At 32.6% G+C, this 72,089-nt stretch overlaps 6 protein-coding genes and 1 long non-coding RNA gene across 7 annotated transcripts; 4 read left to right on the forward strand and 3 right to left on the reverse strand.

Moving 5' to 3' along the window:
• Window positions 1–13,412: 13,412 nt before the first annotated feature.
• Window positions 13,413–20,743, reverse strand: TM9SF4 (transmembrane 9 superfamily protein member 4). The gene is made up of 9 exons (XM_088238342.1): window positions 20,446–20,743; window positions 19,978–20,360; window positions 19,700–19,855; window positions 18,574–18,851; window positions 17,745–17,948; window positions 15,422–15,839; window positions 15,149–15,332; window positions 14,659–14,797; window positions 13,413–13,688 (listed from the first exon to the last, which is right to left on the reverse strand). The coding sequence occupies exons 1-9, from the start codon at window positions 20,452–20,454 to the stop codon at window positions 13,588–13,590; spliced, it is 1,872 nt and encodes a 623-aa protein (XP_088094468.1). The 5' UTR covers window positions 20,455–20,743; the 3' UTR covers window positions 13,413–13,587.
• Window positions 20,744–21,598: 855 nt separating this feature from the next.
• LOC148273689 (neuroguidin) lies at window positions 21,599–23,572 on the forward strand. The gene is made up of 2 exons (XM_088238341.1): window positions 21,599–21,904; window positions 21,988–23,572. Exons 1-2 carry the CDS (start codon window positions 21,896–21,898, stop codon window positions 22,909–22,911), a joined length of 933 nt encoding a protein of 310 aa, XP_088094467.1. The 5' UTR covers window positions 21,599–21,895; the 3' UTR covers window positions 22,912–23,572.
• Window positions 23,573–35,819: 12,247 nt separating this feature from the next.
• On the forward strand, window positions 35,820–44,838 carry LOC148273690 (aldo-keto reductase 1B-like). Its single transcript, XM_088238347.1, has 7 exons — window positions 35,820–35,993; window positions 38,784–38,926; window positions 40,944–41,085; window positions 41,171–41,365; window positions 43,138–43,337; window positions 44,331–44,486; window positions 44,604–44,838. Exons 1-7 carry the CDS (start codon window positions 35,919–35,921, stop codon window positions 44,647–44,649), a joined length of 957 nt encoding a protein of 318 aa, XP_088094473.1. The 5' UTR covers window positions 35,820–35,918; the 3' UTR covers window positions 44,650–44,838.
• A 2,103-nt stretch (window positions 44,839–46,941) lies between these two features.
• Arp1 (Actin-related protein 1) lies at window positions 46,942–55,075 on the reverse strand. The gene is made up of 9 exons (XM_088238345.1): window positions 54,867–55,075; window positions 53,902–53,966; window positions 50,546–50,720; window positions 49,562–49,713; window positions 49,223–49,366; window positions 48,800–48,965; window positions 48,372–48,441; window positions 48,128–48,294; window positions 46,942–47,905 (listed from the first exon to the last, which is right to left on the reverse strand). Exons 1-9 carry the CDS (start codon window positions 54,912–54,914, stop codon window positions 47,762–47,764), a joined length of 1,131 nt encoding a protein of 376 aa, XP_088094471.1. The 5' UTR covers window positions 54,915–55,075; the 3' UTR covers window positions 46,942–47,761.
• A 3,236-nt stretch (window positions 55,076–58,311) lies between these two features.
• Window positions 58,312–59,975, forward strand: RpL35 (Ribosomal protein L35). Its single transcript, XM_088238343.1, has 3 exons — window positions 58,312–58,339; window positions 58,542–58,678; window positions 59,708–59,975. Exons 1-3 carry the CDS (start codon window positions 58,337–58,339, stop codon window positions 59,937–59,939), a joined length of 372 nt encoding a protein of 123 aa, XP_088094469.1. The 5' UTR covers window positions 58,312–58,336; the 3' UTR covers window positions 59,940–59,975.
• Window positions 59,976–62,850: 2,875 nt separating this feature from the next.
• Window positions 62,851–67,063, reverse strand: LOC148273693 (uncharacterized). The gene is made up of 4 exons (XM_088238348.1): window positions 66,935–67,063; window positions 65,405–66,775; window positions 64,778–65,014; window positions 62,851–64,647 (listed from the first exon to the last, which is right to left on the reverse strand). Exons 1-4 carry the CDS (start codon window positions 66,977–66,979, stop codon window positions 63,742–63,744), a joined length of 2,559 nt encoding a protein of 852 aa, XP_088094474.1. The 5' UTR covers window positions 66,980–67,063; the 3' UTR covers window positions 62,851–63,741.
• A 468-nt stretch (window positions 67,064–67,531) lies between these two features.
• LOC148273694 (uncharacterized) lies at window positions 67,532–71,688 on the forward strand. Its single transcript, XR_015824506.1, has 2 exons — window positions 67,532–67,660; window positions 69,443–71,688. It is a non-coding gene; the product is annotated as an uncharacterized LOC148273694 (long non-coding RNA).
• Window positions 71,689–72,089: the final 401 nt, after the last annotated feature.

Here is a 72,089-nt window from a genome sequence, read left to right on the forward strand (position 1 = left end):
TGAAGATCCCGCACTTGTCGAATTTCGGGTTGTTAGGAATACTCTTTTCACTTCCGGGTTTATAATATAGGGGTATCGTTACGGTACTTAATAAACATTTAAAAACCCATTCCATAATAGGGGTAGAGGTAACATCTCCATATCTAACCCTTACGCGTAAATAATGGCGCACTTTACACCAACCTACAAAGTATTCAGAGGTGAAGCTCTTTAGGTACAAACCGGAAATATGCCAAACACATGCCTCGCAAACATCTAGAATTTATTGTAAATTTTAGGTATGTACATGTAGAAATATCCCATACCTACTATTAATAACACTACGTTACCGCAACAATCGTATTTACAATGATCTGTACCTACTTATGTTTTGGTGTTAATAAAAAGAATCAACTTTTATTTTATGCAAACTACTACAATTTCCATCATCATCAATCAAGTCAGTTAATTAATTTTCTATTTTTCCTGTAGTATTCGTAGGCAACTGAAATGACTCAAAATTAGACAGCGGAGAGACTATCACTCCCTCTCACTTCTATTCAATGTACTTCATAGTCCTAACGCTCCTATATACCTGCGTGAAAATTTTCAACGCTTATCAGTTCATGGTTTACCTTTTCGTTCTAATTCTCAAGGCACTCTCTTAATACCCATCCACAATTCCTCTTTCTTCTCTAACTCATATAGTGTCCATGCGGCTTGACTGTGGAATCATCTCCCATCCACCATCAAATATGTTACTACATTATCTCTGTTTAAATCATGTCTGAAGAAACATCTCCTTTCTCTTCCTTAATCTTTCCTCCTTTCCTCTTTCCTCTTTTTTTTCCTTTTTCCCATTGAGTAATAGTTTTGATTTAAGGTAATTTATTACGTTTATTTCTATTTTTATATATCTTTAACTTTTTAATCTTTTTTTCTATTGAATATGTTCTGTAACTTGAACTATAAAAATAAAACTTTTATTTTATTAGTTGGTTGGAAGAAATTGCCATTTGGCAATAAACCCGCCAATGTACAAATAACTTTTTAACAAAAAGTTAAATAAATAAATAAATAGTATTGTGGGTTCTAACTAAACACAGGGTTTTAAGATTCGTGGAGTTGATTTTTTTTATATTTTATATCGATTTTTTTTATATCTATCCTACCTGCTGACAAATGTCTACAATAAAGGCTAGGTGGGTAATTCCTTTTAAAAATTAAAAATATGAAAAAATAAACGTGCTAAAAAGTAGAAAAAATTTAGTTTGGACATTTGAACGCCAAATGTGTTAAATGAGCATGTCGTGCCATTTGCACTCACTAAAACAATACATGTTCATCTTTTCCTTAATCGTAGTTACATATTTATAATAAGAGACATGAAAACAAAGACAAAAAAACAACTTGTCAAACTTTAAACTGCATGCCTGAAAAATTACCAATTCTATAATTAGCACGTTCGTCTCCAGACCATCGACATGCACTATGCAATGAATTAATAAAGATATACATAAAAAATTTGCGCCACAACAGGCCAAGAGGCCCAATTACAGTGCTTTAATTAAATCACAGAACACCAAGGCTACAGAAAAAAATCACATTTAATGTCTGTGTTCTCACCGGAAATCGAACACGGAACCTTCCGTATGTGAATTAAGAGTCTTAACCGCTACACCACGGAAGCCGCTAATTAATTCACATAAATGCCCGGAGGGCTTTTACACGTAACGCATCTAAGTTTTCCTGCGCTTGTAAGGTAAACTCATATCTGTTTATGTGCTAGCCATGGGAAAGCTTAAGTGAAGAGATGTTTCACATAGATTAAAAGATACAATGAAAAGGAATAAAAAATAGCAATTTGTACATTCGAATACGTATACAATATACATACAGAAAGTTTTTTTAGACATTCTAATAAAACATATAAATAAAAATAAGTACTAAGTATTGCAATACCCAGTACACCCAGCACACTGCAAAGAAAGGAGAAAATTATAAACGTGCTTTAATAAGTAATATATGTGTAAAAAACAAAGCAATAATTATGATAAAAAATAATTTAAGTAACTAGAACAAACAATCAACAATGGCAAAATGAATCAAACTTAAAATACATATGAAATGAAAAAAGGTTATTAATTAAACGTTGTTATGCAGAAAGCAGCCAGTCCAAAATTTTGAAAAAAATAGATATTGGTGTTATCGGGTGCAGTGAGGTCAATTCTATGTTCTGCTAAAAACAACCAGATCGCTTTCATACAAAAAACTGTATTAATCACCTTCTGAAAATGGTGTCGATCACAAAAAAGCCATTTCTCAATTTGCGGAAAACACTCGGATCACTTGAAAAATCTTACGGCACTTTAAAAATTATTAAAACTGGTCATATACATAGTAAGATTTTTGTTTGTAATATAAAAAAAAAACTAATGTATGCATTGTTTATCATTTGTCAAAGTCAAAAATATAGGACAAGAAATAGAAATAGGATAAGACTACCACTTAAGAAAAAAACAAAATCACAAAATAGCTTAATGTATAAAGGGTTAAAACTGTATGATGAGATGCCTGAAAGTATGAAGAATGAAAGAAAACTTACGGATTTTTAAAAAAAATGTTATGTTTATTGTAATAATGTAGTTATGTAAGAAATATTTAATAAGTATTTGTTATAATTGTAAATATATTAGTTAATATACAATGTAATATTAACTAACTCAAGTAAATAAATAAAATAAAAAAATATAAAAAACATTCTAACTGTTGTGTAGATTCGATTATTTTCATCTTTTCATAAAGGTGCCATTATCTCAGTTTCACTTTTCCATAACTGGGTGCTTTCTGCATAACTACGTTCAATTGAACAATTGTTCGTAGTTATGCAGAAAACAGCCAGTCCACAATTTTGGAAAAATGATACATTGATGTTATCGTGTGCAGTAAGGTCGATTCTATGTTCTGCTTTTTAGCGTATACAGCCAGACCGCTTTCATACAAAAAACTGTATTAATCACCTTCGGAAAAAGATGTCGATCACAAAAACGGCATTTCTCAATTCGCAGAAAACACTCACAAAACTAGAAAAATCTTATGGTACTTTAAAAATCTTGTAAACTGGTCAAATACATAATAAGATTCTTGTTTGTAATATTCGAAAAAACTTATGTATTCATTGCTTATCGTTTGTTAAAGTCAAAAACATTCCAACTATTGTGTAGATTTTATAATTCACTCTTTTCACAAAATGGCTATTATCTCAGTTTCACTTTTCTATAGCTGGCTGCTTTCTGTATAACTACGTTCAATTGTACATCTAAAAAACATACAACACATTTAACTACTTGCCAGTGAGTATAAATCAAAAATGCGTTTTTAAAGGAATATTTTTTAAATGCACTTTATGATATACGAAAACCTTCAAATTAGTTTTATTATTATTTATATTTTTTAGTTCACAACAGTAAAATATACATATCACAATATATATATACAATTCATCAAATTACAAAAAACATACAAACTTACTTCCTTACTTTCTTTTCCAAATACGTTTTTTAAATTATGTAATTGTTATCAATTGTAATTCTTAAAAAGTCGTTCTAAAACATATACTTTAAAAATATCATAAAATAAATATTTAAAAAACATTTTTTGCTAACAATGCCACGTATGAAACCTAAATTACGAAAAAGACTGCCGTTGAGAATTATACAGTCAAAACTAATGTGCTACATAAAAAGATAAAAGATGTAGAAAGCCTAAAAATAGTATATATAAAATAAATAATAGGTAACATAAATTGTGTCTGTTTTATTAAAAATTAAAAAATGATCACCAAAGGTTAAACAAAATGGTAAAGGTCATTCGAAAAAAAAATGTTCTACAAGATATTGTGTTTGCTTTTATACTCATTTTATTTTATTTTTCTCATAAAAGCAAAACATATTATCCAATTTATACCATGGTTTCAATATGTCAGTAGAAATATATATAAAATGTGTCTTAATTACATTATGAGGATAACTTTTACTATATAATATTTATGCTAAGTACTTGTACTTGTATTTACTTTCCGTTACATATATTATTTTATTTTATTACAAACTTTCAAAATGGAATATAGAGTAGGTAAAATTGAGCATTTTCGACACCTCCTTTTGTTCGCTAAATCGAGGGAATAAAGCTGCCAAAGCTGCTCGCGATATTTGCGCAGTGTACGGTGAAGATGCTGTGAATTATTTACTAATCTGTTGTAAAAATTAATGACATTGACCGATTTATTGTATTTTTTTTGTCATTCCTTTTGTTCTCTTCATTTGAAAAAAAACAAACAAAGCTGATGTTAGCACCTAATATATATAATTTTTTTTAATATGCTAGTGTATAACCTTTTTTATTTTGTGACATTTTATTTTTTGACTGTGTCCAGGCGGATGAAGAATTACAGTTCTGTGCGTGAAATAAAACTAAAACCCTCGACGAGTGTTTTCGACTCGATAATTACTCTCAGGTAAAAATCCTGAAAAATAAAATCGAGTAGGAATAAATCGGTTTCGCAGTATAGCAATTGGCGCATTCGCCTACTGTGTTTGGGGTCAATTAATAAATGTGTTTGTAGTGTCTAGAGTCGATTATTGTAATGGCTACGCAGGTCTACCAATTAATAAAATGACTCGCCTACAGTCTGTATCGAATGCCGCAGCGAGACTTATTTTTGGAATCTCTAAGCTCAGTCATATCACTCCACTACTTTTGGAATTACACTGGCTACGTTTTCCACAGAGGGTGGAATACAAACTCTGTTGGCTTATGTACTTATAAGTCACTGCACAACTCTGCTCCAGAATATCTAAAGGAACTCCGCATTCCAGATGAACTAGCTGACAGACGTCTTACGCTTAAATCAGCTACATCTACGTCGAAAGGAAAAGTTATTATACTTCTACGCAAACAGCGCACTAAATTCGGCGAACGCGCATTTGCGGTCGCAGGCTCTACGGCATGAAATGCTCTCGTAGCAGAGGTCCGAAACTGTGAGAGTGAAGTGATGTTTCGGAAGAAACTTAAAACCCGCTTTTTCTCTAAATCATTTGAATAAATCCTTAGCGTGTGGTGACAAAATACATTGTTTTTCTTAAATTTAAAAAAAAAATGATATCTTTATATAGTCACTTTGTAAAGCGCCCTTGAGGTATTATATTTCGAAAATGGCGCTATATAAGTTATCCATAATAATAACAGATGATCGAGATACGCTGCATTAAGTGTTGCGATATAGTACCCTATGCACCTCGGGGTGGGGGTGTGATATTATACGAAATAAATTCAATAATGAATAAAACAATAAATAAAGATTTTAGTTTCGAAGTAATAATCTGTTGTTGTCTCGTTGAGTGTCTCATTCAAATTTTCATAAAGGGTGGGGGGAGGTGTGATATTTTACGAAATAAATCCATACTTGTATTATTAACGTGAAAGTGTGTAACTCTCAACGGAGAGACCGATTTACATAGTTTTTTCTATAGGAATAGCCGGAGAGGTGAGAAGTAAAACGGGATACTTGTTTTTCATACTGATTTTTTTTTAAATATATAATTGAAAAAATATATAATTTATCTACAATGAGCAACATTATTTGAAAATAAGTAGGCGGGATGTCAGAAAGAACGAATTAGAAATTAATTCTTTAAATTTTTATAATTTACTTGCTTTATCTGTGGTTAGTTTGGTTTGCTTTTCGTTTCAGTTTTGTAATAGGACTTTGGATTTGTGAACAGAATAACGATGCTACGTATATATATAAACTTTTGGATCATCGTATTTCTTTCATAACTATAGTTGGAAGATCAAGGACTTTCAATTCCAATAAAATATATTATTCTATCCAGAAAATTCTTATTGATAAACGACACAACTAATTCGTAACTTTATCATTTCTCTATTATACCGCGCGAGCGAAGCGGTGGGTAAAAGCTAGTAAAAGAATAAATCAAAGAAATTTATGAAGGTATAAAATAATTTAATAGTTGATAACATTTACACACGGAAGCTAGATTAACCAACATCTTACAGCTATAAAGCACATCGACGAATGAAATTCTATCAACATAAAATTGATATCGATTAAAAATATACATTGAATAAAGTAGGTTGGAAGTTTAAGAGAAGTAAATTAGCTTTTTAAGCAGATTCACTTGATTTTTCAATATATTATTTTAATTCTATATACTTTACAAAAAAAAAGTTTCGAAGTTAATATTTCTTACATATTATGTAATTCCGTCAATGTTACCTGTTTTTAGTATTCGATAGTGGAACTCAATTACGCAAATACTTTTTAATTTTTTTAAATAAAGACCTTTATTAGCATAAAAAAAAACAATACATACAGTAAAAAATGGAACGCTTAAGGTTGAACTTGCCAAAAAAGAATCTGGCTCTTGTGTTTGGCAAGTTTACAAAATATTATAAAAAAGAAACAAAAAATGCAAAACAAAATAATACAAAAAATGCAAAACAAAATGATACAATAAATAAAAAAAATAAACAATTGTAAAAATTGAGAAAATTTAACACTAATAAAAAATAAAAAAAAACACAAAATTTATAAATTGATATACACAGGCACATATTATACATACATCTTTATTTTCAGGATACGATAATTAGTTACAATTTTATTATAATGTGCATGTAAAAATAATTTAATTTAGAACCACGGCAGATAGGCTGAAATTATGTAAACGACGGGCTTCTCAGCGAGTATAGATGAAATCGCTTGGAAACTATTTTTGACGTAGGTACTAATTTATTCACGCTGACCCTGCCTGATGAAAGCGACCGAAAAACAGAAAATTATCTATTGATTTTACAAGGCATCTAGAGGTTCGACTATAACTCCGACGAAACAAATCATTAATCTTTAGTTGACAATTAATAAATAATTATTTATTAATCTAATAATTTTGTTGACGCTCAAAGAATGTGCAAAAAACAGCGTAACCTATATTTGAACAAATCAACTACGTCGACAACGATTTAGGTATGTAGGCAATCTATACACCTACAAACGAGTATTATAATATATGTAAGAATTTTATTTTTTTATCTTCTCGTACATTTTCACGGTTAATCCTAATATCACGGTCTACGCAATAATATTATTTTTATTGTAACTTTCTTCAAAGCATAAAAATTTATCAACTGATGCAAAAATGGAGTCGTTGTTTGAAAGACATGCGATCTCAGTACGTACTATACAGGGTGTTATTTAAACCCTGTCACATCCGAAACCACGATGATCAGTATGACCAAGAAGACATATTGGCACATTAAAATACATTTTTAGAACGAATAAAATTTACAAAATTAAATATTAAAAAAAACAAATGGTTGCTTACTTCTGCAAGGATGAAGTGAGGAGAGGGGAGGGGTGGAGTCTGATACACCGTCAAATACATGGCCACGCCCCCCTCGCTTCTCCCCTGCAGAAGTAAGACACCATTTGATTTTTTTAATATATATTTTTATTAATTTCTGCGTTCTAAATATTGTTTTAAATATGTTAATATGTCTTCTTGCCTCTACTACCATCGTGGTTTCGGATGTGACAGGGTTTAAAGAACACCCTGTGAGGTATTTAAAACAATGGACTTGAAAATGTCAATTATTTATTGTAATATTTGTGATCACTCTTTGTAGTCAAAATACGAAATACTCGAAAGTGTAAAAAAAAAACCGATTAGTAACCATATTTTTAAACTACATCAATTTTACAGATTTTTCTAAATAAAACAACATTAACGTAAATAAATTCACATTCTAACAGACCGCGTTACTCCGTTGGTCTACTTGTATTTAGTTTGTAATTAACGGATCATCGCATCGAATTGGATATGTATTAAAAAAAGGTGTGTTTTTATTCAGTACCTAATAGTTACCTACACATATTAAAAAAATAAGATATTAGGTTTTATGTTTGATATATACGATTGCATTACACAATTGAATCATACCATTATTTAAATATTTGTTAAGATAAAAAAAAACAGGCGACTCTTACGTCCAGTAAAGAAAAATAAAATAAAATGGAGAATTGACAACGAAAACATAAAATAGAGAAAACAAATTATTTTGTTTCATTTTACCTCAGTAGTTTTTCATTATTTTTCAGTATTTTCAACTTCTTATAAGTTCATGAATATTATCATTCATTTTTTATTACAAAGAATTTAAATGAAAAATGAAGACGTTTTTTAACTTAATATTATACATTAAATTAAGTAATTACATAACTTGTCTACAGATCGTAGGCCGGCAACAAAATTTACCAGTGAATTAATCGAATACAATGTTTGCCTATAAAATTGTATAATTTATAAATAGTTACCCATGGTGGCACTTTTTCGTTTATTCGTGATATTCGTATTCATATGTTAACCGCATATTTTAAATTTTAACTTATCACCAATTTAAACAACTCGCACATTTTATTTCAAACCCAAAAATAGGTAGAGTAAATTTTTCGGTAATCAAAAAGAAGTTATGAATATTGTTTTATCTGTGAAACTCTTATTTTCCCCGACGAAATAGCCGAGCATGGCGTGCATTCGGTACGACGCCAAATTTTGACTGAAACTCGAGGCTGGTTCGCGCCAAACCTACCCCCGACAGCCTACAAACGTAATTTTGAATGAATTGAACTCGACGCAAATATCTCAATCGGAAAATAATAGTGATAAACTTACCGGAACGCCATTTCGGATCAAATAGGAAGGTTCCTAATATCTATCCTATTTACATTAAATACCTACCTACGATCAAAATTACGGTGTTTTATAAAACAAACAAACAACCACGCCGTTTCGCTGTAAGGGTAGGCAGAGAGGATAGAACGCCACATTTATCTGTCTTTGCATACAGATCTCGCTTCCCCCACATTCATACATCTTTTTATTCACGCCCACCGATTATTCCAACTTCCGACATGTCCATCTTAAAGTATTTGTTGGATTTGGTCATGCTATGTCTTTCTCGGTCTTCCTCGTCACAGATAGTGGATGCAGATCCGTTTTCAATTCAATTTATTTAAAATAATACATACATTACAAAACTAAAATTTAAGTCGTACATATTATAAAAAGACAAAAAATACATAAAGAGACTCTTGTCAAAATAGTAGGAAAATCCTGCTCCGGAAAACCCCCTCAGATACATGGAACAGATCAACATCCAGAGCGATGTTGTTCAGCATAGCGGTAGTCCTTCTAACAGACATAACAATCGCTGATGCTGTCTTAGGTAATTATCAGAAACATACAAACCGATGCTCATCATAATCTAAGGATTATCGATCATACCGCGCAACAATCGATAAAAATGTGTAATCAAAGACACATTCTTTCTAGTCTCTAAACTGTTGTAGCCAAGCATACCCTGGAGAAACTCGGTTGGGTAGAGCCATGGATAATACCCGCACTCTCTCATGTAAAAATATGTCAGAAACCCCCTTTGGATTTTCTCTATCATAAGAGAGCACTTCAGTTCATGTGGCCCCCAAATCATCGAGCCACTCTCGAGTCTACTTCGCACCAAGGAGTTGTAAAGAGTTCTCAGTACGCGAGTATTTTCCAAAAACCCTGGCAGTACGCAGAACAAATCCTAACATATTCAATGCATTACCACTGATTGTCTCTGTGTTTACGAAATGTCAGGGTGCTCACAAATCTAACGCCCAGATCCTTAACATTTTATGTTCGTATTAGATTCTGGCCATTCATTTTGTAGCGAAAAAATAGTTTCTGGGCCCTAGTGAAGGACGTGACCGAACACTTTAAAACATTAATCCTAAGTTTGATCCGTCCGTCAACATTCGCATTGTAAATCTTTTCAGGCGTTTTTTCACTGTCCGTACGCTCTACGTGTCCAAACCAACGCAGAACTCCTTTCTCGCTTTTGTCAATAATGCTTATCTGGGCCTTACAAAATGCACGGATGTCTACATTTGTGCACCTGTCGTACATATGGTTACCGCACATTGGCCTGCTGTCTCACTACTTTACCTACTTTCATCCTCGTTTTTCCAATTCCATCCTGCGCTCCCGGTGTTTTGCGTGGGTGTTTCATCTTGTTTGATATTCAATAAACATAATATTATTTTCAGACGCACAGGCCTTTTTTTTTAATATTTCATTTATTTAGTTCTATGTTAACAGTCTTATATACTATTTACACACCGTATTTATATTTATTCTAACACTATTTTGCTACTAAATATTCAATGAACGTATTTTTCAGTGTAACAAAAAATAGTTATTTTTTCATATTGAACTCATGAAGTACATAGTTATCTACCGATCATAAAAAAATAATGCCCTGATCAAGCACCACGTGCCTTTTTAAAATATCTATATTTAACAATGTTTCGAGTACGTCCAAATGTTTGTAGACAGGCTGGATTTCCTCCCTAAGGAGTTATTTAGATCTAAATTTGTTGCAACAGAGGGGGGAAAACTTTTTTGAGAAGGGAATATGGAAGTCTAGGCATTTACAGGGCTTGTGGCCTGTCATTGGTTTGTTTAAACAACCACTTTACACATTGTGTAACATTCACTATTCTGCCTATATTCAAACACCCACATTTCCTCAACTCTTCCATCTGTTGGCTTTTGTGAAGTAAAAGAGCTGAAACCTTTATCATGTACTTTTCCAGCCGTTACCTAGTAGTAGAATTGGTTCAGCGGGATGCATCTCCACCCACATGATAAAAGTTTCAGCTCTTTTACTTCACAAAAGCCAACAAATTGTGTAAAGTGGCCGCTTAAACCAGCCAATGAGAGGTCATAAGCCCTGTAAATGCCTAGACTTCCATATTTCCTTCTCTAAAATGTTCTCCATCTCTGTTGTAATTTTTTAACTTTATCATTGTCTTTTTTGTAACTGGGCTCATTGACATAATGTATTTAAAAAGGCACTATATAAATTGTCCATGATTATTATTATTGGATAGAGGAATTTTCCAAAATAGTGAAAAAGAATCGCCTGTTTTTTTTCTTTTAAATCAATTATTATAATACGCTTACCTCCACAAAAACTTAGGTAGAATTATTGTTAGAAAATCATCAATAAAAACTCTTCATTTCAGAGATCAAAAACATTTTTTTTAAATTGCAGTAAAGGACTCCATTATACTTCTTGGGGACAATTTAAATCTTCTAGATAGCAATGGAACAATTATACAATATGAAAATATAATGGCCTCCAACGTAACAAGGGAGGTAATCATTCAACAGAAGACAGTATGCTCCTGCCTGGATCACATATATGGACAGGGAGTGTGGGGATTTAAGGACATGTGCATATGAAGGTAATATAGCGGACCACTACCTGATAGCTCTCATCACCCCTGAAACTCCAGCGATGGAAGACAAGAGTAAGAAGACTAAATGTTTTACCTTTCTATCTGATAAATTAACTAACCTGAACATTTAACTAATTATTATTAATATTCAAAGCATTAACTTTGTGGTCCAACATTTTAATATTATGTTAATAAAATTTGTATAAAACCACTCACCGACTTATCTGTCTACCGGTTTCGAGACGTAACCCGTCTCTTCGTCAGGACAACAACACTACACCAACATGCAAATACCACTACACACCTTCACCATAGTAGATTTGCAAAAATATAAAATCGACATGCAGGTTAGACACATGCTTCACTACGCCACCACCGAGGGTTAATGACTTATGAAGCTAATATTTCAAAAGGATTAACAATCGGAAAAGGAGGAAAAAGGGAGGGGGAGGGTAGGGTGACCATTACAATGAAATCTCGAATAATGGACTATATTGGAAAGTTACTTGATTATTAATTAATGGGACATTATTTTTCAAAGCCTTCTTTATGTAAAAAATCTCCATATTATTTAATAATTAATAATTCGGGTGTCTACCAATTAAATTGCAATTCTTGTTCGTCAGTCTACATTGGAAGAATGTCAAGAAATTTCGATACTCGTGTTAAAGAACACATGAGATGTCTTAGTAATAATAACTTCTCAGAATTCGCCAACCACATTATAGACTCAAATCATGAATTTAATAAAGATACCGGTGTTAAAGTTTTACACATAAATAATAAAGGACTGAAAGTAAATAATATGGAGACTTTTTACATAAAGAAGGCTTTGAAAAATAATGTCCCTTTAATTAATAATCAAGTAACTTTCCAATATAGTCCATTATTCGATATTTCATTGTAATGGTCACCCTACCCTCTCCCTCCCTTTTTCCTCCTTTTTCGATTGTTAATCCTTTTGAAATATTAGCTTCATAAGTCATTAACCCTCGGTGGTGGCGTAGTGAAGCATGTGTCTAACCTGCATGTCGATTTTATATTTTTGCAAATCTACTATGGTGAAGGTGTGTAGTGGTATTTGCATGTTGGTGTAGTGTTGTTGTCCTGACGAAGAGACGGGTTACGTCTCGAAACCGGTAGACAGATAAGTTGGTGAGTGGTTTTATACAAATTTTATTGACATAATATTTAACTAATTCATTGGAAGCAGCATCTAGAGGAGACTGAACTTGTCTGTATAATAAAATATATGAAAAATTTGAAAAATTTTATAGAATATTATAGTAGTTAGAAATATATAAAATACGGTCAAAAGTTGTGGAAGAAAAATATGGGCAAATTCTAACTTCCTGGTAAAAATAAAAATAAAAGATGCACTATGGAACAGATGGAAAAGATCACCAGAAAACTTAACTTTGAAAGAGAATATGTACTCAAAACATATAGAAATAAATTAAACAAATATGTACTCAAAACAAAGAAAAACTATATGGTTGCGGCTCTGACCAGCTCTGGGTTGGTATTACGATGAAAAAAAAACTGATGGTGACGCAGTTATTGAAAAATATTTCTTAAAGAAAAATTCAATAGAAGATACAAAAGAAAAATCTAGATCTTTTTGAGGTTGGGGTGAATAATTTGCTGCACTTTAATATCTTTTTACATTTATTTTTAAAATTCAACATTAACATTAATTCATTAATACGGTTTTTAAAAAAAAAAGAGTTGCAATGACTTGCTGATGAGAAAAATCCATATCAATGAATACAAAAATGACTTGGTAGAGGAATCACTTTTTCAATGTTTTTTTTCTTTCATTACCGTTACCTACATAGTTTTATCATGATCATCTGCTTCTAAATGGACCTAAGGCACTTCATTGCCATCCTGGCAAACGATTGCAGCATTATTTTTTCACCATTATGAAAACAAGATGTTTAATATTGTTGTGAAAAAATGATTTGATCAAACCGGGAACCTCGCGCAAGACAGCCCAATGTGACAATCCCTACACCTAAGATTGGGAAAATATTTAGGAAAATTGACTCGCATAAAAAAACATATATTTCTAATAACTTTATATTGTTACACATAGGTATATAACTATAAAACAAAAAATTATCTATTATTTGTCACCTTAAATTTAGTTCACGTTCACATGTGGTTATTCTTAAATTAACAATTAATTTACATTCAAATTTGTCCAATCAGATACACAACAAGTTTTACTTTTAATCACTTTAATCGATCTTAACTGCTCCATATATTTTCCTTATAAATGCGTAAGCTGCGAAGAATCCTATTGTTCCAGTCAGCAACCAGAATGTCAGGACCATTAGGCCTAGAAACCATACCAAGATGTCAAAATCAATTCGTTCAACACAAAGCTCAATTAATACAATCAATTCGTTCAACACACTTTTTAAATAAATGAAGACTGGATGTAATACAACAACTAATCAAATAATATGTTTGATGACATTTTGGAGAAATTAAGGTCACCATTGTTAAAAATTTATAGAGGTTTTTTTTTCTATATTAATTGTCGGTGTAATGGTCAGCGCGTTTGCCTACCAACTAAGAGGTGTCGGGTTTGATTCCCGACATGGTTGATATGAAATTTTTCTTTATAGGGGTGTTTTCACACAATAATATTTCATAGTCCCTGGACTGGTACCTGAAGCGTAAGACTGATTATCTTATCTTCATGTAACAAAAAAATTATCAAGATACGCTGCGATTGGTGTACCAATGCAGTGCCCTATGCACCATTAAGTGCGAAAAGGGAATGATGATGATAATAATGTAAGTGATATTTTATGAGACCAAGTGTATAATTATATTTTGAATATTTGTGTACAAACCCATCCATTACCTATACACGATGGTATCAACAATTTAAGGTTTACCAGAATTTTGCACAAAATTACCAGAATATTTTACTTAAAATTCGAATAATTCTGGTATTTTTTGCATTTTTTTTTATTTCCATAAATCTCTCTGTTACTATGTAGCAAAATTTTAAAAAGCCTAGGGAAAAAAATATCAAATTTTATTAAGACGCAAAACTAATATAGAGTTATGCTCATGCTAAATTAAAAATGCTTAATGTTATAGAATTCAGTTTAAAAATTACAATTAAATTGTCATTATTAAATTTCAATAGAAATCGCAAATTAAAACCAAGATTTGTTTCATGAGTAAAATAATATGTTGTAGTTGCATGTTTCCAATACCCACTATTTCCACTTGTGAATGTTGACAATTCATATTTTTTCATTAAACTACATTTTTCAAATTAAGGTACATACCTGTGTACCCTACGTACAATAGAGTTGGAATGAATTCGGTTATTTCCAATTTAGTGAAGAAATAAAACACAGCATATGCTAAGACATAAACCGCAGAACCACCCGATACCAAGAAACTTCTCCACCACCAATGGTAATCCTGAAATAATATGTTAATCACCATGTATAGTAACAATTACTTATAATATTACATTTCAATATACATAGCGGAAAATATATACAGACATAGCTGGTTGTTCATAGACACACTCATAGACTAGATTATAGACAGACATTAAACACACAAATGTTTTAAAACAAATTTGCATTTAATGTAAAAGGTTTTTTAAAATAAGTTTTGGTGGAAAGAATGAATTTTATTCTTATTTTACCCAGATAAGAATGGAATTATAAAAAAATATTTGTTTCCATTGATTGACAAAATATTACTTCCCATATTTGTTATTTAAAAAATTCAATATATTTATTCAATTTTGTTTTAAATACTAACCTCCCCACATAGTTGGAAGTACACCATGACAATGGATATTTGTGAGCAAGAAATCACCAATATACAAAAAACTAAGAATAAGAACCCAAATAAATAATATATTTGATTCTCCCAAATAGCTGTGAAAATGAAAAACAGCTCTATGAAAACAGCTCCAAATGGTAAAATGCCAGCCATCAACGTGCTAGAAAAAAACACAAATTAGTTTTCCAAACAAGAAAAGAATATATTAATATGTTCGATGAATAGATTTAAAAATATAAAAATAATTACCATAGTGCAGGATTCATGTACCAGAGCTGTTCTGGAACTTGTCGCGGGATTTGGTTAGTTCGAACGGGGTGCTGGAAACCCTGTTTTCTGTATCCAAAGTAATACCCTAGATACACAAGCGGCAGGGAAATGCAAAACCAAAGGCACAATAATGACATCATCGTAGTAAAAGGCACTGCCCCACTGGAATGCTTGCCCCAGATAAAGAAATTTAAAAAGAAGCACGTTCCAAACACTATAGCTGGATAAAAAGTGGCCGTAGATAGGGCAGCTTTCTTCCATTCCCGTCCTCTCATAGTCTTGTACACACGAGCTGAGAAATATCCTGCTATCAATCCCATGAATACATAAAGGAAGATGGCCGACGTCATTAACGCACCACGGGACGCTGGTGAGAGCATTCCAAGCATAGCGAAAACTGAAACAAATTATTTACTTTTTATTTGGTGTTTATACCTTTTGTCAAATAAGTACCCGGAAATTCTCATTTTAAATTTTCCCTCTGAGAATATTTAAAAAAAAAAATTTTCCCAGGTTGTCAGCCACTATTCTGTGAATTTTTATTGCTATGTGTCATTTAGTTTGGTTACGGCGTCATTAGGAACAAGTCAACCTTTTGTGTGCGTTGCGATTTTTACTATGGATAAAAATATTGAACAAAGAGTTTGTGTGAAATTTTGTGTTTCAAACGAAATTTCTTGTGCCAAAACGTTGGAAATGTTGAAAAAAACATTTGGTGATTCAACCATGTCGAAAACTCAAGTTTACGATTGGTATAAATCGTTCAAAGAGGGGCGAGAAGAAGTGAACGATTTGCCACGTTCAGGACGGCCTTCGACCTCTTCAACTGAAGAAAACGTCGACAAAATAAAGGAAATGGTGCTCAAAAATCGTCATTATAGTTTGCGAAAGCCCAAGAAATGAACATGTCTCATGAGACCGCTCGTCATATTTTGGTTGATGTTTTGGGTATGCGGAAAGTCGCAGCGCGATTGGTGCCAAAAGATCTGAATTTTCTTCAAAAAGTGAATCGCAGTAAGGTGGCTGAAGACATGCTTAAACGCGTAAATTCCGATCCAACGTTCATCAAACGCATCATAACTGGTGACGAGACATGGGTTTTCGAGTACGACATGCAAACAAGTCAACAATCATCAGAATGGCGCACCAAAAATGAGCCGAAACCGAAAAAACCGCGCCGAAGCAAATCGAAAATCAAGGTGATGCTGACCGTTTTCTTCGATATTCGTGGTGTTGTTCATTCGGAATTTTTACCGGAGGGCCAAACCGTCAATAAAGAATATTATCTTGGCGTTATGAGGCGTTTGAGAGAGAATGTTCGTCGCAAAAGACCAGATTTGTGGCGGAACAACAGTTGGATTTTGCACCACGATAATGCACCAGCGCACAAAGCGATCATTGTGAACGAGTTTTTGAACAAAAATTCAACAAATATCATCGAACAACCACCGTACTCTCCAGATATGGCCCCGTGTGACTTTTTCCTGTTTCCAAAATTCAAATTACCACTTCGTGGAACCCGTTTTGAGAGCATTGAAGACATCAAAACTAATTCGCAACGAGAACTGAAGGCCATCCCGGAATATAGCTTTAAAAAGTGTTTCGATGATTGGATTGTTCGTTGGAAGAAGTGTATTGCCTCAGAAGGGGCCTATTTTGAAGGGGATATAATAAATTTAGATGATTGATAAGTTGTTTGTGTTTTATTTCAAATTTCCGGGTACTTATTTGACAGTGTAGTATGTTATTCAACCATCATTATAATATCATTTTCATAACTTTAATAACGTGGATAAAATAAATTTCATATCCCTCTTTAAAATTAAGAAATGCAATTAGTAAACGTAATATGCAGTAATAAGAAAATATAAGTAATAAGGGGATTAAATTAGTAGAAGTCAATGCCAGCTGTGATAATTTCAAAGTGAAATTTTTAAAAATCACTATGAAGACTAAAATACAAAAAAAAAACATACATTTTAAAAATATGATTGCTTTTCCATGCAAAACAAAGATAATTAAAATAATATAAGCTTTACAATTCATGGGAAAATACTGTGAATGCGTTTATTATTATTTAGATAGCAATTTGGCGGGTAATTTAAATTCTAAATAATAAATGGATATATGCATGTTAGTCAAATAGGCTTTCCACTGTCGATATGTATTTATGTATGTAACTGAATTCTATCAGAAATGGAGCATCGGCCTTTTTTATCATTCCAGCGTTGGTATTTCTTCCGAGTTGTAATATAAAAATTAAATTGGTAGATATCAACAATCTGACTAATACAATACTCACATAAAGTAATTAAAGCCATAAAAAATATTTGGATTCCGCTTCCAATAACAGCGGCAAACAGTCGAGATTGCCTTGGCGGTCGAAAAACATCACCGTGAACTAATTTCCATCCAGTTTCTTCGATTACATCATCCACACCTTCATCAGCATTGTACCTGGCTATATCTCGCCTCAATGTCCGTATCATAATCATAGTTAATATCCCTAAAAATAAACATTTTCAAATAAAATAGATGATAAACTAATAAAATTTGATTATAATACACTTAGAAAAGAGAGTGAAAGCACGCTATTTAGTCAAATAAATTAGCAGGAGTGTATGAAGTATTTTAATTTTTAACTTATATTAAAATAAAAGTATTGTCTAATTAAATAGCAAAATTATAATTACATTAGTACATAAAATGTTCAATACTCAAATAATGTATTGGAGTAATTCATGGAATTTTGACAAATTTAAAAATTATAATAAAACAAAGCAAAATTTATTTACAGTAAAAACGTAACTAATTTTTCAAAAATTGTTATATCCACTTGAATAATGAGTATACCATTCAAAAAATTTTTTTTCATTACATTCACAAATTAAATTTTTTAATTCACACAAAAAGAAGTATTTAAAAAAAAAGGAAAAACAAGAACAAAAATATTGTTTAACAATCAATTATTTGTTCAAAAATTGCAGAGAACACATACAATCGCAAAAGTGGGTTGACACTGACCAACTACAGGTAACGAACAAACAACCGCTGTCAACTAGAATAATATTGGTTTAATTTACAATAAAACATTAAACTAAAATTAACATGGATAAGCATGTAACACTCACCTGACAGAAAAAATACAACCATCAATGAATTGATTATAGAAAACCAATGAATTTGGACATCATTCATTCCTAAGTATATGTCCCATCGTGAGGCCCAGCTGATATCTGACTGTATCCACTCAACCGAATATGTAAAGAAAAGCTTCGTGCCAGTTACAGTATTTACCAGCTGTGGCTTCGGGTCACTAGGGAAACTGCATGAATCTCCATTAAACTGTAATTCCTCTCTATCTACCGACATCGGTTCTACTTCAAACCCAACAACACGGTATTTATCCCTAAAGAAAAATAAACATTTATATTTCAATTATGTATGTTAAAATCGATTTATTATATTTTGGAGATTGAATTTAAGTGCGTCAATGTCAAATTGCGTCTGTTCTTCAGTTTAATGTGAAATAAATAGAATTGTAAACATATTCTCATTAATAAATAATTATGGGTATGCTATATAATTGTAAGGAGTTCTCCAATGACAACAAAATATCTGGCTGCACTGATAGCACTTAAATTTATACTGTAAATATCAATATTTCCAGTATTTTCTTCATCCCTGTTGTCTATAAGTCTGTAAATATCAGTCAATATAAAAAAAGGGTCATGATAACATGTTACACATCTAATGGAGGAATACTTATTCAAAAAATACACTTTGCCAAAATACATGAAAATAAAAAATGGCTACAGATTTATTGTCATTTATAAAAACTTTGTAAAGAAGTTTTATGGATCAAGTGGATAAAATTTACTATAAATTATTTTTACAATCTCAGCTACTGAAAACAACCTAAAATCATACATATATTAAACACAGAAGATAGAATAAATACTTACCATCATTTTACACGTAAATATTATTTTTCTATTCAGTGGCATTGCTTAGACGAATATTGTAACTGGGGGGAAAAACTTTAGGTAGATACACACCTAGAGGCATAGATCGCATTCACCATTCTGCATACAAAGCATTCAAAAAGAAGAAAGAAAACTTTGTGAACAACACCTGTAACTGGTACAACTTGTGCAGTAATACGTGTCGAACTCACCATAGTTCATGGAATTTTCTATTGAAATTTCCGAATACAAAACCTTATAAAATTACACAAAACGACAATATTCCACTTACGCACTCCTGGGATGATACTGCAATATCAGTTTTAAGTGATTGTGGATGTAAGGCTTTCCGTGAGTCATCACTCCCAGTCGGTATCCTTGCTCAACTATTTGTTCCACATTACCACTCTTTAGAGAGTGCGTTGCTACAGGGAGGTTATCAACCAGTCTAAAAACAAAATTACAACACAATTAATCAATAGAAAGTACATTGTGCTGTTATTATATTTTAATATAGTGTTTATTTGTCTTTAGGGGGATTGATTAGAAAATACAATCTGATTTACTTACAAATGAACATAATATTCATGTTCAATTCGGTTTCCAACATTCTGCGATTCTTCAGCATTCCAATTCATGGGGTTATTTTTACTGTGACACAGAAGACGACACTGTATATCTTCAGCCATCTGTACAGTATATGGTGTATTTACTATTCTATCTCCTCTGAGAACTTCCCCTAAATTCTCAGATTTGTAAACAAATGTCCCATTTTTAGGAAGACAAAAAGGAAGAGAGTAGTACTCATAGGGTAGCTGGGTGTGCACACTTGTCATTTTAACTGCTTTCACATCGATTTTTTGTCCTTTCCGAAACTCTACAGGAGCAACGCCAGGAACATAAAATGCACCCACAGTAGAAAACAAAATAATTGATGCGAAATACAAATTTAACTGTAAATATAAAGGAAAATATATTATTAATATTAAATTAGCGGTATATAAGATATGTTTCAATGTATTAATATTATCAACTTACGATATCCATGGTTATTTAGAACAATAAAAAATAATTTCACAAGATATCCATGTAGAGTTGTGAATATAAGTGTCTTTGATGAGGCAATATACTAAACACGAATCAATTTATTAACACCCCTTCGTTTTTAAGCTAGATGACAAGTCGTGTCAAGCTTCTAGTGTGTTATATGCATTAATCTTGTGTTTTATTTTAAATGTGCGGATGTTCACAACATCCAGAATTTACACATACTGATAGATTTTTGTAGACCCCTGCAGAAATTGAACTCCTGACGTTCCTAATTTTGACCATAGACGCTACAGATTCTGACTGACGAACACAAATTCAACATAATATTCAAAGAAAATGATAATAGACTAATTTTCTATATCTGTCAAAAATAAATACACAAACAAAAAACGCGTTCACAAAATAAGGCAGTGGAAGAATGATCATAAATTAAAAGGCACAATAAAAAAAATCGTGCCATGTACTTTAGCTGTAACAATTTGTAACTTATTTTCGTTCAATTTGTTTCAATCGTTTCTTTTTTTATAAATCTGTAGATTTCAGTAGATTCATAATTAACCCAAATGTCATGGACGAGAGGAGTGATGGCCGATATTGCCAATCGCTGGATTCATTACTCCTCCAGAAGCCGTAAGAATGACCAGAGTAATCGACTTCAAAATACTTTATTCCCCTAAAGACCGTAAGCGAGGAGAGGGTGTGACTAGCGTTGCCAGCTTTTTGATCCGTAATTGGAGAGGTGGAGGGAGTCACAGCTAAAGCAGGTGCCGTGGTACAGTTGGTAAGACGGCCAACTGTGAAACTGACGTCATGAGTTCGATTCCCGCCAGTTGCAAGAAAAAAAATCGAGAAAGATTTTTGTCTCAATTGGTCTAGGTGTTGTGATGTATTTTTCATAATCTCCTTCCATTTCTTCTTTCGAACCTGGTGATAAGTGGGTTATTCCATTTTTAAAAATATGTACAAAAATACTGCTGCTCTGTCAAAAAAAAAAGACATTTCTACAGAATTTCATCGATAATTCCATTTTTTGTTTGTATTTTATTGTAAAAGTTAATGTTTAAAAATCTGTAGAATTTAGATCAAACTCGGTTGGTAGGTAAATTGCTCATTAAATCGGTAGACCTACCGAAAAATCGGTAGGGTTTATGAGTTTATGAATCTGTTCATCAGTAGTATGTGTTTATTTTTTTATGAATTTTTTCTTTTTATCTGAACCTTCTATGGTTTTTTGTTTGCGGCATGTTATTTTGAAGGAATATTTTTTATCAAAATAATTTGTGTTACATCAATCATGACTGATTTTGAATATGTTAATTAGTTTTTAGTAAAATTTGCCTAGTGCTCATTGTTTCATAGTTTCCAAATAGTATTGTAAATTATATGAGCATTACTAGTTGCATACAGTTTATGTTCACATCGACAATATTTCGCAGTCATGGTGCAGGTAATATAATATTAACACTGAATGTTATAACACAGAATACATACGTATGTGGAAGTCATACATTATGAAATTTTATCTTCCAGGCATCTGAGGAAATGGAACAACAAAATTTACCACAAGCTATGCATTTATTGGAAGAAATGAACAATAGTGTCTTAGAAGTTACTCAGTTAGTGGATAGCATGCTTCAAAGGGTAAAAAACGGGGAAATGACAACCGACAAAGGTTTAAGTTTTCTCGAAGTCAAGTATCAGATGCTCTTGAGTTACCTAATTGATCTATCGTACATTGTATTGAGAAAATCTTCTGGGGAAAAAATTGAAGCTGACCCCTCTATCGATAGACTTATTCAAGTTCGAACTATTCTAGAAAAGATTCGTCCTATTGACACTAAACTTAAATATCAAATTGACAAAGTTGTAAAAAATGCCATTACTGGAGTTAGTTCAGAAAATAACCCTAGCCTTTATCGAGCTCATCCAGAAAATCTAGTTAGTAAGCTTGCCGAAGGTTCCGGCAATGACTCCGATCACAGTGGAGATGAAAAATCCAAAACTAGAGAGAAAGGTTCCGGTAATGGTATTTATGTGCCTCCTAAACTTGCGGCACTTCACTATGCCGATCATGAAACTAAAGGAGAAAGAGATAGCCGTCAAGCTGAACGAAACCGAAGAAGAGCATTGAATTCCAGCGTCATGAGGGAGTTGCGTGATGAGTACCTCGATACTCCGCTAGAAGTTTCTAGTGGAAACCGCCATCACCAAGCCATTTCGAAGTTCGAGCAAGAAAAAACTGAATATGAAGAAAACTACTTGACTCGTCTACCACTTACGAAAACTGAAAAGCACCGTAAGAGAAAAGTTACGACTATCGGAACTCTCGGTGATGAAATCACCTCTTTTGGTGACTACAGTGCTTTAGATGAGAGTGGGGGAAATTCTGTTAGTAAAAAAAAGAAAAGGAAAAACACCCCAAAAAAAGGATCAAAGAAAAGGCGTTTCTTTTAACAATATCCTTTGAAACATAATTACTTACATAAAAAAAAAAACAAAAAAATGTCTGTATACCTCAGAGTAATAATACCCCACAGCTGTAGAGACGACATTTCGCTCTATTGCATAGAACAAAAGCGTTGCAAATTTTTGGTTTGGAGTTAGGTTTAATAGCATACGTGTGATGGACGAGTCCGCACTGCGCTTACGATTTCCGACCTGAGTACCTACGGCTCGTTATTTTCCTGTCAACTAAATCTAACTTCGTGATTGATAATCCTAGAATGATTTTCGTCTGTATTGGCGACTCTACGGAGATGGCGCCTTATTACTCTGAAATACCTTTTATTATTTGCTGAAATATATCTGTCAGATGGTCCTCTCGAGGGAATGACATGTTTGTATTATACTTCTGTGTGAATCTCAACTTCACCAGTCTTAATTAATTTTACTAATTTAAATTTCAGATTACAATCCATGAATATCTCTGCAAACAACTCGCACCTTTTCTTAATAAAATATCATTTTTCTTTGTATCATTTTGATTACTCAACTTGGCTAGTCAATTCATACTGCTACGTTGATTTATATCTAAAAGTTGAAATTAATGTACAAATCAAAATGTATTATACATTCTGAGAATAAAAAAAGACAAGCGGGTCTTCTTGTAATTATATAATAATACTTTTTATTATTTTTTCAAAAAATTATGGAATAGAAACATTTCATCCTCATTCTTTGACCATTTAAAAAAACATACGTCTCATTGTGTCCAGATCATGCATAAGATCTGCGGTAAATGATCGATCGCTCCGGGGGCAGTAAAAAAAATCTGATCGAGATCGAGTAAGTCTCGGACTGCGACCGCTTAAAGAAAATACGGCTTGGTCATTTCCAAAGAGTTCTTAACCAACCTCCCCCACCTTCCGCCCTCGATGTTACCATGGAGGCTGCCTTGAACATTTCAGGCTGGAATAAAAGTAGCTCTGTCTAATTTGAAAAACAGCGCGGCACCAGGAGTTAACCATACACCTGGAATTTCTCTAAAACAGCATCACTAGGTGTGGGAACAAGAAAGGTGTCCATGAGAGTGGGTATAAGATGAGATTACTGCATTGCATAAAAAGAGTGATCCATTAATCTATGATAACTATCGTGGCATTGCACTTCTATGGGGAAAGATACTAGCTTATATTGCAGAGTTTGAAGCCCCATTATTCAAATATTAAGAGAGAGCCTGGCAAGTTTTTTACCTAGTAGGTCATGTTCGGACCATATCCATAACATACACTGTATTCTACAGGAGTATAAAGAATTAAATAATTCCTTGACCGTGTGCTTCGTGCTCAAAGCCCTTTACTCATAACAAATGCCGAATTAGAATTAAGGAGATTGTCACATTGCTTTGAGGTCACCACCAGAGTTCATCAAGACTGCGTCCTTGCACCGTTCTCTTTTATAAGCCTTATGGATTTCATCCTTAGAAATTCAATTCCACTAGATCGAGGAATATCCATCTCTTCCTTCCAAAAACTTTGCAACCTGGGTATGCTGATGTTGCAGTTATAATTGACAATTCAGTCAGGGGTTTCCAAGTCACTATTGATAAGCTAAAAAGGTACTCCGCATGCATAGGCTTAAAAATTAACGTTGCAAAAGTCCATGTACACTAACACTTTGTAACCCATGTAAAACTTTGTGCCTTGCCCAAAATCTTATGACTGTCAAACCAAGTTATCAAAAAGGTTGAAAGTTTTGAGTACCTGTGCCACGATTATGAACGCTATCTTCATCGATACATATCGAGACGGTATAAACTAACATCGATATTTATGTACAAAAATGTGCATATTTGTGTGAAAATTCAAAGGTAACCTGTAATTGAACATGCTTAGAAAAAAAAATTGTAAAAATACTCTGTTTTTCATACAGAAAACTTAGTTTTACTTTGTAGATAAAATTAAAGATAAATTTTAACTTCCCATTAGAATACGGACCCTGGGAGTGTATGTAACTGAAAATAGCAGCTCTCAATAAGAGCTATTGCAGAGTGCAGCTAGGAATAGCGGGCGCTGCATTCAACAGTAAGAAGGCTGTCTGTGCTGGTATATTAAACGCTGTTGCGGAGGCAGAAAATGCAATACTAGCACTTAATTTACATACTAATTCTTACTATCAATGCTTTCTCTATCCCCACGAGAGCGTTCGGAATCACACTGCTGGAGATCGGATATTTACTCGGTGAAAACCAAATGCCACCTGCATAAGACCTATTCTTCTCTACAGATGTGGATCGTGGCACCTCACTAGGGCTCTTTGAGAATAAATTCCTAAGAATTGTGGGTACTGGTTTGACTTTGTAAGGATTGAAGAAATAAGAAAATTTACACAGTAAACTCCAGTAATAACTGTCATCAACCGGAGGTGATATTGTTGGATGAGCCATATGCTGCAGATGCCTTCTACGAGCCTTAACCACGCTTGCCTACTTTACAAGGCATTAGGTTATCAATGTCCTGGATGCACAGGAGCTGGCAGCCGACGAGAGAGGTCTGAAGGCTATTCCTGGACACCATATGGTCCAACCAAGGAGCAGACATGGACCTATGCCAGAACATTCTTGGGGACTAATTCGTTGATTGTTTTCTGATTTACTATGTTTATTAAAATATGTTATATTATAAGCTGTTCTTTTGATGTGCTGAAATCTATTAATGATTTTTAATGCCTTAATACTTTGAGCTGTAACTACAGATTTGATGTCTACTGTAATTAAGTTGTTTTTTTTTCTCTTTTGTCTTCGGATCTAATTAATTCAAAGTGCTTTCACCACAAAGTACCTAGGTTTAAGATAGTAACTCCAAGCAGAAAACCAATAACCTGTTGACACTATATTATTCTACGTAGACCGATATTATGTTTCAATGAAAAAAATTATTTGTTTAAAAATTGTTAGTTTATTATTCGTTTTTAGAAACTTTAGTAACTGTAACACTAAATATTGTTTTTATGTATGATTTTTTTTACTGTGTTTATTCATATTATTATACTTGTGAATTTATCTTATATACCTCAATCAACACATTTTGATAATACATTTTTGTATATAGATCACAATTTCAAAATCTTATGAATTTTTACACATTATTAATTTGTAAATACATTGCGTTGAACAATTATATGAGTTTATTTTACCTTTTTAAAAATCGTTCCTTCAAATTTAATTGACATGTTTTTACTTAATAAAAAAACAGATGTATACTATATTTGCGTTCTTATGATTTACACTTATTTTTCTGTTTTGGGGGGCATTTTCAATTATTAGAAAACGGAATTCAAGTTGAGTAAAATTGGTATGATCCTCAGATATCTGATCCACTGTACCACAACCAGATCCTAGATGTCAACTATAATCCTTTCAGTTTCCCTTATCTGTTTCTATTGACAAAGACACTATGAAAACTCTCCCTCAACGTAAAAAAAGTCTTGGGCATAAACATTTTATTTATTTGGGAAGAGAACAAACGTTTTACAATAATCACATAACAAGCAACAAATCCTATCCTGACCTTGATCACCCTTTCTGTAATAATGGGCAGAGGATGAGGAATTTGACAGTTTTTAAATACTTGGGAATTCACATAATTAAGGATGGTGGCATGCACAGAGAACTCTCAACCCGTCCAGGAATTGCTAGAGTAACTTTTAACACCTAATATTTTACAGAATATTTTACTAAAAATATTATAACGGTCTATTTATTATAGAAGCAAAAAATTCATAAACATTTCTTGTATACCCACGAACAGGCCATGCCTTAGTGGGATTTTTTGTTTACTATCCTCACAACAACAACAAACCATCATGCCGTTTCCCCGTAAGGATAGGGGGAGAGGATAGAACGCCACATCACTATCTTTGCATACAGATCTTGCTTCCTCTACATTCATACATCTTTTCATGCACGTTTGCCGATTATTCCGACTTTTGAGATGTCTATCTTCAGGTATTTGTTGGATTTGGTCATGCCATGTCTTTCTCGGTCTATCTCTATTTCTGCATCCACCAACATTCGCATTGTAAATATTCTTAGCCGTTCTTTCGCTGTCCATTCGCTCCACATGTCCAAACCAGTGCAAAGCTCCTTTCTTGATTTTGTCGATAATGCTTATCTCAGTCTTACATAATGTATGGATCTCTACATTTGTGCAACTATCGTACATAGTTTTACCACACATTCGCCTGAGAGATCGCATTTCGACAGTTTTCAGCCTACTTTTATCCCTGTTTTTCCAAGTCATACTTCGCTTCCAAACATCTGGGTCGGGACTAGGACTCCATTTGAACTGCTAATTTTGCCTCTTGCATCAAACATTTATTTGCCAAGGTTGATTTAACTGCACTGTTCACTCTGTTCCCGGCACTTACCCTCCATTCAATGTCTTTCTCAGTCATTCCATCCTTAGTAAACATACTTCCCAGTTACACTAATTACTCTACCTGTTTTAGTATAACCCCCCAAAAACCATTACATTCGACTTATCAACATTCATCAGCAAATCGCTTCCCTTGCATACATCGGAGACCTTTGTTATCAATAATTGCAGTTCCTCTTTGTTGTTAGTAAGAAGCACGGCATCATCAGCATATAAAAGATAATTGACAGTTAAATCACCCATTTTTGCTCCCATTCTTAAGCCTTACAGTTCTTTCATGCAGTTATTGATATACACGTTGAACAGCCATGGTGACATCATACATCCCTGTTTGACTCCTTTATGAATGTCGAACCACGATGTGTATAATCCATTTACCCTAACACATGATGTGCTGTCTTTACACAGAGAAGCAATAGCTCGTGTCAGATTTCCGCTCACGCCATAATCCGATAACACCTTCCATAATTTTTATCTGTCAACTCTATCAAACGCTTTTTGCAGATCGACAAATACGCAGAAAAGCTTTTGGTTTTTAGCAAGATTTTTTTCTGTCATGTTTCGTAAAGCAAATATTTGATCCATACATCCTCTTCCATTCATAAAACCGCTTTATATATCTCACACTCTTTACTTAGTAACTTTTCTTACTCTCTATCGGTATTCTTTCATACATTCTGCTAACGGCGCTCAAAAGGCTGATTGCTCTATAATTTCCGCATTCCACTCTTGAACCTTTTTCTTTGTATATAGGCATAAAAACAGCCCTACTCCAGTCTGGAGGAGTGTATTCTTCCTCTAAACATCGGTTAAAAAGCTTGTGCAGCCATACAAAAATTATTTCACCACCCGCCTTCATAAACTCTGTAACAACATTATCAAAACCTTGTGCTTTTCCATTCTTCATATATTTGGCAGCAGTTCTTATTTCTTCCATTCTTATCTCTGTCGCACCATCATCTGCATTTAAACTTTCTTGAGAAGGTGCTTATATTTCCTGTATGTGTTTCATACACCTTCTCGTAGTATTCCTTCTATCTCGATTTTATTCGACAATCATTTGTCACCATTTTTCCATCTTTTCCTTTTATAGCTGTCATACGTCCACTTTCATTACTGTTTTGGGGATTTTGTACCGCTTTCCAGAATATTTTTACATTTTCTTGGAAGTTCTCGGTCATTTTGGTTCCCTCTCTTTCTTTCAACAATTTCTTTCGTTCACACACACCTTGTTTCACTCTCTTCTTACATTCATTATATTAGCTTTTTAATTCTGCGTACCTACTACCAATGGCTTTATTCAATGTCAGAAGATTTAACCATGCTTTCTTCTTTTCTTGTACTATTTTTTTTATTCTATCGTCCCACCAAGCATCACCTTTTTTTCTTCCTTGTTTCGTTATGCCGCATACTTCCATCGCTGATTCACACATACTTACCGTTTTTCAAACATTCCCACATAACATCGATACTCATATTTTCATCTATCAGTCTAATATTTACGGCCCTTTCAAAATTATCTTTTTTCACAATTGTGACGCTAAAAAACTAATGTAGCTATCTCCATTGTAAGTAAAACCGAGTAAATCAACCTTTTGTCTTTGTGCAATCCATATAACAGTATGCATTTCTATTGCTTTTGAGCTTTTTTCTTAGCAGAAACAAATGCTATGTTTGAACTGAATATTATCATGTAAAACAACATCAGCAGTCATATTAAACAAAAATTAAGGTGGCTGGAGATAGCTACGTTTGTTTTTTTGCGTCACAATTTACTTTAATGATGAGACAATAATCCAGTCAAATTTATTGTGTATTATTCATTTTTTTATCTCCAATTTTATTATCTCCAGTGAACATGTTACGTACCTATGGTATATATATTATTACATAATAAGTTAGGTGCCTATTATAGTGCATAATGTATCTGAGTAATATTATCGATATAGGTATATTATAAATAATAACTTAATACTCTAACTATAATAAGACGCTCTAACTATAATAAAAATTCTGAACCAACCTCTTTAGTATTTAGCATCAATTTTTTCGGTAGTTAGTAGTTAAACAATAATTCAATCAACAATCTTGTCATCTTCACTGAAGGTCACCTCAGAATAAGGAAATGGCTCAAATAATGACTTCCTATCAAATAAATTGATTTTTTGACAGGCGCTGTTGGTAAGCCAGCTAACTATGAAACTAGTGTCGCGGGTTCAATTCCCGCCAGTTGCAAGAAATAAATTCAAGCGAAATTTTTCTCAATTGGTCTGGGTGTTGAAGTATATTTTTAATAACTTCCTTCCATATCTTATTTCCCATCTATTCCTTTAAAAAAATAATAAATAAATAAACTAATTAAAAAATATATATAATTATACGTAGTACAAGCATCGCCTTATTGATGTTGGTACAGTAGGAACATTTCAAAATGGTCGGAAAAATATACAAAATTTTCAAATCTTTTTGAATCAACTTTACCTAGGTACCTCTTCAGATGAGCAAGTTCACAATTAGATTTAGGGGTTTTTCATTTATGTGTGTTACGTTGTGAAAAAATAAAATAAAATTTGAGCACCCTGCTTCATTGATTTATATTGATACACCATTATATAAATACATATCGTTTGTTGAACGTCACAAAAATAAATTATCTTTATTCTGTGCTTCGATCATTATTTTTTAGAGTAGTTTTTTTTCATCAGTCAAAACTGAAATTTTACCCTAGACTTGGGACCCGCGGGTCACTGTCGAGAAATTATCTAACCCGCTTGAACTTTTAGATAAGATTGTTTTTATTTAAAGCTTTCATTTAATAAAAACTAAAAAGACACCATCTTGAATAAGTCTAGCCTCAAAATCTACAAAAAAATCTGACTAATCTAAGCCACGAAGTAAAAAGCAAAAAAAAAAGTTCCCGGCGTCAACGGTATTTTTTACTATTCGCCATTCCCATGACAGCGTTTGAAAAACGAATCTAACAAACTAACCAACTTCACAGATATAATGCAAGTAACATAGCGTGAACTTATCCCTTATTTCGGATCGACATATGCGTGCGAGCAGTTGTTTTCATGAATGAATTTTACTAAATCACGACTACAAAATCCACTTAGTAAAGAAATGACTGCTGCATGTGTAAGATTAAACACCGATTATATTGTTTAACGGGAAATCTGTAGTTGTTTATTTTATATGAGGGTATTAGAAGCAAACTTAGAAATCTCCATTGAAGGAGTTGCTGATGAGATATTTGCTTTGAAAAAAGAATTGTAAGATTTCTAATTATGCTTCACCAACTCAATGGAGAATGCTAAAAGTTTGCGGATTCAAGTATAATTGAAATCTGTTTTTGCAAGATTTAGAGATGGTTTTGAATTACGATATTATTTAGATAGGTATCAATAACTTAGATTGGCATCAATAACTAATTTTCCGTTTTTGATGGTGATTTTTAAGTTGCTTTTAATTCATATATATTTTATTCCTCATTTTTTGTCTTTATTTTTAAAGAGTTCATTGAAATTTTGCTTGTAAATTTTAAAGTTCATAAAATTTGTAAGCCTTTATTCACTATTGTTTTAATTACCTACTCAACCTATGATAGACATGGATTCAAAAATATTTTTTTAAAACAAATTTTACCCACTTTTGAAAAAGGTTCGCTATCCCTGCCCTAGACCTACCTACCAATTAAACCAATATAAACATGGTTTTCAAAATAGGAGGCTGGCCATGGAGCTCCTACGAATCTCCGTGATATTTGCAACTCACAAACGCAATAGATGAAAATAATTCATGTTTTTTATTTGTTAAAAACAATATAGATAATTCAGCGTGGGTAATTTATTATAAATGTCAAATTAATAATAATGTACCTACATATAATACGCATATAATGCGAATGAAAATATAATTATAGGTACCTAAGTATAAATGAAATGACATTTTGTGAATGTAAAGGTTATAAACACGTCTGGTTATATTTCAAATGCATTTATTAATTCAGTTCATACGTTACATACAAGTAGCACTAGGAAATTAAAGAAATACAATATCATTATTGTTACATGGGTTGACAAGCACTGACTGAATTTTACCGGGCCGGGTGAATTGGGACGATATATGTGAAATGGGCCTACGGTCGTTTTCACGGCCATAGAATGACAATGACAAATGACATAATACCACGTTGAACCAGATAGAGTGAGAAAATAACATCCTTATCTCTCTCTGCCGGATTATTGTTCGCCACTTGCCACTTGCCCAGCGTTGCCAACCCTACCGATTTTTTGTAGATCTACCGATTTTGGGTGAAATCTACCGACCTATTGAATTTGATCGAAATTCTAGCGATTTTCAAACATTTCCATTTCTTCAATAGATTTTTTTACTACCGTCAAACATGACAATTTTGCCCAGCCATGACAATTTTGCCCACTGCTGAAATCCTTAACAAAATCATGTATTAAAGTAAGAAATTTTACTGATATCATTAGAATTACATTTGGTAAGTATATTTTGATAGTTCCATGGCAAAACTAAATATTCAGTTTACCGCCAGTTTTACTTGATCACTTGAAATTTGAAGTTAAACTTGAAGGTATGTTTTTGTATATCCATAAATAGTGTCAAAACTTTTGTTGTTGCGGAGTTTATGTTGAAACGAGTCAAGTAAGTTTCATATATTTTATTGCATAAATAATAACAACGCCATAGAAAGTATTTCTGTATATCTATTTGAACAAACACAATAGATATTTAGGTGGGCAAAATTGTCAAAACACTAGCTAAGAAATCTAAGACAATTTTTCCCACGTCTAGGGTTGTCGCTACATACTACTTTGAAAAAACATTATCCAAGACAAAACCAGATTACAGAAAAAGAATACATCAGGCGACCCGAATAAAATGCAAGTAACTGCTGCTTAAACAAAGTAGAAAATATATTTAAAAAATTCAGTAAGCGACAAAATCATGATTTTAAACTAGGTAACCGGATGTTTTGTTCAAACTGGCCCATAAATCAGATTTTTGTCAAAGATTTGACGAATAAGATTTTAAAATCTGATGGAGGTATCAATCCAAATACACGCTGAAAATGATAAGCCGTTATTCAACAATCCATCCGATTTTTCTCTGCCTTTAGAATCAAAAGATACCTACATCCTATAAAGAAGAACATTGAAAAAAATGTCAGAGCGACACGGAAACAACGGGCTCCAATGCCTACTCGGTTAATGAATCATTAAATTTCGAGACGTCCATCATAAGTCATCAAGACGAATATGAACAACGTGCCTCAGAATCTTCAGCCGAGGAAAACGAAAAAATAGTGTCAGTGTCCAACACCGATGTAGATCGGTATTGGTCTGATCCGCTTGAAATTAATAACGGTAAAGAAGGCGCTTTCGTTTTAATAACGTTTAACACTGTTGATACGCAAAACGACAAATATGATGTCGGTTAAGTTATCAGCGCATCAACAACCACAATTTTAATATTGTAATGTCATTTGTAAGACGCAAACGTAATTTCAATTCAATTTATTTATTTTAAATATAACATATACATTACAAAAATATATTCAATACGTACATATTATAAAAAAGGAAAAAAAAATACACGAAAGAGACTCATGTCAAAGGAGTCGAAGAATCCTTCTCCGGAAAACCCCTTCGGATACATGAAACAGATCAATATCCAGAGCGATGTTGTTCAGCATAGCGGTAGCTCTTCCAACAGGCATAACCATAGGTAGATTGGTCCTGAATATCGGAATATGAAACAATCTATGCTGAGGCTGTCTTAGGTAATTATCAGGAACATACAAACCAATGCTCATCATAATTTCAGAATTATCGATCATACCGCGCAACAATCGATAAAAATGTGTGGTCAAATACACATTCCTTCTAGTCTCTAAACTGTTGTAGCCAAGCATACCCTGGAGAAACTCGGTCGGGTAGAGCCAAGGATAATACCCGCACTTTCTCATGTAGAGATATCTCAGAAACTTCTTTTGGATTTTCTCTATCATAAGAGAGCACTTCAGTTCATGTGGCCCCCAAATCATCGAGCCACTCTCGAGTCTACTTCGCACCAAGGAGTTGTAAAGAGTTCTCAGTACGCGGGTATTTTCGAAAACCCTGGCAGTACGCAGAACAAATCCTAACATCTTCAATGCATCACCACTGATTGTCTCTATGTGTTCATGAAATGTCAGAGTGCTTACAAATCTAACGCCCAGATCCTTAACATTCGATGTTCGTATCAGATTCTGGTCATTCATTTTGTAGCGAAAAAAAAGAGTTTTTTGGGCCCTAGTGAAGGACGTGACCGAACACTTAAAAACATTAAACCCAACTTTGTTTCGCCTTCCCCATTCAGATATATTAGATATATCCGCTTGGAGAAGACGAAAATCGTCAGAAGTTGTCACCTTTAAGAACAGTTTTAAGTCATCCGCAAACAACAGAAAACGCGAGTTCAAAATTACATTTTTAATATTATTAATGAAAATTGAGAACAACAATAGACCCAGGTTAGAGCCTTGCGGGACACCCAAGAAAGTATGGAAACACTCTGACGCGAATAGACCGTAGGAGACGTATTGGTTTCTGTTTTGGAGGTAGCTCGCCATTAATTTTAACATACCATCCGAGAAACCGATCTCATACAGCTTATTTAATAAGACATCATGGTCGACAGTAATGGAGCTTTGTGTGGTCTCAAGTTGAGGATATTGCTGATGTATTTAATTGGAACATATAGTGAAATCTTTGCCTGAATCTTGCGTCAAGGTTTTCATAAATTCAATGTAAACCTTAAAAACTGCAAGATTGAGTCATTTTCTGTGAGTAAATTGAAAATGGTTTTACAAAACCCATTTTAATTTTTACCGTTCAACAACAATTTAAACCATTTTTAAAAATGTAAGAATATTTAACAACATTTTAGAAAGTTTTACTTAATTAAATTTGCCAAATTTTTGAAGTTTAATTTTAAATTATGAAGACTTATTTTTTTATTTTAAATGTTTTTTATATAAATATTTTTCACAGTCTAAAGAAGAAAATAAAACATAGAAAATATTATGAATTCTGTACATAAAATACAATTTCAAAGTATGGGTAATCTAGCAAATAATTGCACCGCTGTACAAAAAAAAAATCGTTTTTTTCTACATACACATTCAAATAAAAATCGTTTTGAGAGCTTGCCCCTTTAATTACGAAAATCGCATCAGAACTGAAATGGTTTGTAAAAAAAAATTAAAAGTGATTTATAATTTATTGGCTTATGCATAGTCAAACACGAACAAATTAAAAGGATTAGAGATATACTTCTTTGGTTTTGTTAAAAATCCAATTATGTGCCAACCCTGGCCCACAAATCCGCATTGTATAGAAAAATTAAAGAAATAGTTGACAATTTTTCCCATCGGTTTTTTGCATTGATTTTATAATGGTGATGCCTCAATGATGCTATTGTTTAAACATAAACATTTTTTTCGCCCAAAAAGTAGTTGTAAACCGTATGATAATGATGATAAAATAAAAAATAACAGTTAATTACCAAGTGGGCAAAATTGTCAACCAGTGGAGATAATTTTGCCCAGCATGTTATGTCTTCTAAAATTGCATAAATAAAAGAAAAGTAAAAGTTGTGTACTTGTTAAAATGCTCAGAATAATTAGTATCACTATTCAATAAAATGGATAGGAGTTGTCCTATACAAAAAAATTATGATATTGTAAAAGTTTGGTAAAACTGGACAACATTGTCACGTTTGACGGTATGTATCTATTCGTTCCCAATATGGGCAATCCACTTATAAATGAATGGACTTAATACTAACTTTTTTCTGTTTTCTCAGAAAGCTTCTTTTTCTGCCATCTGTTTGTTATTACTACTTATCCTTCGGTCGTACACGTTGATTGCTTAGTATTGGTAAATAGTGATTTCCGGTTATTTTCAAAGTTGACGAATTAAAATTATGTAATTTCTTTTCATAATTTAATAGTTTCTGTTTTACTAAATGGAATATCAGCAGCTCAACAATTTTCTGCTTAAATGTAGTAATCTTTTTCAGTGAATAATAGTTATTATTTTATCAATAAACTTAAAATTACGAAAAATGTAAAAATTTACGTAAATAATTGTGATCTCACTGGATATCGAATCCAACAACAACTCTCCGTGCGTCAGGCAAGCGTCAGCTATTAATCCAACGTGGCCGCCATTTGGTTTGATTTTATAAAATCCACATTCCATGTTCGGCGAAATTTCGTAATGAAAAAAGGTAGGGAAATTTTATTACATCCCCCTTTCCCCCACTCCCCCCGCCCGAAGGACAATGAATCTACAGAAATCTACCGATTTATTTTTCTGTATCTACCGATTTTCGCATGATGGAAGTGGCAATGCTGACTACCACTTCGCCACATTGTTGATCAATAAATTAAGGCGCAATCGTCCAAACTTCGCATTCCGATTCCGGTTTCCGACTGTTCCGTGTTTCCAAGTTTCCAACTCTGTTGGGTTTTCGTTTTATAGTATTTGATACAAATTCATATTATCCGAAATGGCTGCTTCAGTTCCAAATCTCAAGTTCAACAATGGTCATGAGATTCCAATTTTGGGATTAGGAACATGGAAGGTAAAACTAACCTATTTAAAAATCATTATTTGTAGTTTTTAAATTAGTCGGTACTAGACATACCTACTAAAAATACAAACGCGTACCCAATTATAGAAACATCCTGGTTGGATTCTTATGCTCGTTTTTATTTTTGTGAATGTGTGCGTGGTTCAAAAGTATTTACGCATTTAAATGCGTAATAAATCATAGTTACGCATTTATATTTTGCCGCTCCAAGCAAAAAGGCAGTATCTAGCAAAAAAAAATTAAAAAGTGTTATTTTTTTTTTTAATGCCATCTAATAAATAATTGTAATCATTCTAAACGACTTACTCTAATAAATACATATAATTTTTTAAAAATAAATAAACATTTGATAAATTTAGACGGTAAAAAAATACCAAATACATCGTCTTCATTCCCTTTCCGCACCTAATGGTGCATAGAGCACTGCACTGGTACAACAATTGCAGCGTATCTTAATATTTTTTTGTAACATGAAGGAAAGATGATCAGTCTTACGCTTCAGGTGCCAGTCCAGGGATTATGAAATATTCTAGTGTTAAAAGACCTCTTGCATGGTAGGTAAACGCGCTGACCACTACAACACGAGGCCGACGATCTTTTATATTATAACCGGATATTTATCCGTTTGCATTTACATAAAATGTTGATTATTGCCTTCTCTTGGAACGACAGTATAACTTGTGCTCTTATTAGTTTTGTGGGTATTTTTTTAGTTTATCCTTCATCTGTTCAAATTGTATTATTAATGTTCAGTCATTATATACATAAATCGAAAAAAAACCTTACGTATTTGGCAAAAGTCCTAAAGTCTGTTCATTATTACAAGAATTTCCAAATACACAAACCAGCCGCGTGATATCGAATAACCTGATACCCGACGGAGAATAGCCTATTTCACACATATCATCTTAACCTGAACGGCACGGAAAAAATATAGTCGATTGACATTTATTAGATTCGTTAGCACCTTATTAATAATATTTATAATAATAATAAATAATATTAATAACGTTAATTTGTTAATATTTATATTTTTCGTTTTTTTATAAAACTCTAAAGTTAATGACTTTAATAAAAATATAAATAAAAACGCCTCGGTTGATATATTTAAAAAAATAAAATATTAGCTTTCTCATAATTTACCCAAATATTTCAATTTTGGTGACCATTTTCAATGAGTTGTGAATAACCCACTATTAGAAAATGGCAATCAAGTTGGGGTAGAGTGGGTTCAAACCTCGGACCTCCGATCCGTGAGTCACTACACTAGCCACGGGACCACAACCCGATTAAAATAATATAGTAAAACTTAACAAAAGAGATTTTAATGATAATTTTACGAAAATCATTATTTGAATTAGCGAGTAATCTCGGGTAAAAATCCTGCAAAAGAAAATCGACTGGAGATTATTCGGTTTCATGGTGTACTGATTATTGCGTACACCATGAATTGTTAAACAATAAATATCAATCCACCGTATTTTATTTTATCATGCCGTGTAGATTTTTGCCGTGGTGTGAAATGGGCCAATCATGCGATATCACGTATCACGCAGTGGGCTCGTGGTGTGTGCGTGCCCAGCGGTCCAGTCTCCGTGAATGTACGGTAGATAAATAAGTAAAGAGGACCCATTTAACAGTTTCGTAATTTATGTTGTTTAAATAATATATATACTTACCGACATATTTTTATTTATAATATTTTGTATCTGATGACCATTCAAAATCTTTTATATTAGGTATTCTTTCAATATATGCGCTGTCAGTTCATAAAATGGGGCTTTATTTTCTTCATCATGGTGAAACATGACATACCTATTACTTAATTTAAAAAACATTTAAATGATTTACTATTGTTGAATGGAATGGATCATCATCATCATTCCCTTTCCGCATCGAATGGTGCATAAGGCACTGCATTGGTACTCCAATCGCAGCGTATCTCGATCATATTTTTTTTGCACTAAGGTAAAGTTATCAGTCTTACGCCTCAGGTACCACTCTAGGGACTATGAAATATTCTAGTGTAAAAACACCATTTTAAATAATATTTCTTACCAAACATGTCGGGAATCGAACCCGAAACCTCTTGCATGTTGGGCAAATGCGCTGACCATTATACCACGAGGCCGACTGGACGATGGAATGGATAGTATATATATATTTTTTTTTAAATACGTTTTTTTTGCGTTTTTTTTTCGGTTTTAAGATGCGCCTTTGCTTCATATTCATACACCTCGCAGCAGACAGATCACGCCCGGATTGACGGGCTTTTCTTCAGATACACCCATTCCTGTATTTTCTCCCTGGATTATGGCACTAGTGCGACGATTTTTTTTACACACTAGATATCCACCAAACGTGTCTAGTTTTATCTGCCGTTTTCAATCGTACGACACTTATATAAATATGGTAAACAAAACAAAACCTTCCAACAGACAAAATTTCATTCTGATACTTTCTTTAAAAAAATCGAAATTGGCCAATTTTAGGGTGCGGAAAACGGGAATACGAGACCTCAATATTGTCAATTTAGCTAAGCAAAATCAGTCCGACGTGCGGTTGTCTTTTTTGCACAGTATCCAGAGAGGCATCTACGAGAGAGTGACAGAAAAACTAAATTCAAATACCTATTTATCAAACCGCTCTTCGCCCCATATCTCTAAGAGAAAAAAAAAGCTTAGGGTCTTGATGTTTTTGTATGCTGAAAAGCTTGTTTGTGAGACCTCAATAAACGTTTTTTATTTTGCACATATTTAAAAAATGTATTTTGTAATTTAGTCTCCTCCCGGTGAGGTGAAGACTGCTGTTGAAGCTGCTATTGATGTGGGTTACAGACACATTGATTGTGCTCATGTTTATGGAAATGAAAAAGAAATTGGTGCTGCCCTTAAGACAAAACTCAGCAAAGGAGTTGTTAAAAGGTAGGCCTTATTCTCATAAAACATTTTTTTAATATATATTTTTTTTTTTTAAATATTAGACTTACGTATTATTTTTTTTTTTTAATGTGATTTTTCAAACATGTGCATAAGGGTGTTAATTGACCACTTAGCCAGCCAATGATAGATCATGAGCCCGTAAAAGTCTAAACCTTCCATATTCCATTATTATAGAGGTTCATCTCTGTTAAAAATTCTTGTCAATCTTAATAAAATCTCTACTAAATTATACCCCATAGCTCTCTCAAAACTTTTAAAACGCTGTTGACATTATTGTATATATTTATTTTTTCCGGTATCCTAACAAAATTGCACTAAAAACCTGTTTATAATAATGTGTATTTATTTAGTGAGATTTATTTTGTTTTTTGTACTAGATGTATATACTTGCTATTTGAGTTTTTTCTTTTCTCTTCTTTGTTCTTTCCCACTTTTACCCCTTCCATTCCTCATAGTATTTTTTTTTTAATAATTTATTTTTATATTTTCTTCAATAAAACAAAATGATATTATACTACCATATTTTTATATTTACCACATTTTTTCCCAAATCAAACGGTTTGGGTAGGTAAGAAGAAATTACCTTAAAAATATACCCAACTTTATATTTATGTATAAATACTGTATATATAAATATATATATATAAAGTGTTTAAATAAATCGATAATATTTTTTTGTGTTGTTTGAGCATTTTAAATTGTGTTATCACACAATTTAAAATGCTCTGGACATAAATGCTTTTATCTACTTTGTAAATTATGTTTAATATTTGCTCAACACTTTAACAGTTTATTTTTTATCAAATATATCAGTTGATTATCATGCTTTAAATTACATCAATTATCAAATTACATAATATAACCATGTGCTTATCTGTTTTTTACCAAGATAAATTAATAATTATTTTTCAGTTTTATTATATAATTAAGAACATTTAATTAGAAATAAATTTAATATCAACCAAAGGTGTTATCTGTGCGCCAGGCTTATAAAGATAGTTTATAAGTATTTCATAATATTTAAAACATCAATGATGTTTGGAATATGTGACTCATTTAGCATTAACTAAAATGGTTTTAATTGTTGTCAATAAATAATATTTTATGTATTCTTATATGTCGGCCTCATTGTCTAATGGTCAGCGCGTTTGCCTACTAAGCGAAAGGTCTCGGGTTCAAATGCCCAGTTAACATTAAATATATATTTGAAAAAGGTGTTTTTGCAATAAATGCTAGGCTGCAATATTTTATTGTACCTGGACTGGCACCTGAAATGTAAAACTGATCATCTATGTAACAAAAATTATTGAGATATGCTGCAATTGTAGTATAAATACATTGCCCTATGCACCCTAGGTAGATAGCGAAATGATTGTATAATAATAACAATATTATATGCTGCTTAGAAAGATGTTTCTGTTTTGAAAAATATTCCCATTTCTAGCTGGCAAAATCAAGTGTTACCAGGGCCCCGATTACAATGGGAAGTTAACATTTATCCTTCTATTTTTATCTACAAAGTAAAATTAAGTTTTTTGTATGAAAAGTCGAATAGGCATACCATTTTTTCTTCTAAACATGTTCAATTATAGGTTACTGACGAAGATACATTTAATGTTTATGCAAATATACTCATTTTCGTACACAAATATCGGTTTTTCCTTTATAGACAGTCAAAGATAACTCTGTTAACTTCCCATTGTAATCGGAGCCCTGATTGTATAATAAATCAAATATTTACATATTCTAAAGCTGTTCAATCAATCAATAACACTGACGTAAAAACAATTCATATCAGTTTTTTTCAATCTAATATGAATACCAAAACTAACCTTACCAATTACGCAATACATAACAATAATTTATTTCAATGTTTTTACACACCGGTATCAGTAATTTTTTCAAAAGTCGGGCACTACTGTAACTTTAAATTCTTTTTTTTGGCGATTGTGTATAAATAAATAAAAGATGCATAACTGAAAATAATATATTTTTATAGGGAAGACTTATTTATCACCTCAAAATTATGGAACACTTTCCACCGCCCCGACTTAGTCTTGCCAATGTGCAAAAAAACTCTGGAGGATCTTGGCCTTAAGTATTTGGACTTGTACCTAATCCATTGGCCATTTGGATTCAAGGTAATCTTACAGTTCCTACTTATAAATGTAATTTAAATCCCATTAAATATTATTTTAATAAATTTTTACGTACAATTATTTTCAGGAAGAACAAGGGGATTTATTCCCTAGAGTTGGAGACAAAGTACAGTTTTCTGATGTTGATTTCGTAGACACGTGGAAAGCCATGGAAACTTTGGTGACCGCTGGTCTAGTTCGCAGCATTGGTATCTCTAATTTCAATGTAGCTCAGATGAAGAGAATATTTGAAATCGCAACCATCAAGCCTGTCACCAACCAGGTAATGCAATATAATTATTAATATTTTCAAAATCAAAACAAAACGAAAGTTTATGTTATGCATTTTTGAAAAGGTTGATATTATATAAAATTCTGATATTTATATTACTGTTATCTTATTTTTACAAACACTTGTATTACGTGTTCTTATTTATAGACAATAGTTTTATCTTTTACTTTTGTTTGTTATGAGTAAAATTTATTTTACTATTATTAATTATTTGATCTTCTTCACGTGTCAAATATGACCCAATAGGGTCCCCCTGACGTTGACGACCACTTGGGAGAAAGCTTCCCTATCCTGAGCAGTTCGAAACAGCTCCTCCACAGTAGGCACGGGTAACTCAAGATTATTTTTTGAGCTGCAGGTCAGCTCGCAGCTCAAATACTTGAGCTGGAGTTTGGAACCGGCCCGCAGATCAGCTCAAATTATTTTACGCGACTGTCGCGAGTCGCGAACTCAGGCGCAAAACAGCTGTATGGTTCACCAAATCACCTCTAAAGTGCTGACTCAGCTGACCTGAAGCATGGCGTACACGCACAATTCGAAAGAAACTCACAATTAACCGCTGTGAGCTGTGAGCCGCCTATTAGACGTTTGAGATGCAGCTCAACAGCTCAAAGTGTTTGAACTGCGAACCGTCTTTTTGAACTGGTTCAAAATTTAGTTACCCATGTTTGCTTGGACGTTTCTAAGCTATGAAAGCTGTTTGCTTCCGACCCCACTACGTCCCTCGTTCTTCCCCTTCATGACAAGCTGAAATATGTCATAATTATCACCTCTTAGCACATGGCCAAAATATGATATCTTACGGAGCGTAACGGTGGTGAATAGTTCTCTATTTGTATTGGCTCTTATGTAATACTTCATTGTTGGTTATCATATCGGTCCAAGATATTCTTAACATTCGACAGTGAATCCACATTTCAAATGCTTCAAGGCGGTTTATAGTATTTACTTTAAGAGTCCATGCCTCTACACCGTACAGTAAGACAGACCATATATAACATTTGACCATTCATTGTCTCAGCTTAAGGTTTATATTATCGACACAAAGAAGATTTTTCATTTTGTTAAATGCTGTTCGGGCTGCTTCTATTCTGCATTTTATCTGTGTCGGGGTCCAGATGTGTGATACTACCCAAGTACCTAAACTGTTTCATTCTCTCAATATTGACACCCTTAAGTTGGAGATTTACATTTGGATGACTCTCGTGGCTAAAAACCATAAGTGAATTATTTGTTATAGTTACTTAAATCCAGTTTTTTCATATAACTTTTGCTTAGTTCCTTTTTATAGATGATTGCTTTTAAGCATTTTAAAGCATGTTTATAATTTGTATATAATTTTCTTTTCCATTCGCATAAAACTGTGTATTTATGGCAACTTTATTTTAAAAGTCTTTCCTTGTTGGTAAACCCTGTCACATCCGAAACCACAATGATTGGTATGAGCTAGACAAAAATAAAAATTTGGAAGTCCCAAATTTTTTTAATTAACATTAAAAAAAAAATGGTTGCTTTCTTCTGCAGAGTGCAGAGCTAGCTGCCCCCCTTTGCACTCCTGTTTTGAAGTAAGCAACCATTCGATTTTTTTAATTATTATTTTTTTTAGTTTTGAAACGCTTCTAAAGTATCTTTTTCATTATATCTTTGTGCTCATACCGATCATCGTGGTTTCGGAGGTGACAGGGTTTACCATACACGCTGAATACAAATCTGTCCCGATTAATATTTTTAATGCAATATTCGATTATTAATTTTTCTACCAGGTCGAATGCCACCCTTACCTCAATCAAATCAAACTGTCCAAGTTCTGCAAAGATAATGGAATCATCATTACTGCCTACAGTCCACTGGGTTCTCCAGACAGGCCATGGGCCAAACCTGAAGATCCTCAACTCCTTGATGACCCTAAACTGAAATCTCTTGCGGAGAAATATAAAAAAACCCCCGCCCAGATTGTTATCAGGTAATAAAACCATTATAATTATGACCTTACCCAAAACAATGTAAATGACAAACATAATTTTAAACTAGTCTCTTTTTGGGAATTATGTTTTTTACTCTAGTCTTTTAGTCAAATGAACCTTACATAATTATGATCAAATATATATATTATGTGCCTATGTTTTTTCCATAACTTCCATATTATTTATCAAACAAGTATAATGTTACTTTATCCTGTTTTTAACCTAGATATCTATTTACTGTGCTCATTAACCAAACTAATACATACTATGTTTGATAAATGTGAAATAAACAATTTTAACATTTTGTTATTTCAACTTCCAACACATTAATAAAAATCATACTATGTCTTTCTATTATTTAGTGAATAAGTGATTAAAGTTAATACTTTTAATATCTGTGAAACTACCTATCTAGTTTTTATTTATTTCATAAAATGCTTTTAAAGGACATTTCTTTATCTTTATAAAGCCACTTTCATCAGCAAACATATCGGCCACTGAAAACATTAAGTGATTATAAAAACCAGAAATATTTAAGATAAAGGTATAATTGTGTAAATAAATACAACTGTTCGATAATATGAATTTAATTGAAACATATATAAATATTATTAAATATTTGTATTTAACCACTTACCGACTTTTCTATGTCTACCGGTTTTGAGATGTACCCGTCTTTACATGTTGGTTTAATTGGTGTCCTGACGAAGAGACGGGTACGTCTCGAAAGCGGTAGACATAGAAAAGTCGGTAAGTGATTATATACGAATATTTAATGACATTTATTAAAATGTTTGGCTTTTTTGTTTGTTTTCTAATTAAAAACAGAAGTGAGGATAGCAAAACTATTATTATATTTGGAGGCTAACATAAATTGAAAATAAAATATTGTTTAAAAAGTTGTGAATTAAGCAACCCAGCATTATTTGTAGGTGTTCAGTTTTTTTATAACCTATAGGGGCGTGCAAGCTTATTTTTTTTTGTTGTTTTAGATATCAAATTGACCGTGGACATGTTGTCATCCCGAAATCTGTGACTAAGTCACGCATTGCCCAGAATATGGATGTCTTCGGATTCAAGTTGACCAGTGATGACTTGAAACTCATTGATACATTTGATTGTAATGGAAGAATTTGCCCCATGACTGAGTAAGTACAAAAGATAATTTTATTTTCTTAGAAAATTAGAATAAATACTTCCTGATAAATTGGTAATATTTTTTACTCTACATTTTATTATAATTATGCATTATTTTATTTTTTCAGTGGAGCGGGTCACAAGTACCATCCTTTTGAGAATGCTGAATTCTAAAATACTATAAATAATGAAAGAAACTCTACAATTCAATGCAGCAATCGGAGATATTGAAATTAAGAATATACGCAATATATTTTTGTGATGTCATAATATAGAAATCCTGTAATAATAAAAACTAATTCTAAAATATTATGTTTTGGTACAAATGACAATGAATCTATTAATAAATATCTTTGAATTGCACACTTTTTATTTATTACACAAATTAATTTGTTCAGCTCGTGATGTAGTAGGTAGTTAGTGATTAGGCTGTCATGCACATAAGATCCTGAGTTCCATTCCCGACCTTGGTTAACTCACTAAAACTTATTGTTTCTGTGATATTCCTAACTTTTCCGACCGGAAACTAAAGCATAAGACTGATTATCTTGCTTTCCTGTAATAAAATACCACTAAAATACACTAGTTAACTTACTAAACACTGCAATTCGTAAGTGTATATGCAGTGCTCCATTAGAGGAGTCAACAAGGATAAATGTATTAGTTTATTCAGTTACAAAACTTGTACTGTGTGCCGCATTTAGTGTATACACATATTACAACAGAGATGAAGAACATTTTTAGAGAAGGTAATATAGAAGTCTAGGCACCTACAGGGCTTATGACCTGTCATTGGCTGGTTTAAGTGGCCACTTTACACACTGTAACATTCACCATTTCGCCCATATTTGCTTCAATTCTTTCGTCTGTTGATGTTTGTGAAGTTAAAGAACTGAAATCTTTATTTATGCGGGTGAGATTCGTCTAATTGAATTATTTCACCTACATGCCTGAAATGCAAATTCAATGGCAATGCCTGAAAATTTTTCAATTTCTATACTTCTACATGGACCAAGTGGCCACTTAAACCAGCCAATGACAGGTCATAAGCCCTGATATTGCCTAGACTTCTATATTATCTTGTCTAAAATGGTCTTCATCTCTGTTGTAATATGTTAATATTAACAGCTCCTTAGGGAGTTGAATCCAGTCCTTATTGTCTATAAAAATTCAGACAAACTCAAAATATTGTTGATAAATTCACCTGGTCTATAAAGAAGCATAGAAATTGAAAAAAAAACATATATGTCAATTAATAATATGCCTATTTTATTATATGTCATTGTCAAAACATAATAAAATAGGAAAAATCCACTGATTTTCAGTGGTTAACCACATTGACCAATTCAATACAGATAATTGATTGATGACTAGCCATCAATTGTTTTTCAATGAAAATTTATATATACATAATCATTATTCATTCCATTAATAAAAAATAACAAACACAAACAAATGCCAATTTAGTATGTCTTTGAGAATACAGACCTCGCTTGCTCTACATTCATACATCTTCTCATATTTGCAAGATGATTATTCTAACTTTTGACATACCTATCTACCTTCCAGTATTTAAGAAACACGGAAAGATATTATTGCCATACTCCTGAATAGAGATTTTGACTATTTTAAGATGTGGCAAGTGGCACTACAGTTGCAATACATAATAGGTATATTCCCTTTTTTAAATTAGATTTTGTCATTGGCTGGCGTTATTAGGAAGCTAAGACAATCCATATGTATGTATTGCAATAAAAATAATGCATTTGTATAATAATGCAATATGGTTTAATTTCACATTTCTTTCTAATCCTTCAAGTATCTTTTGAAGCATTTTTTTTATATTTGTGTAATAAACAAGCATTTGAATCATATGCCTGATCATCCGCTTCAAGTACCAAATTAATAATTGACATGCACCAATGAGGAACGCCAGCCCTACGGGAAATTGGATTAAAAAAATGATTTATTTTTTTGCGCGGTCAGCATTTAATTGTACGGCATAGTTTTTTGAATGTATTACTAATAAATGTAAAAGCCCGTAGGGCGTATAAATAAAATGTATGAAAAAAATATATAAATTATTTTACTAAAAACGAACTACTTTGAACAACATCAATGAATCAACCAATGATAAGAGAGTTGCAAAAGATTTCCAGTTTACAGTATGTCAGCAGACCAATCGGCAGAACTGACCGAGAAGAAGCAGAAGAGAACTTGAGACATCACACGTGGAGTAATTTCAGAAATACAAAACTTTCAAATATCATAACGCTGATAATACGATACATAAGAATTTAGAGAATTTTTTTAGGCTTAGTTTAATAGTCTGAGAACAAATATTTTTTTAAAGAAAAACACTGAACTTATTTTTATTGATATGCCAATGTAGAACCTTATGTACCCATTATTTAAAGGGTATTTTTTCATATTTTAAGGTATTATTTATTTGAATAAAACACTAAATCGTATAAAGTTGGTTTATGCTATAAAATAAATACCATTATACAAAATCAGATAGCATGCTTCTGTATAAATTTTCACTTAGCTAGTTATGCACTTTACATATTTATGTCTTTCTAAAACAACCTTTTATTTTAAATTCTATATAAATACAAATGCATGTAAATTTATTTTGACATATTTTTTTCAGTTTGCTTCAAAAATTGAGTATGTGAGCTGCCTCATTATTTTTTATTAGATTAGTATACACATTATATTGTACAACATATATTTATGTATCATTTTTGACAAAATACTGATTTATGGAAAAATTTAATACACAAATATACAGCAGGGGATTTATTTTCCTACAAAAATGATTTAATACAGAAGTACATAAATGCTAGTAAATTTCCCAATATTTTTTTACACTAGAAACCACGTCTTGCAACCTAAAAATATTTAATTGCATTAAATACTTCTTTATGCAGAAACTACTGGTATAAAAGGGCTTTAATTCAGCGATTATAATACCAATTATAGATAATATTAGTTGAGAATGTTATGTGCATAGTAGGTTTATTAAAAAGCAATTACATAATTGTTTATCGTTTCCTATATAGTTTTACCTTTCCGAACAGTGTGCATTAAAATGAATTTCAATTTTTCTTTTCTTCGTGTATATATTTTATATTATAAAAATGAGTTTTTTATTCTAAGCTAAATTTAAAAATAATTAAATTGCATATCTGTAATAAATATAACATTATAAAGCGTTCAATTAATATGAAACATTGATATTGGATTGAGTCCATTGTACACTTAAGCCAGCAAGTAAATTACATTAAAAAGTTTTCCGATGAACAGCGCGTTGACCTTCTTCATCATACTCTTTCTTGGAAACCCACATTTTCCTAAAGGCATCGAGCGAAGCCAAAATAGAGCCACCTATCCATGTTGAATAAAGACGCTCTTGAGGTGCAGAGATCTAAAATCAAAATATTAATTAATAAGTAAATACTAAAATCAAAAACCAAAATAAAAATTGCATCCTCAACATCGAACTAAAGGTAAATTATCGAGAATCTTACCCGTTCCGATACAGCCAAATAACATGTAAATTGAATTATAATTATTACAATAAAAAAGTAAAGCATTAATGATTTTAGAAAAAACACATCTATTCAATTAAATTTTAATTATTTCTTACTCTTATTTTCATGTCCTTTGGTGCGAGTCGTTTAATTTCAGTTAGCAGGCGATCACCGAAGCCACGGAATAGAGTGGATCCCCCAGACAAGACTATATTCTGGTGCAGAACTTTCCTGAGATCCATATCAGATTTTTGAATAGCAAACATAAGAACGTCGTGAATACCTATAAAAAAATTATACTACTGTATCTAGAAAAACATTGTTTTTTGAAACTTATGTAATAATTTATTCACTATTTACCTTCACACTCTTCCCCCAGCAAGTCTGGTCGGAAAAGAACTTCAGGTGCACGGAATCTTGCTGGACCGATCTAACATAAAGGAACATTAAACAATGTATGTATGTATATTATTTTTTTAAATCTTCAGGTTTGAGGATTTCAAAGGAAAAAAGAAGGCAAGATGTAGCATTTTGCAAACAGTAATTTTTTTATAGGAGCTTTTATGTGTTTTGTAGTGGTAATTTTTTTTTCTATAACTATAATTCAAAATGGAAAGAGATTAGTAGTGTGAACCCATATCCAATTAAAACAGAGTGTGTAGTACAAAGATGTTAATTGACCTTTAAGATATTTTTTTTCACAAGATATTGGAGCATCAGCAAAGGCTGCCTGCCTATAACGTATAATAATAATAATTATTAATATAATATTATTATAGGAATTTTACCTCTAAAACATTTCCATCGGGTAATGTATACTGTAAGCGTTCGGCATCCAACGCTTCTTCTTTCATTGGACTAGCGGCTAAATAGCAAACTTTTTCTTTAATTGCTCTGACAACTTCTAGCTCCGCTGATGTCCTCAATTGAACACCTTCTTTACGTAATAATAACCTAAAATAAATCATTAAAAAATTATACATTTTGGGTATATTTAATTATGTATTTAATTAGATTATTTTGCACAAAATAAAACATAAAAAATAAATTCATTTTTATAGGTTATGACCCCCTACAATGTACGTAAATAAAGGTCACAAATAAATTTCAACCTAAGATTATTACAATTTGTCTTTTATCTAAAACATGAAACCAGAGAATGCTTAAGAACACTAGCATTGAGATAAGCTTTGAAAGCAAAAATAACTTACCGGAGGTATCTGGTAACATCTCGTCCAGCTATATCAACCCTCATAATGGAATGTGGCATGGCAAACCCTTCATATATAGGTACTGCGTGAGTTACACCATCCCCAGAATCCAGAACGACTCCCGTAGTGCGACCAGTAGCATACCTGGAGTATATAAACTTTTAATAATATATCCTATCACTGTGTATTTTTTTGTTCTAATAAAATATTATATTTAAAAAACAATTACATAAGAAACGGACATAACTTAACATAGTCAAATCTAGTCCAATTTGTAAGTTATGCTCTATGTACTAATCATTGAATCATTACCAGATTAAGAATTTTCTAATTACTTACAAGCTAAGTACAGCTTGCATTGACACGAACAGTGCAGGTACGTTGAAAGTCTCAAAAAATATTTCCGCAGACTTTTCCCTATTCCTTCTCGGATTTAATGGAGCCTCTGTCAATAGCACAGGATGTTCTTCAGAGAACATGGATAACTGATCCTGTATAAAAAGAAGGATTATTATCACAAAATATTGTAAATAGCAAAATCGCTAATAACTGCGCAAATTGATCTATTATTTTTGTAAAAAAAAAAGAGTGTTTAGTTTGATTCAAATTACATATACATATTACTAAGTATCTGTGTTTTTCATCCAGATATATTCTGTTCATTTAAAAAAAAAATCAGACATCTATATTATTTGAAAGAAATATATTATTGGAATACTATAAGTTAAGTATGTATAACAGTTACTATAACAGCTAGTTATTACAATCTGTGAAGATTATCAGTCAGTTAATAACATTAACTACATATTGTGTCTTGGTGATGGCTACTTTAGGGGCATAGTAATGTACATATCGCACATCTGATAAAACAGTCTTAACTCAAAAGAGCAGAATTTCCAGATCCTAAAAAACTAAAAAAACACGTTACCTTAAAAACAGTTTATTTTTTTGTTATTCTTTTCACATTTTAAAGCAATCCCAATGTGTCATAAATATTTAGATTTGTCTTAAAAAATTCCATAGCATTTATCTCGATTGTTTTAAAAAAATTGTTAAATATGACACTGTTGGGAATGGCGGCGCTCTAATAAGTATTAAGCAGGTAAATCATGAAGCTAAAATTATGTACATTTTTGGCACATGAAGGTTTTTTTATAATGTATTCTGTATACTTACTAAAAATCCGTTTTTTATTTTTAATAATGACTCTATTTTATCAGATGTGTGATATGTCTTTAATCTGTGTGTCTATAATATTATATTGATGAATAAAAATGTATCTATAATACAGATAAGTACAATAAAACTAAAAGAAAAACTTACTTTACTATAAATATAGTTCCATATCCTTTCCATATCATTCCAGTCAGTAACAATACCATGTTCCATGGGGTATCGCAAGGCCAAAAGTCCTCTGTGTTCTTCAGCTCTTGGTCCCACAAACACATCACCTTCTAAAGCACCAGCCATTACACGGACATGTTTAGGTCGTCCGATGCTTTGGGCAAAAAATATTTTTACTCACCGAGAGAAATAAAAATATATTACTAAATTATAACTGAGTAAAATGATTAATAGACGATAAAGGATTGATAATTTCTTCAAGATAGAATAAATAAATGTTTTTATTCCATCCATGTTTTTATTCTAATATGACAAAAATATATTAATTTTATATTTCGGACAGTATTTATTATTAAATTATATATACTGTCTAAAATTTTGAGGATTTACTGCAAATTGGTAACGAGAGTGGAAATGGGTTATAAAATCCCGTGGACAGTGTCACGGACTCATAGATCAGAGGTCCGAGATTCGAACCCCACCCTACCACAACTTTATAACCATGTTCTAATAGTTAGTTATTTACATGATCATCATGTCTCTGTGGTGCATAGGGCATTGAATTGGTACACCAAATGCAGCATATATTGATCATCTGTTACATAAAGTTAAGGTGATCAGTCTTACACTTCAGGCACCAGTCAACGGGCAATGAAATATTGCAGTGTAAAATCATCTTTAAAATTAATATTTCATGTCCACCTTCCCAGGAATCGAACCCGAATAACGTACACTGGTAGATCAGATTTCCACTCAGCTTCTTCAAATGCAATAGGTAAATTATCTAAAAAATAACATATTTTATTAGGTTCTCAAGACGCAAATCAACACGAAATATGTGTCTTGTAAAGGGTTAATAAAACATTGATAATTGCATCTCAGAATGGAATGAGTGAAAATAACTGACACACAAAATGAGCAAACTTTTTTTTACATAATAGAAATCCCTCAAGAGCCAAAAAAAAAACATAAAGGAGATACATATTTTTTAAAAATACACATGTGTTTATAAGATGGAATTACAAAAATTCCACTATGGCTATATTTAAACTAAAATATATACGTTATAAGTTATCCATAATAATATTAATAAACGGTCTCACTATATTACCTATTAGGTGTGCAACTTTGCTTCTGCCATTTTTTGTCCGAAATTTGAGGCCTTATTGTAAAAAACTGGTTATACATTTATGATTCAAAGTATTGTCCATCGCTGGACACTAATTTCTCCCATATTTGGGGCAGTATACGAATCCCGCGTTGAAAAAACTGGTCATTATTAGAAGTGATGCACGACTTGATCCATTTTATTACTTCTTCATAAGACCGGAAGTGCTGGTCGGCCAGGCTGTGTAATAGTCAGAGGGAGCAACGCAACCACTTTTGCAACATGGGGTCAAGAATTGTCATGCTGCAAAATCAACTTTATTGTGTTTTTTTTTATGTATTGCGGCAGTTTGTCTTTCAATGTTCGGCTCAAACCCATTCATCACGTTCGATAATGATAGTCTGATAGATTGTTTCACTCGGTTTTAACAGCTCATAATACACTACGCCGAGCTGGTCCCATCAAATACAGAGCATGACCTTAGTATACACGACACCTCACCGTGTGTATAGTTGAACTGTAGATAAGGGTGGCTTTGTAGCTGCTGTAGTCCGGCTATCTCGGATGAGATAGGCTTCTCTGGCTGAGTCGGCGGTGATATCCTCCAAGAAGGGCAGGCGGCGGAGTCGAAGGCGGAGAGGGCATAATTCCAATAAAACACGCTTAGTCTTGATTTATACACAACTTTATTCATAAAAAACACATAGGTTTTATTAAATTATTTGCACAGTGTCGCTGTCGGACAGGGTGCGGGATAGCATTCCTAAGCCGCAGGAGAGAGCGAGAGGGGGTCGGGCTGCCCTGGATTAACGCGTAGGACGCTCTCTCATTGGCTGGACATTTTTATATTTTAATTTTACATCAGTACTTTTAAGGTCATATAACACCCTCGGTATATATTTTACATAAAAATGAAGTATGTAGGCATCATCCCCGTGTCCCAATTAATACATAAATAACACGGGAAAAGATCCTACATACCGATTAAAAGGGGACACACGTTTTAGTGAGATTCAGTGAGGCCTAGTACCTCATAATCCTATACATATTTATGGCTTGAGTCTCGATATTCTAACGTCTGCCCCCGCAAGTGACATAATTAACCGTCTTTATTAAAGGGGCAGCTTATTAGATTACAAAGTCGAGACTACTAGCCGAAATAAGCAAGAAAACTAACATATGGAAAAACACCGGTGCCAGCCGCTCTGGTTAAAACGCCGCGTGTAACCCTAGCGACGATTCGCGAAGCTTCAGCTGCCATCGAGGTCTAAGGATTTCTCAGCGCTCAGTCGAACATTTTTTCTCGTGTAGAAACTGCCTCCGTCTATGAGCCCCAACAAGGGCCGCTAGGTTTGATGATGTTTTAAACGATCGGCACTTGCCGCCACATTCCGTCTTTTTTGCCATACGAGCAGCGATGTCCGATACACTTAGAGTCGTAAATATTCGGTTTGACTGTCGACGTGAAAGCATGACCAGGAAATCCCCATGATTTTTTCTTGGGGTTATCGTAACAGACCCATTTTTCATCCCCAGTCACAATGCGATGTAGAAATCTCTTTCATCTTCGCCTTTCAAGCAACTATTCATAAGCAAACGCCGTTCAACATCTCTCAGTTTCAATGAGTAAGATACCTAATTTCCTTGCTTCTGAATCATTTCCATCGTTTTGACGCATTTCGATATTGTTTGTTGAGTCACTCCCAATGATTGTGCCAATTTTTATTGACTTTGACATGAGTTTTCATCAAGTAATGCCTCCAATTCTGCATCTTCAAAAGCTTTCTCTCTTCCACCACTATGGCTGTCTTCACCGTGAAAATCAACATTCTTGAAGCGTTAAAACCACTCACGACACATTTTTTCACTAATAACGGCCTTACCATAAGTATTTGAGAGCATTCAATAAATCTCAGCCCAGAAAATTAAAACCTCCCATAAATTACAAGAATTTGGCTCGTAAACTGTCATTTTCAATCAAGAATAACTTTATGATGAAGACACAAATCAACTAATGTTTCTATGGGGTTATGTTGACAGATGCCCAAGCTTATTGCATGACGCGTATGATCTGTTTATTTCTACCACTACTCACCGCTAAAGCCATCTACAGGAAAATGGTGGAAGCAAAGTTGTAGATCTAATATTAAGTTATAAAGCAATGACAACATATGATTTTTCTTTCAGGGCTAATTTAGAAAGTATGTATAAAAAAAAAATAACTCACTAATTTGGAAATCTGCATTTTGGTATTTGATCTCCCGCGAAGCCAGCTTTTATAACTCCAGAACCCTAAAAAGTTAATAGAAAAATTATTTAAGAAATAACCTTTTAAGATAAAGCAAAGACCAAAGATTACATTAGTGATTGAGTTGACTTCACTTCGCAATAAATCATTGTAAAAATAATACATTTTGTTAGCAAGTTATTCTATTCAAATGGAAGGTACTATACTGTAAAAACTGACGGTGATATTGGTATGTAAATATTATATTCCTGGTTTTAAAACAGTTTTTTTTGCTTAAAAGATCCTTGGTGTATCGAAGACAAGAAACATTAAGTTTTAAAAATTCTGAAGGGGTTGTTTTCATAAGTATTTGAGGCTGTGCGCATCGATCCTTTTCATTCCGCTGCCGGGTGCCCTTTCGACCCAGTTTCCGCTAACAATCCGAGCAATCGCCAATTGATGCTGCAAAAGCTTCTCGTCAATCTTTGAAGTCATCCAGGAAGGAAGAAGACAATGTTAATTTGAAAGGCGAAATGTATGTGCTGGCATTACAGATTAAAGGCAAATTGAATATTTCTATTGATTCAAACTTTAAAAGCGTTTTTCTTGAAACCATGTTTTTAAAACTGGCCTGGTAAAAAACGCCTTGTAACAAGAATTTATATGTTTGATTACACTCAACAAAAGAATTCTGAGCGGCAGTGTTTTTTTTTTAAAAAAACACAATTTTAAAGACATTTCGTGAAAAACCTGTTAAAGGTAACCTCCTGATGGGATGACGGAAACGAATTGCGGGAGAATATGCCATAAGGCAATTATATAAATTAAATTATCATTTAACTCAAACTGTTAAAACATTATTGCAAATAAATACTTATAGGAGCATTATAAACATTGTTCGAGAATTGAGGAGTGTCATTTGTTGGGAGTACTTATTTAAAATATATAAATATTTTTTATATTACATTGTCGATCACCACCGGTTGATTGATCATAACGTCATAGTGCTCCATGTCTTCTGCTTTTAAATTACGAAACTCATAAGCAACTAATATTTAGAAAATGTAAAATATTTTTGCCAACAACGATCGTTTCAAGAATTATTGTTTCTTCTAGGCCCCGTCTATGACATTTCGCTCAGATTGGATCTCGTAATGAAATTTTATAAATCTATGACTAATTGACATTTGAATGTTACCCGCAGAAATATATTTTTATTATGTTTCGGAATTTGAAAGTACTTAAGGGCGTTCCTCGCATTTATTTTATAGAAGATTTTCGGAAAACAAGTATTGTATGTTGGTAAATGGTGTAGTAGAGGAATATGAAAAAAAACAAAAATTGAAACAGAGCAGGTTTCTGAAAGAATTATATTAAAGTCGAAAATCTCAAACCACGTTTTTGTTTTGTGTTACAAACAACCAATTTGAAAAAAAGGTGAATTGAAAAATTTCTTCTTTTAATAAAATAAAAAAAACACGTGATGTGTTGCTGATAGTTATTTAATGTATATTTAGTTGAATTAATATTTCAAACAAAAAAGAAAAAAAAAATTTTTTTTTAACATCAGCAACGTGCTTGTCTCTGTCTCTGTTTGCATTATTTTTATAAAATTTGCTTATATCAAAATAAATACATATATTACGGAGTAAAAACGCAAGCACATTTTTCAAATAATTTAAATTCTTGAGCCGCGACGTGCTGCCACCGGTGACAATTGTGCAGGATGATTTATAACTCCATTATTGTGCCTCATATAAATTATTCTAGTAGTATTTTGTTTTTGGCAACTGAAGGGGAAATAAATAAACTTACTGTTCTGCAGCTATGAGATTAATTTTGAGAAAAAATAAATATACTAGAATAAAGTTGATCCTGAAAAAAGGAAAAATTATGACAGTACGTCAACTAATATATTTTAATGTAATGTTTTTTGTTGATAAAATGATTAATGGTTATACCTCAAAAGAGTTGACTCAAAAGGTTTTTTCTAATCAATGTGAACACGTATGTAAAACAAGAAAGAAACATGAAGTAAGACTACCATTTCGTAGGAGAACAAATACATATGTAACTTAATCAATGTTTTTCCGTATATTTATAAAACACAAACATGTCTTAGATGCTTTTTTCTTATGTTTAAACTTGGAAAACATTCGATGAACTATCAGAAAAGGTGGCAATTATCTAGTGTTCAGTTTATTCGAGAAAAAAATTCAAAAATATTTTTCTCAGTCATTTAAAAAAAATTAAAAAATTGCCTTGAGTTGCGGCGTTTTATTTTTACATAGTACTTCGTCTAGACTAATCTATGGTGACTTTCACAGACATCTTTGAAACCACAACCAAACTAGAAAGACAATAAAATGGTTTTATTTTTGGGTTAATTCTGAAAGCTTATACTTTTTGCCGCTAGATGACCAAATCGAGAAATTTCATGTAGTCGAAATATGTGCGTCTCCACCTTAAGCAAAAAAAATATAAGAAATAAATTATTATATTATTTTACACACAATTAGAAGTGAAATCCTCAATGCAGGATAAATATTATTAATTGTATACCCAGTTTTTTTCAAATATCTGTTTTACAAAAAGATCAATGATCATTTTCATTATTTCCGCAATATCTCCAAGACTTTAAATTTTCTTACGACTTTACAAAATTAGTTTAAACATAACTATGGAGGATAAGAAACTTAAATATATGCTAAAATACTTTACTTAATCGTTTTATTGCGGAGAAATAAATAGTGCAAGGAAGTTTATTTACAGTTTTACATAAAAATATAAAATTATCATTTTTAATATCACCGAGTACGATATGGTTAGTTTATTTTTATTTCAAATGTTTAGACATTTTTTTTAAGATTAACTGTTTTTTTTTAATGTTTATAAATAACTTTTTTAATTTTGAATTATTTTATATCACAAAACCGATAACTTCACGCTCACGCTTAGCCATCGTACGGGCTGGGCGTGAAATACAGTTCCTCTCCAACCGTAGCTTATAATCTTATAATAAATTTGAAAATGAGTTGTTATATGTTAGAAAACAATGAGTTAATGTTTATAAGTCGTTAGTGTGTAGTAGTGTAGTCATGTTTAAACAAACAGTGGAAAAAAGAATACTATTTATTTAATTGCATTGTTTTATACTTTATTCTTAACAAAATATGTGACAAATAGTGAACAATGGAAACTTACAAAAAATAGTGCATCTGTTACCTTAAAATCATAAAATTTTACATGAATCCTTTAAAGCCGTTTAAGAATGCATCAGCTTTTGATGCGAAAGTACCAAAAATTTTCTATTTAGAACACTACACCCATAATTAATAAATTACAACAGTGCTACTAAAAACGAACTTACATTTATTGATAAATACATAATATTTCAAATATCTGCCTTCTAATAACATACAAAATGATAAATCAAACCGCTCATACAAGCGTTTGTGTAATATTCATGTAAAAAGTTAATTGAACAGGAATGTTGCGTCTCATAAAACGAAATAATACGGACCAAAATGGACACCAAGCCGTTGGAACAAAAGGCATAATAGTACTACACAGATATAATGTAGAACTATTACTAGTTACACGTGCGTTTCCAGAAATTATCTAGCAGCCAGCGGGCCACATGGCGACAGTATATACCTACTTCGGACATTTATCTCCCTTTGTTTACTATGGAGTTGAAACAGTGTTTGATTTATTTAGTTTTTTATTGCTTACTTCTTGGCATGAACACTTGACCAAGTTACTACTATGCTTTATTTTTTATAAATTAATTGATATTATTTTAACTTTGCTGGAATTCCACTTGTCCATACGCTTTTTAGCTGCACGATGATTGGTTATCTAGCTTTCATATATCAACTTTAAAAATACCAAAATTTTGTAAATGGGGTCAAGAATTCCAATCGTCTTTGCGCTAAGTGATGTGTTGTTATCTTACTCCGTTTTACTATTCATATTTTAAATATCATTAATACCCAAAATTTATTTGTCAATTTTTAAAAATGTAAATGGGGGCTAAATTTCTAACAGTCTATGCGCTCTGTAGCTGCAAGACATCCTGTAATCTAGCTCCTATCTGTTATAATTTTTAATTGATTTTAATTAAAAACGAGGAACTAGAATCCCAACCATCCATGCGCTCTGTAGCTGCAAGACGTCCTGGGATATTTATTAATTGTACAGCGCCCTTGAGGTGATTTTCACAAAAATTGCGCTATATAAATTATCCAACTATATATATATAACTCTCTAGAGCCTATGGTCTAGGGGATAGAGAAGATTCAGAAAACCACCCCTGATCGAACGTTTATGAACGTTTACATGGACATGATGAAATAGTTTTCTATGGTTTTAAAAAGAAAATAAACTTATGCAAATCTGAATTTCTCTATGGAGTTTCTTTTCGGCTTTCAACATGGTACGTGGGTGACGGGAATTAAAAAAATCTGTAATTTTAGCAATAATCCTTGCAAATTTAAATTATTTTACGTTCAAATTACACATAAAACATATCCTTCATACGTCATGTCTTAATATTTTGTTCAGTTTATGTCTGTTACTTGTGTTATTCGATGATATCATTTTGTTTTTAACGTGTTTGTTTTTCAACTTATTTTTAGGGTAAAGTCAAGTGTTCGGAACTTAGGACCAAGGACAAAAAGGATCTAACTAAGCAACTCGATGAGTTAAAAACGGAACTCACAAACCTTCGGGTTTCGAAGGTTACTGGAGGGGCAGCTTCCAAGCTGTCAAAAATGTAAGTATTTCGTCTATTAATTTAAATGTCGCCCGCTCTATATGTCGACTTAAATTAATTTGTTGGAACTGTCAACTTCATATTAAGGCATGCTCTCTGTACATTGTTTTTCACGTTTCAGTTTATTATCGATCTACTGTCAATCCTTCAATATTTGATGATCAGATCAAAGAAGAACACACACTTAAATTTATTTTACCCTGTAGACGTCTCTTGAAAGTGACCATATTATCTATCTTACTATTCTCTTGCAATATGTTTTTCCCAAATACTTAATTTAAAACTTTTTTTGATTCAAAATTTTATCATGTTAAGTGTAAATTTGAGAATCCCTCGTAAATGAACATTTAATACCGATGTTCTTAAAAATACTAAATGTTTTCAAAGTCGACCTCTTGTATGGTAGTCAAACGCACTGACCACTGGTACATGAGGTGAACAATTTAACAAATAGTATATGTTTAAAGTCATCGTCAACAATGTTTGTTGACAGGCTGGATATCCTTCCACTTTCAGCCCTGTTAAACAAATGGTAGAGCTGAGGAAATGTCAATGATTAAACACAGATAGAATGGTGAATGTGAAGCGGGCCCCTTATACCAGCCAAAGACAGATTTTAAGCCCTGTAAATGCCTAGACTTCTATATTCCTTCTCATAAGTGTTTTCCCTCTAATGAACTGCCGTCATGCAGTTCATTAGGACTTGATAAATTGTATTTGTTTTTGTACATGAATAAATAATTAAGAAAAAAAACAACAAATTTTGATCAAAATAATATTTTTTCATGCCACTTAGTGATTTTAATTAAGGATGTTTTTATAATTCTTGTGTAAAATGAAATATTTTTATGTACAATAGAATGTGACTTTTCTCTCTTATAGAACCTTGCATAAACAAATTATTTTTACCATAAATTATAACATAGTAGGTTCAATGACTAAATTTCAAACGGTTCTTTAACCATCAATAGAAAATCTAGAATCTTTCGTTTCTGAAAACAATAAATGCAATGTGTATTTCAATTTCAGACGCGTTGTGAGGAAAGCCATCGCACGAGTGTTCATCGTGATGCATCAAAAGCAAAAGAAGAACCTCCGAAGCTTTTACAAGAACAAGAAGTATAAGCCTTTAGACTTGAGGCCCAAGAAGACTCGCGCCATCCGTAGGGCTCTTTCAAAACGTGAGTCCGGATTAAAGACGAGAAAAGAAATCCGACACAACTACAAAAACAAACCCAGAGTGTACGCTGTCAAGGCATAAGCCATGATAATTATCTAAATAAAATCTTAAAGCCCACCGATTTTTTTTTACTTTACCCTCACTTTTTAGTTCTATAACGAGTATATTATTGGATTAATGTACCCTGAGTGCGAATCATGAGTATTTAAGAATAATTCATATTAGCGTTCTTATAATTTACCCAAATGTATCAATTTTGGTGGGCAATTTCAACGAGTTGTAAATATGTTTCCATTAGAAAATGGAAATCTAGTTTCGGTTCGAACCTCTGATCCGTGAGTCTGCAACACTAGCTACGAGACCGCAACCTGATTCATAACCATTGTATAGTATTAAATACAAATAAAAGGCGGACTGCTGTAAGGAGCAATACCGTAGTGAAATCGCTCTAAATTAAAAATAATAACACTAACCTTACCCTTAAATTTAACTTGAAGCAACCAAAGACCAAACAAGAAAAAAGTCCTTTGAATGTCTACGACAGTCACGTTAAACCGAATCACCGAAATACTCTTTGTATTACCATATTCTCTACTGCTTTCATACAATGAGCGTCGCGGGTGCATAGACTACACAAGCCTTCGGCCGGTGCCTCGTGAGAACTCTTAGCTCTGACTGTCCACTGACTCAACCCCCCCCCCCGCCACGCTATAGTCATTGTACAAGGACACCTGTCAGTTATGTTTTGAATTCTGTCTGATGTGGCATAACAATAATTCTCACAATAATTTTTGTACGTTAGTAGTGTATTGTTTGCTGCGTTGTGTTTAGTGTGTCAATATTGTTAAGTGATTATGGCAGGAAAGAGAAAACGAGTTGTCGTGACAATGCCGTACATACAATTTATGATGTACATATTTACTGGTTTAATCGAATTTTCCTTCGATAGAAATCTCATCGATCCCATCAAATTCGTTTAAACAGGACTGTTGTGTACTTCTATATACCTTCCCCACTATGTTTAAATCTATAAAAATTAATGTCTGGAGGATTTTATTTCTCTGCATTACAGTAGCAGCCTCACAATAGCCTAGTTGCATATATTTTCACTAAGCAGATAGTGTGATTCCTTATCCACTAAAAAATCCTTAATAGCTGAAAACAAAAAAAAATACAATATTGTCAGGTTTCTGGCACAAGTTGGTAACTACGTTCTACTAGCAAGATATTGCACTAAAACCTCATCCCAAATCAACAATTCCAGTAAAACTGCAAGTTGAATCTTATGAAATATTCTTTTTTGTATTTATAAAATACGGAATATTTTTATTTCTCTTTTGAACAAAGATTATTTGATGCCATTTATGAAGACGTTTGTAGCTACCAACTCGGGCCAGGAACCCGATGATATGTTCTCCCTTTCATTTTATATTTGGTAGAACATAATGATAACCTTCACATTTTAGCAAGTTTAGTGTGCATTAAGTCGGTTCTTGCTGGCCCCATTCTTGAAACATTATCCGGCTTCGTATACACATCTTTATTACCCGATTAATATCTGTTACATTATTTTACACCTTTTATTGCTAAACACTTTTTGGTCTCAATAATTCTTCGCGGAATCATTTGCTAAATGGTATTATATTAATTTCTTGATATTAAATTGAAAATAAAAAACCTAAAAGTAAATTATTATGAAAATAAAACTTTGTTATCAGTGTTACACAATTTTATTCTTTTACAAGAACACAACTATAGTTTCGGGAGAGCACTCCTCCCATCGTCGGGTGATATAAAATGGTCGATGGGAGGAGTGCTCTCCCGAAACTATAGTTGTGTTCTTGTAAAAGAATAAAATTGTGTAACACTGATAACAAAGTTTTATTTTCATAATAATTTATAATGAAGTGTTACGAAGTGAATGCCGATTCAATTAAAAATACTAAAAGTAAATATTTATTTTTGATAAAATGACAGTGTTTTAATTCTTAAAAAAATAGAAGATTGCTAACAGAACAGATGTGTCCAGTGCAACGAAGTTCCCTCGATGTTAGTTCATCATTCAAAATTTAGAAAAAAAAAATTTCAAAGTTTTTATTTTTTAAAGATACATTTTCATCCACATGCTGAGTTATAACTTATCTTATAACAATATTGATTTAAAACTATGATCATCATGTATACCAATTATGCATAATTAATTGGCTATCCACGATAGGCATCCACGGCATATACAGCACTATTATAATTATATAAGTTATAATTGAATAAACTAAATATCCATTTTGAGAGATGCTTAACAACATAAATAAAAACTCATTTTAGAGTAGGTCAAAAGTACGAAAAGATTCATGAAAATAATTTTCCCATACAAAGCAATGAATGTAAAATAAGTCATTTAAATTCCAACTGCACCAAAATTAGTTCTAAAATAAGATTTCTATTACTGGTATTTTTACTATCTTACATGCATTGAAGATAATGTTTTAACAATATATTTTTTATAATATCATGTTATTCATAAAGCAACTATTTTTTAAAAATATGACTGAACTGAGCGTTGATAGATAAAATTGTGTGCATCGTATTAGTTTAATATTGTAATGAGGAAGTTCAGTGTTTTTTTTTAAATTTGCAAATAGACTATCAAGCCCAAAAAAAGAAAATATATATTTTTGCGTATCGTATTATCAGCACTATGTTTTTTTTTTAGTTTTGAAATAACTCAGACTGTGATGTCACAAGTTCTCTACAGTGAGTTCTACTGGTGAATAGGCTTCCTGCAAACCGGAATCATTGTTTGATTCACAAGAATTCAAAGTAGTTCATTTTGAATAAATTAATTTTTTCATAGATCTTTGAGAAACTTCACTGCACAACTAAATGCTCTAATTTTTTACGCGTGTAAGAAAACATTTTTTATATCCAATTTTCCAGAGCAATGCATTCTCATTCTCCCATTCTTTGTCTTACTAAATAAATAATTGCCTAGTAATCATCATTACAATTGCTTTATTCTGTTATGGTTGTTATATTAGTAATTATAAAAAAAATTACATCCCATTCAAACTAATGTTTTATCTAATTTTGTCATTAAATCATCAATCGAGTTGATATTCATTTTAGAACACTTAAATATTGGAATAATATACATAATACCTGTTTCATGTAGTTGTGCTTTATAGCCATCACTAATCAGGTAAGAGGTTATTTAAAAACTTTTATATTTTAAAAAATGCAATTTTCTTTATAAAATATTATGATCTAAAGTGAAAATAAATTGAATTAAAAAAGAAAAGCTTTGGAGTCTTTAGTATAAAACGCACAAGTGCTGGTCTCCGTGGTATAGTGGCTAAAATGCTTTCCTCATGCACGGGGGTCCCAGGTTTGATTCCCAGTGATATCAGAATAATAAAATGTAGTATTACTCAAGTCTTGGTATTACATGCTGTAATTACCGACCAGAATTGAATCTTATCTGTTGCAGTGCAAAAATAAATAATCATCATTATTCCCTATCCGCATCTAATGGTGCATAGGGCAATGCATTGGTACACCAATCGCAAATAATCTTGATCATTTTTGTTACGTGAAGGTAAGATGAGTAATCTTACGATTCAGGTACCAGTCCAGGGACTGAAATATTTTAGTGTGAAAACACCCTATTAAATAAATATTTCATATTAACCCTGTCGGGAATCAAACCCGAGACCTATTACATGGTAGGCAAACACGCTGACCATTACACCACGAGGCCGACTATAATAATAATGTATCGAAATCAATTTATAAATACGATTTTTTTTTAAAACATATACAACAGCCCTCATTTTCAATAAATTACACAGTATCTAGAGGCTAACTTTAGAAAATATAATTATTGTTAAACGTTTATAAGTTTTCCAGAACAACATGGGCATGGATGAAAGTTTTCTAATCCTATACAATTTTCATCCGGCTCTATCAAATGACTTCCTTTGATCTCTGATAGCAAAGTCATAATTTTGTTTTCTGCTTGTGAATGATCAATATTTATACCATCATTGTGTCCATTAGTCATTGTTTTATTACTAGAAGGAACAAGTTCTTTAATAAGGCCTCTGAGGGATTCCAACTGAGATTTAATGTTTTCTCGTTCTTTGGATAAAATATTCAACTGAGCATTTCTTTCTATTTCTCTCTGTTTGAGAATACCTCTTTGCTTTTGATACAAAGCGATGTATTCACAAATCGTTTCTGTTTCTCCTTGCAATTGTAAAACTATGTGTTCTAACTTTTGTTTTTCATCTGATAACTCAGCTACCTCCTTCATTAACTTGGTAAATCTCTGTTCTAACTTGTTCATGGCATCAGCTGTTGGTAAAACAACAGAATATTCCTCACTTTTTTTCATTTCTTCTTTTGATTCTATTGTTCCCAAATCATTTTCTGGATTTGATAGTGTTTCTGGGATATCCTTATTATTTAAACACTTTTTCAGTTTTTCATTTTCATCAGTTAAAAATTTTACAATATTTTGAGTTGTTTGCAATTCTGATTGCAATATTTCAGATGACTGTCCTTGAGCTTCGTAGTGATTGAGTCGGTCTGTTATTTGAGCTTGTTTTAAAATTTCTTTCTCCAAATTACTAGATACTGCTTGAAGTCTTATCATTTCTTCATCTTTAGCATGAAGCCGAGAGCGAGTTTCTTTGAGAAAATCTTCAGTTTCCACTAATTTAAGAGTCAACGTTTTGGATAGATTTTTTTCTGCCTGTAGCAGCTCTGCAAGTTCTAATTTACTGTGAGTCTGAAATGTTATAAATTGTAAACTATAGAATTTTTTTTATTAATAAATTTCAGTATGTTAACATCATTGCATAAACTAACAATAATGATAATTTTACAAAACACTTATGCATATATTGTACATTTATTACCATTTGTTCAAATGCTTTTTCCAAATGTTGGAGATCTAATTTCATCTTTGCATTTTGTGAAGTAGCCATCTGAGCAGCAAGCCGATCACTTTCCATAGCAGCATTGAGCTTAGTAGAGTCAGGGCTTTCAGATTGTATTTGCTGCATAGTCTGACTGAGTTCTTCCAACTGCCTCTGATAATGATTAATTTCTTCCATTTTCATATGCAGAGCAGATTCAGTACTCTTTATGTCAGCCTAAAACATATAAACTATAATAATGAGAGGGTACAACAGTTTGATTAAATTTATATTTTTTACCGACAATATCTTTTTTTAGTATTACATCATTTCCTTTACACATCCAATGGTACATTGGGCACTGCATTGATACATATCTGCAGCATACCTTGATAATTTTTTGCTACATGAAGGTGTGATGATCAGTCTTACGGTTCAGATCCCAGTCCGAATATACATATTGCAGTTTAAAAACATATTTTTAAATATACTTTGTGTCAACCATGCTGGAAAACAAATCCAAGACATCTTGCACTGTAGGCTAATACGATAACTATCAGACCACAAGGTGAACAAAATTAACCATAGTCATTTGAAAAGTTCTACTAAATAATAAGACATGCTTACATGTAATTTATCATTTTCAGTTTGGAGATTTTCTAATGTTGAGGTTTCTATATTTTTCCTGGTTTGAATTTCTTCTTCTATATAATTTTGCTTATGTAATAGTTGCATCTGCTTTTCTAAAGCACACATTTGGTTGATAAGCTGCCTTTCTCTTTCTTTCAACTGTTCATTTTCTTCTGCCAGCTGATTTTCTTGACCGTTTAAAGTTTCAATTTGTTGATTAAGTTGCTGAACATAATCTTGGAACTGGAAACTGCATTGATTTTTCTCTACTTCCAATTCGGATAGTTGCTGTTGAAGATTTTCCACCAACATTTGTTGTTTATGATACTTTTCGGCAAGTGGTGTGTCTTCGATTTCTTTTTTATTTTCTTGCAATCGCAGCATTTGTTGAAATCGCAATTGATTAGAATTTAATTGAAATGACATTTCTTCAATTTGCTTGCTAAAATTTTTATTTTCTATTATCTTATCATTCAAAAGAGTTTTTAACTCTTGTAGTTCTTCTTCAACATCTTTTTGGTGACTTTTTAGAAAATTATCAGAAGTTTTTAAATTATTGTTTTCTTGCAACAATTGTGCAATGCGGCTTTCAGACTCTTGGTTCTTTTGCTTAAGGCTATTACATTCCATTTCGAGATGTGAGGCACGGTGTCGGGATATATTTAGGCGACCACTGAGGTCTTCAGATTGAGCCTTCTCTGAAGATATTACTTTTTCATATCCATTAACTTTTTCTAACAACTCATTTTTTTCTGAAACTAAAAACTCAACAGTTTTAATGTGAAATTGTAACTGCTGTTGGAGTTTTGAAATTTCAACTTGAGTTTTGATATCAGAAGCTGATACTATATAATCGTCAGAAAAAGTTTCTTTGACTTCGCTTGCAACAACATTTGTATCATGCACATTTTTTAATGGTCGTTCATATTTGTGAATATCTTCATAAGGGATTGACCCAGCTGGATTAGCGTTTTCTTCATGACTATTAAGCAACTGATTTTGACCAGAAAATAAAATTCCAGCTAAAGGAAGACCATTTTCAACATGTCCATCGTCGGAAGAGGAGTTTTGGTTTCCTGTAAAGGCGCTGTCGGGTGTAATTTTATCAAAAAATAAAGAAGCAGTTGAATTATCTTGTAATCCTGCTGTGGCATAATTAATTGCTGATGGTCTTTGAGGTGGAGTGATGTCACCAAAGTACTCTGTAGTTATATTGTCCTTATCATCATTGTTAGTTTTTAAGTCTAATTGATTATTTATAACTGAATTTAGAGGTTTATTTAAATCATTGATATTGGAAGAAGTTGATGTTTTTGTTGAACCAACAGGTTGTGGATCCGTCTTCTTTTTACTTTGAAATTCTTTTAGCTAAAATTCAAAACAAGCAAAATAAAATACAAAATATTAATTTGCACAGGCTGCGACCAACACAGTATAAGGTGACGTGTCATTATAAATCATAGCCGCGAAATATTGATAAACAAAATTACAGCATTCAGATTATACACAAGAATAGAGTTAGTTTACCATTTTCCTTCCTGCTGCTAGCTTGCCAGCAGCATTATCTGCCATAATGATATTTCCGATTTAAATTATAATAAAATAATATAAGGCCATATTTATATTTATTGACAAATGACAGCTTATTGGAAATGCAAAGATATTTACTCCACCATAGATATCTAGATGTCAGGTTCAAATGTTCACATAATCTTTTCATTCATAAATATCACAACATGCCAGTCCTTCAAATATCACAACATGCCAGATATTTTCTTGATCCCTGGACTAGAATAGGGAAATATAACTTTTTATTTTATTAACATTCTCTAAGCAATAAAGGTCCATGAAATACTGTCTCGTAAAAAAAACATTTTTTGCTAATTATTAGAAATATTTTTCAATTTGTAATTTTGAATTGCCGCAAAAACGGTCAATCCATTGGCCATGCCCCTAATACGTCACGATTCATGTTTATTAGTTCCTAGCCGTTAAAATTTGTTTGAAACATTATCACGAATCTAAACGCCATAATAACCAAACATGGTGAAAGGACCATTAAAAAACAAAGAAGAAGAAGAACAAGGCCAAACACGTCGCGTTCTTCTCGCAAGGTACTTTCATTAAATTTCTTTTTTAAATTCCCCAAACTGCGGGAATCTCAACTCGATTGGAGATTTTTTGGGGTTTGGTATTATGCGGGGACTTTAACATTTTACCATTTATCAATTTATCTTTGGCTAACGCTATCTGGTAAGTGATTAAAACATTTATATTATTATTATTATTAATGAAATCGATATTTTTAGTAGCAACACAATATCAACTTCAAAGAGTAATTTGGGGATCCCCTTTTTAACGGAAAATGATCACATTAGGTACTAGTGCAAAAGACTGCTTGCATTTTGTTTTATTATCTTTCAATATAATAACGGTTTTGTGCAAACAATTATAAATGGTTGTTAAAAGTGGTTCATAAAAAAGCGCAAGATAATCCTAAGGTAGGTTATTAACAAAATTGGTTTAAATTCTTCTTAAGAGCCCACAAAAGTCCCCTCGAAATATCGAGGATGATTAGATCACCAGTCTATTTTGTTTGAATTAAAAAATATTGTAATATTATATGTGCATAAATGGCAAAGTTACCGATGGTGGACCCTCGCTACAATCACGGTTCTAGCCAGTTTTTATATACACATTTTATCAAAACTGTGTTTCCTTTCTTGAGATAGGAAATCAATGTATGACAGGGTTAAGAATGATGAATGTCAATGGTCTCTAAGATGGTTTGGTCACGTAGAACGAATAGACAACGAAATGATGGTAAAACAAGTTTATATGGCGAAAATGAACGGTAACGTGAGACGAGGACGACCAAGAAAGACGTGGCATGATCAGATAAACCAAATCTTAAGTCTGGTCATGTCAAAAGCAGACAGAACCGATGGGCATGTATGAATGTGGAAGAAGCTAGGAATGTATGCCAGGATAGACGTGTGTGGCGGTCCATTCTCTCTGCCTACCCCTACGGGAAAATGGCGTGATGGTAGGAGTAGTAGTAGTATGTGGGGAATCGGAACTTTGTTTTCTCCCCATTTGGGTAATTTAAGCTAGATTTTTGGGGAATTTGGAAAATTAGCATTGTCAACGCTGAATATATCAGAAGGCGCGTAGAATCATTTTTGCATACATCGCATCAATCAGCCCAATCGCACTATGTCCAAAAGTCTGACATCCCCCCTGCGCGCGTATACTAAGTGGCCACGAAATAATATGTTATGTTATGTTTTATCACAAAAAATATTTTTCTGACTTGACTATAAAAAAAATAAATAATTAGGCAAAGTTAAAAAAATCATTAAATAATCTTTTAGTAACCAAGCACATTAATACCGTTTAATATTATACTACAATTCTATTCCCGACGTGAAATATTTATTGAAAAAGGTGTTTTTACTTTAGAATATTTCATAGTCCCTGAAGCTTAAGACTGATCATATCTTAACTTTTTTTTTATTTTACTTTGTTCATTAAGAAAAACAACAGCAATACAAGAAATATATACAACATTATAAAAAAACATAAAATAAAGCCAAATAAGTTTTTCACATAAATACAAATATAAAAATCCAGTTCCAGGTAAGGGAGTTTTTTAAATATTTTTTTTATATAGGAGTTGCTTATTTTTTGCCTTGCTTATTATGTATAAGGCTTATATTAACTGCAAATATGTATGTAGGTATGTTCCTTCTAATTTCTCTGACTAGTGTGAGGATCTGGTGGGATAATCGGCTTTGGCCTTGTTAAGGAACTTCTTCGTATTTGCTTTAAGAAAAGGAAACTACAGAATACTCATTCAGGAGAAGCCGGACTATTGACAGGCATCAACAGACCTTCCATTCCACTTTTAGAGCATTCGGCATTTAGTGTCCTATTTTTATTTATTTCAACAATCACCTTTACTATTTTTACCATGTATGATATTACCTCATGCAATAAGTCCTTATGACTTATTACTGTTACGGTATCTTCTAGGTCCTCATCCAGACTTCTACATAGCGCCTCTAGCTGCATTCACTCTAGACTGAAAATGGGACAATGTATCAACAAATGAGGGACATCTTGGGGTGTCTCGTCATCACATGGACAGCTATTGATTTTTGAGAGCTTAAAACAGTGAAGATAGCTCATGAAACCTCTGTGGCCTGTAAAGATTTGAGTCCGTTCGTAGCCAACTTGCTGCGTTTTCCCGAAATCAAAAATGGGTAAGGGAGTGGAGTATAGTTTTGGTAGGTATGTGAATATGAGGGTGTATATATGGGTGTGAGGGTGGGTTTATTACCGTCTGTCAGATTAAGGCATGGGTAACTCAATTTTGAAGCGGTTCAAAAAGAGGGTTTGACCGTTTTGAGCTGTTGAGCTGCAGCCCAAACATCTAATCACAGCTCACAGCGGTTTATTGTGAGTTTCGTTCGAATCATACGTGTATGCGACGCTTCAGGTCAGCTGAGTCAGCGCGTTAGCGGTGATTCGGTGAATCATTGAGCTGATCTGCGAGCCGGTTCAAAACTCCAGCTCAAGTATTTGAGCTGCGAGCTGACCTGCAGCTCAAAAAATAATCTTGAGTTACTCGTGCCTAGTCAGATTGTATAAAACAAGGCGATATTTTGTCAGTATTGCTAGGGTTGTCGAATTTTTTACCCGGCTATTTATTAATAAGCCCAAGTATAATATTAAACTTTATTCATTTTACTAAATTACTGTAGCTAACGCGCTACCGGCGTCGTGTTGTGGTTCCGGTGCAGTCACAAAACACATGTCCTGATCCACTGGTTGTAAGGCAGTGGAGGCTAGGCGATCTTGTTAACTCGTCAAGGCCGGAGATGTCTTCAGAAGGACCTCTCACTTCAGGTTGAAGTTGCCGGTTTGCCGTGGTCAGGAATCCGTAGTCCAAAATCCAAGTCCAGGGTAAAGCAAAGGCGTCAAGCGAAGTGAATTAGAGTCGAGTAGAAAGCCGGGTCAGGGAGTAGCGAGTAGAGATGAGTAAAAGCCAAATGTCAGAGAAGAAGTGTTTGTTTATTTTTAAAAGTGCATGTTATATCCGTTCGCGCTACGTGCCCCACCATTCACCCCGCCGAGTGGGCCTAGCCGTCGCATGCCGTGCGAAACAATCAACATTCAAAAATATACTTAAACTAATTTACAAACTAAATGTCTATTCTAAATGCCTCAGTATGGAAAAGGCCACCCCCGAAAGTGACAAATACTAGTCTTTATTGGAGGGGTAGCTCATTTCTAACACATACCGAGATCCCTAACTCTAAACACTTAATCTAGCGCGGTGGCGGTCCCTACAAGGGCCGCTTTCCGTATTGACGTTCGTAACAATTACTAAATGATTATTTTTGAAAAAAAAATATTTTTGCCATCAGAAATCAAAAATTTCATCAAAAAGTGCCTGTTTTTTTTTATAGTCCAGTCAGTAAACTATTTTTTTGTGATAAAACATAACATAAAAACACAAAATTATCGTATTTTTGTGTTATGATAAGTAATATATTGTTTGCGGTTTGGCAAAATTACACGGCCGCTTCACGCATGTGCGCAGGGTGGCATTTGGCAAACTTTTAGACACAGTGCAATGTAGGCAAACTTGGTTCTACGCGCATTCTGGTATATTATAATTCTATAGAATATACCAGAATATAATAGAAGTATACTTCTATTATATTCTTCTGTCTCCTTTATTTTCATATTTTTGTTTTTCGTTTTTTTATTTTTTGAAATCATTTTTTTTGGGTAAAATTCTGTTCATCACTCAGCACAGATTTTTTAAGTATTGTGGTCTTCCGTTTTCTTTCTTCTTCTTCCTGAATTTCTAACTTTTTGGGGTGTCCGCCATTATTGATAATTTCCTACATATTCTTTTCCTTCCATTGTTTTTCCAGATCCTGCTTTTGGTATTAATTCAATATCATAGGAAGAAAACTATTGTTTTCCTTTACTTAGCTAGCTCTGAATATTTTTCTCACTTAATAGGTAAGATGTTGAACTTTGTGAAGTAATTGAAGAAGTAGATGGAACTTTTAAATCAATAAATTATGTTGACGGTGTGCACAGACTAGATGTACAGATGAGTTACAAATTGTATTCGGTGGATAAGCAACGTCCGTACATGATGCAGATGGCATTGTAGGATAGGAAAAACTGTAGAAGTAGGCAGTATATTTTAAAATTATTTAATTCAAGTATTCAATCCAAATAAAATCATTACATTGAAAGTATTTTGATGGTTTTATTCAAATAAAGTGGGAGTAGTTTGCTCGAAATAAGTTCACTGTGGGCTTTTTTGTAAAAAGTATTTGGCTTTTGCTACATTATTTATGCCATTTTAAAGGAAATTTAATAAAGATTTAAGAAAAACACAAAACAGTGGAACCTCCGATAGCCAGAATAATTTGTTGCAGAATCTTACTCGTTATGTGAAACACTCGTAAAGAGAAACAATTTTTCCCATATAAATCAATGTAAAATAAATACCATAATGCGTAATATGCCGAAATTTTATTTTCAAATAAAATTACATATTTATATATTGTTAAGGAGCATAGCAATCTGGAATGTGGTTTCAATTTGCAAAAAAAACAACAAAAAAATCCAAATAACTAGTTTACTATTTATG

This window comes from Micrasema longulum, unplaced genomic scaffold (assembly GCF_059751315.1).
Source record: "Micrasema longulum isolate JH-2025_06_02 unplaced genomic scaffold, ASM5975131v1 h1tg001870l, whole genome shotgun sequence".
NCBI lineage: Eukaryota > Metazoa > Arthropoda > Insecta > Trichoptera > Brachycentridae > Micrasema > Micrasema longulum.

Excerpts from the sequence above, each read along its gene's own strand:
- LOC148273693 (XM_088238348.1), bottom strand. The coding sequence starts at position 66,979 with ATGGCAGATAATGCTGCTGGCAAGCTAGCAGCAGGAAGGAAAATG. Across the intron at positions 66,776-66,934 it reads TAGCAGCAGGAAGGAAAATG|CTAAAAGAATTTCAAAGTAA; the intron begins GTAAACTAACTC and ends TTTGAATTTTAG. Across the intron at positions 65,015-65,404 it reads CTGAAAATGATAAATTACAT|GCTGACATAAAGAGTACTGA; the intron begins GTAAGCATGTCT and ends TATATGTTTTAG.
- RpL35 (XM_088238343.1), top strand. Across the intron at positions 58,679-59,707 it reads GCTTCCAAGCTGTCAAAAAT|ACGCGTTGTGAGGAAAGCCA; the intron begins GTAAGTATTTCG and ends TTTCAATTTCAG.
- LOC148273690 (XM_088238347.1), top strand. The coding sequence starts at position 35,919 with ATGGCTGCTTCAGTTCCAAATCTCAAGTTCAACAATGGTCATGAGATT. Across the intron at positions 35,994-38,783 it reads TGGGATTAGGAACATGGAAG|TCTCCTCCCGGTGAGGTGAA; the intron begins GTAAAACTAACC and ends TTTGTAATTTAG. Across the intron at positions 41,366-43,137 it reads TCAAGCCTGTCACCAACCAG|GTCGAATGCCACCCTTACCT; the intron begins GTAATGCAATAT and ends TTTTTCTACCAG.
- TM9SF4 (XM_088238342.1), bottom strand. Across the intron at positions 14,798-15,148 it reads ACTTCCAACTATGTGGGGAG|GATTACCATTGGTGGTGGAG; the intron begins GTTAGTATTTAA and ends ATATTATTTCAG. Across the intron at positions 13,689-14,658 it reads ATTGTACGTAGGGTACACAG|GCCTAATGGTCCTGACATTC; the intron begins GTATGTACCTTA and ends TATGGTTTCTAG.
- Arp1 (XM_088238345.1), bottom strand. The coding sequence starts at position 54,914 with ATGGAGCACTATGACGTTATGATCAATCAACCGGTGGTGATCGACAAT. Across the intron at positions 49,714-50,545 it reads GGAACTATATTTATAGTAAA|GATCAGTTATCCATGTTCTC; the intron begins GTAAGTTTTTCT and ends CTTTTTATACAG. Across the intron at positions 48,295-48,371 it reads GCTGGGGGAAGAGTGTGAAG|GTATTCACGACGTTCTTATG; the intron begins GTAAATAGTGAA and ends ATTTTTTTATAG.